Source organism: Lolium rigidum, chromosome 6, assembly GCF_022539505.1.
Source record: "Lolium rigidum isolate FL_2022 chromosome 6, APGP_CSIRO_Lrig_0.1, whole genome shotgun sequence".
Taxonomy (NCBI): Eukaryota; Viridiplantae; Streptophyta; class Magnoliopsida; order Poales; family Poaceae; genus Lolium; species Lolium rigidum.
The window spans coordinates 40,485,389-40,557,477 of NC_061513.1; the positions used below are offsets into that span (position 1 = coordinate 40,485,389).

General features: G+C 45.3%; 3 protein-coding genes and 2 pseudogenes across 3 annotated transcripts; 3 read left to right on the forward strand and 2 right to left on the reverse strand.

Moving 5' to 3' along the window:
• Window positions 1–6,214: 6,214 nt before the first annotated feature.
• Window positions 6,215–9,633, forward strand: LOC124665080 (probable glucuronosyltransferase Os01g0926400). Its single transcript, XM_047202483.1, has 4 exons — window positions 6,215–6,311; window positions 8,084–8,472; window positions 8,595–8,836; window positions 8,945–9,633. The coding sequence occupies exons 1-4, from the start codon at window positions 6,215–6,217 to the stop codon at window positions 9,459–9,461; spliced, it is 1,245 nt and encodes a 414-aa protein (XP_047058439.1). The 3' UTR covers window positions 9,462–9,633.
• LOC124662507 lies at window positions 9,580–11,789 on the forward strand (annotated as a pseudogene).
• Window positions 11,790–12,128: 339 nt separating this feature from the next.
• On the reverse strand, window positions 12,129–14,704 carry LOC124662508 (annotated as a pseudogene).
• Window positions 14,705–18,761: 4,057 nt separating this feature from the next.
• LOC124665883 (transaldolase-like) lies at window positions 18,762–21,525 on the forward strand. Its single transcript, XM_047203242.1, has 6 exons — window positions 18,762–18,928; window positions 19,637–19,808; window positions 19,904–20,254; window positions 20,434–20,622; window positions 20,718–20,900; window positions 21,020–21,525. The coding sequence occupies exons 1-6, from the start codon at window positions 18,777–18,779 to the stop codon at window positions 21,266–21,268; spliced, it is 1,296 nt and encodes a 431-aa protein (XP_047059198.1). The 5' UTR covers window positions 18,762–18,776; the 3' UTR covers window positions 21,269–21,525.
• Window positions 21,526–22,153: 628 nt separating this feature from the next.
• Window positions 22,154–25,708, reverse strand: LOC124662025 (E3 ubiquitin-protein ligase At3g02290-like). The gene is made up of 6 exons (XM_047199912.1): window positions 25,557–25,708; window positions 24,252–24,369; window positions 24,000–24,125; window positions 22,815–23,247; window positions 22,615–22,724; window positions 22,154–22,458 (listed from the first exon to the last, which is right to left on the reverse strand). Exons 3-6 carry the CDS (start codon window positions 24,117–24,119, stop codon window positions 22,432–22,434), a joined length of 690 nt encoding a protein of 229 aa, XP_047055868.1. The 5' UTR covers window positions 24,120–24,125; window positions 24,252–24,369; window positions 25,557–25,708; the 3' UTR covers window positions 22,154–22,431.
• Between the last annotated feature and the right edge of the window lie 46,381 nt (window positions 25,709–72,089).

Consider the following 72,089-nt stretch of genomic DNA (forward strand, 5'->3'; position numbering starts at 1 on the left):
CGTCATCATCCTCGTCCTCGCTGTCCGCCCACATACGGGAGCGCTTCTTCGGCGGGAGCCTGGCGGAGGGGGAGGCCTCTGTCTTCTCTACTTCTCCTTCTTTCTCCTCCTTGTCGGAGGAGATGGGGTTCGCCCCGGAGTGGAGGTCGTCTTCATTCTTGCTCTTCGGCGAAGATTGGAGGGGAAGCCCGAGGGGAGGAGGAAGAGGAAGACATTGCTACAGGGGAATAGGGTTTTTGGGCGCCGGTGGGCAGACCGGAGCAAGGGGATGAAGTGGCGAACCGTTCGGCACGTATAAATAAAGGGGGTGTAGTGGAGATTTAATGCCATGACGGTTCTCGAGGACGTGATGCCGAAATTATCATTTCGTGCAGAGAAGCCCGGGAGGCGAGGCGAAATGATGGAAGATTCTGAGGCAGTTCTGCTCTGCCACGACATGACCCGACGGAGGAAAAGCGTAATGATTTTGGAAATGTCATTTCCAAAACCAGGGGGGCATGTGTTATCACCAGAATTTGACCGGATCAGAGGTGGGCCGCGATTGAAGATGGGTTTGAAGAATATACATGGAAGAAATACATGAATCGGCCTTGTGTACCAAGTTTGGGCTAATTGCCCGTGTATCTGTACCATAGTAGGATGCGTGTCGGTTAGAAGGAGTTTGGGCTCATGCCCGGTTGGGATTATTCCCACGTTAGAAAGTCCCCGGACTATAAATATGTATCTAGGGTTTATGAAATAAACAACAACCAACGTTCAACACAAACCAATCTCGGCGCATCGCCAACTCCCCCGTCTCGAGGGTTTCTTCCGGTAGCACCATGCTGCCTAGATCGCATCTTGCGATCTTGGCAAGACATGTTTATTCGTCTTCCATGCGTTGCTCGTATCGAAGCCTTTTTGATGGCGAGCAACGTAGTTATCATAGATGTTTTAGGGTTAGCATTGTTCTTCGTATCATATGCTATCGTCGTGCAACCCTTAGGCATCTAGCCGCCCTTACGCCCGTCACGGGTGTAAGGGCGGCACCCGCTTGATCATTGTTTAGTAGATCCGATCCGTTATGATTGCTCCTTGTTCTTCAAGGATTAGTTTAATATCTCGCATTGTTAGGCCTTACAAAGGGTTGGAGGATCCAGCGGCGTGTAGGGTGTAGTTTGCTAGCCCTAGACAGGATGTTCCGGGATCAACCTCGTGTTGGTTTTTAGGCCCTGTCTAGGATCGGCTTACGATCACCGTACGCGAGCGCGAGGCCCAATCACGAGTAGGACGTTCCGATTGTGCGGTGAAAACCCCAAATCGTAGTAGATCGCTTTAGCTTTCTCTTGATCAAGCAGGACCACCATCTGATCGTACACCTCGTACGTATCATGGGTGGATCGGCTCTTTGAGCCGATTCACAGGACAACCTGAGAGCCGATCGAGGCTCGTATTTAACGTTTACGTGTATGCCATGCAGAAACTAAGCGAGGCATCATCCAACACCTTCCCGACCGGGTATAGGTCAGGTGGCACGCCCTTGCACCAAAGCATCGGACGTGTGCGCAGAAGGCTTTGCGGGCCGTCGCTCGGAGGGACCAGGGCCAGCCGCAGTCCTGGGAGATTCCCGGCTCTACGGTGTTGCCCGTCGCTGCCCGCCGGTGGGTTTCTGACCGCAACAGGACTGTAAAAATAATCATGTAGTTGTAGCATTACTCTTTCCTATTTGAGGACAAGGAAATATACAACTGAGTCTGCATGGCGACTTTTTCGGTGGAGCCGGTTGATGAAACCGCAAGGAGCACATGACAATGCGTTGGTTTGTTCAAGCGCCATCACTCTCTTTCTCACGTTCGTCGAAGGAGGCATCATTTTTGCAGTACTCTGCCAAAAAGCTCAAACTTGGCAATGAAAGCTCTTCCTAGGTTGATGGAGAGGGCAACTCCTCCAAGAGTCCAAGGGGGCTATGGAGATCAACCACTTCCATAAGGAAGCATCTCCAACCTATTTCATGAAGGTGCCATCAGCATCCGTTTGGATACGCTCCCCATCCGTAATGCCTTCAAGAAGGAGCTACCATCATGAAGAGCATCACCTTGAAAAAAAAATCAGATGTAACTAGATGGTGAGGCTCGAGGATGTGGACGGGAGGGTCATCATGCATCGGATGTACCGATGTAGCAACACCTAATGTGTATAGAGTGACCATCTTCAAGTCTTTGACTACTCGTGCGCAGAGGTGGTTGTCAAATGCACCGAGCACGATCTAGCCATTGCCACGATGGACGAGGAGTAGATGGTTCGAGTTGTCATCTTAAGGTTGTTTATCATGAATTTAATTATGTTTGTTCTGTTAACAAACATAATGTTTGACTATCCTATTATGGGCTTGCACTTCTGTTGCACCCCAGGTTCTTGGACGTCGGTTGCTTATTGCGTCATGGGCTTTATAGGCCTTTCGCTTGGATCGGTCGCACCCGGTATGGTAATGGTAAGGTTTGATAAGATCATTCTAACACCAATATGTGGCCAAATTATAATTATTGGCTCATCTAAACGATAAAAGAATAAACAAATATACAATGTGCCTCATATAGCCATCGAGATGAAACTGAATATACCAAGCATGATGCACAAGAACTTTTTGTGGACAGAACACAAGGTAGATACAGATCATGTTATTAACAATTTAAGCAGTCAACCAATATATTGAACATTTGTAAGTTGGCAGCCTCATTTTTTGGATAAAAGTTGGCAGCCTCATACAAGGTAGCATATAAAAGCTAAGAAATATCATGCAAGACCAAGAAGAATTATATGCCAATATGTTATTGCACGTCCCTAGGTATTGCAAGAAATTGTTATATAATGTTGTGCTACTCGTTTAAATTATTGGTCATTCATAAGTTTTAGAGCCTCATACTATCATCGGACACGCAAATCGCGGGAATTTGGTTAGTGAACATAGTACATTGCTAACCATCACTATTAGTAGAATGTACATGTTTCATTAACTCCATCCCTTGCTCTGGGCCACATTTACATCATTGGCCTCAAACACCAAATCAAAAAAGGCCTCATAATTAAACAGAGCATTCTCAGAGACGGAGCAAGTGAATGAAGAGAAAACACATACACTACTCTATGGAAACAACTCGAGATTCGGTTGCACCATCCCTTGAATATCTGATTAATCATTGACCTAAGAAATGGACCCACCCCACATACACTCCTATGTTTCCCTCCTTCAAAATTCAAATATGCCGGCACCTATTCCCACTACCCTCTTATCCACCTCCTCCCCTCCTTCTCATCTACTCCATCCTCTCCTCCTTCTCCTCTACTCCATCCTCTTCTCCTCTTACTCCTCATTTCTCTCCTCCCCTACTCCTCCTTTTTCTCCTCCAACATCTTCATCCTCTCCTCACCCTCCTTTCCGGTGCACCTATCTCCTCCTTCCTTCCTCCTTTCTCTCCAGCGCCCTACCTCCTCTTCCGCCTCCTCTCCTCCTTCCTTCCTCCTCCATCTCCCTCATCTCCTCCTCCTCCATATCCCTCCTCTCCTCCTCCTCCATCTCCCTCCTCTCCTCCACCGCTGCCTCCTCTCCAGCCTCTTCACCTCCTCCTCTCTGGCCTCTTCACCTCCTTCTCCGGTAGCTGACTCTTCTCCTCCTCCATCCCTCATTTCTGGCCTCTTCACCTCCTTCTCCGGTAGCTGACTCTTCTCCTCCTCCATCCCTCATTTCTGGCCTCTTCACCCCCTTCTCCGGTAGCTGACTCTTCTCCTCCTCCCTCCCTCCTTCCAGCCACCGGCACCTCCCTCCTCTTCGGAAACAAAAAGAGAACAAAAATAAGCAAAAGTGAGAAATAAAACAAGCAAAAAATGTTGCTAGATCCAGATGCAGTTTCAAAAATATTTGTGGCGCATGTAGTGCAGTACCAGTGTTGCACCAGCCTCAACTACCAGTGGCGCACCATGTCAGACCAAATGGTGCGCCACTACTAGCACTTAGGAATGTCATGCTTGTAAAATAGTGGTGCACCATGGTGCGCCACTGATAACCAAAATTGGTGCGCGACTAATAGCTTTTTCCTAGTAGTGTATGTATAACATTACAAACAAGAGGAACAGTACACACATGTAATCACACCAAGAATAGTAATCCGATGGAACCCTAACCCTAGAATTTCTGCTCTGTATGTCATCGACCGCGCGTCTGCACACCATATATGGCCATATCTACGGTAAAAAGAGATGTGATGAAGGAGTTTGGAAGCCTTGCCGCCATTTCCAAGCCGCCGAAGGTTGAAGTAGAGGTGGTGAAGGTGTTCTTGCTTGGAGACGACGATGCACGGTCTATGTCGAAGCAGCAGAGGCGGGAGATAAGCGGTGATGGGAGACAACCTCTGTCGTCGGTCTCCGCGTCACCGCTGACAGATGAGCCACCGACGAGAGTTTGGAGGAAGGGAGTGGGTGAGGGGGATTTATGGCCCGTGTCACGAACTAACGCAGTCGCCTCCTTCTCCGCGCGTGCATGTGAATACCACGATGCGGAGGAAGCCAACTGTCCAATCGTTTACATTTTTGCTTCCCAAAACATTTTTGAAGGTTGTGTGGCCTACCAATCGTGCCCGAAGAGTCTCGCCTTAGCCATATTGCATGGTCGTGTTCGTGTAAACGGCTATTGGTGCCCTACTACGTGATAGTACTATGCCAGTGAGTTATGCGTGCAGCGTACACGATTCGTTGTAGAAGGGCACATTTGCAAGCAAGAAGTACATAGATGTACCGGGAGGCGTTGGGCACAGCCGTGCATTTTACTCCTACGCGTTCGCCTGGCTGGCGACCGGAGTAGACTGTTGCTTCGAGTTGTGGTGGTGGTGGTACCGAAATGCGCCGCGGCCAAACGGAGCGGTACAGAAAAAGCCGCTGCACGGTCCGAGCTTGCACACAGACTTGCATCGTACCGCTTGTACCACTGCATGCATGCATGGACCGACACACGACACATCCCGAACGATCGATCGGTGGACGTTGTGACCGGTGGCACTCGTGCGACTGCGAGGAGCCAGGTGGACAGCATGCGGTGATGCCGCAACCTGGTTTGAGATTCCTGCTCTATCGATCGGGCTGGGCTTCTCCCTGCATCGGCTGGCTGCGCATCAGAGGCACGTCACCATCAGCGTCACATGATGATTAGATTTCTTTAAGCGAGCGGCAACCCAACCACTGGTACCTACCGGCACGGCACGGCACACACACACAGACACATGCTTTCCTCTTTTCCAATATATTTTCAACCCACCTTCCTTTACGCCTGCCTTTCCAGCTCCAGCTCCAACCTCACGCACCTGCCTGCCTGCGTGGATCCGTGATCAAGAGAGAGCAGCAGTTAATTAGCAACCAAAACCACAAGGGGATGAATGATTCCGCATGCAGTCTCGTGACTCCCTCTAACAATCCATGCCACTTTCCTTAATTAATTAGGCTCTGATGGTCGTACTAGCAGCAGCACGACGGCACAACGTGGTTGGCATCACCACATGCTGGAGGAAACAAGTTTATATAAAACTGAAAAGGGCAAGCCGCATCACATCCATGATCAATCAGTTCACGGGAGAGGAGGGAAAAGGATTGTTTTGCGCTTGAGGAAAAGCAAGACGCAGTGGTAATTAGACCGACGGTGTCGGTTGATTCCGTCTCACGCCAAACGCTCCCTCTAGACTCGAGACTCCCGTGGTCATTCGCTGTGTGCGTTGTTCAAGTCTTCGTTTCCGAGCACCAGCGCCAGAGTTGTATATTTCCCACTGCTCTTCACCACCTTGACCCACTCGCCCCTCGCCTCGTCGTTTCACCACGGCCGCACCGCTCCTCCTCCTCCTCCGCCGATCCCCTTGTCTTTTTTTTTTATCTCCCCTCCCGTCGTCACCCCGCTCCATCGTTACAGAGCCTTCCCGGCTTTCAGCGAGTGAGAGGGACAGTCCACCAGCACCTACGCCGACAGGGACGACTCCCACTGCCGCCCGCGCGCGCGTTTCGACAAGCAACAGCGGCCGCTGCTGATAGCAGCCAAGCAGCAAGAACCACCTCAATTCCCGCTCGAAATCGCGTCTACGGCTGCTCCGGCGGCGGTGCCAGCGCGGGGGGCCTTAATTCGCGCAAGCTTCCAAAGAGCTAGCTAGCGTCGGTGCCTGACTGCCAGCTGTAGCGGAACACGGCTTCCTCTGCAACGCCAATGGGGGCGACAGCCGCGGCGGCGGCGGTTCTGCTCCTCGCCGTCGTCGCCTGCTCCGCGGCAGCGCCGCCGCAGCTCAAGCACGCCACGATCTCAGGTGCGCGCTCCATCTCCCCCTAGCTCCTCTGCCTTCCTCCTCCTCCCGGGTCCTGAATTCCGCCGTCAGAGCCAACGACGCCCCCACAAAGACTGTCAGCCTGACCAAATCGCAATTGACCCCGCCGAGATTCAGATTTCGCCTGCTCCGCCGCCGCAGACAGCAATGCCGCCGCCAATCGCTCAATTTGTACTACCAAAATCGAGTGCCAACCCTGCTACATCGTGCCGTCCACAACACCTACCGGCGCTTACATCCAATTCCTGCTCCGCCGCATCTGCATTCCTCCGGCGCCCCCGGTTCCAGCCACTCCCGTGCAACCGCAGCAGCCTGTCGCTCGCTCGCTCGCCGGGATCGGTCATGCGTGCCACCTGCATTGCGCCGGCGAGCTACCTGCGATCCACCATGTGCCCGACTGCCCGGTACCTGACTGACGCCCACTGTAATCAACACACTGTACCGGCAACCAAGTACCGCCAGTAATAACCAATTCCCAGCCGTTGGTGGTAGGTGGATGCTGAATTCCGCAGTTTCCCGTGAATTAGTACATTGCATTGGATCAGACACTTCGAGACACGGTGATCGCAGTTTACTCGTAGACGAGCGTCCTGAATGTGGGATCTCTTTCCCAGTTTCCCCTTTCTACATCGTCTTCTTTACGGCAACTCCTCGGCCGTGCTCCCGCTTCACTTATTCAGGAAATGGGTGCCATTATTAGCATTTCTTGCAATGAGCACTACGGCAGTGCTGTACCTACCCTTTACAATTTCCTCCAACCGATGCATTTCAGTGAGAACGTACGAGATATGGAAATGATTCGTAAAGCGAGCTAAATCCAGCACTGGTCGTCCACTCACTCACTCCGCTAGCTGATGGATATCATAACATCACGGATTCCCTTGCCTGTTTTTTTTCTTCCGCTGAACCTGACATGCTAACCACCAAATTGGTTATTGAAAAGGGGGGTAAATTTAGCTTGTTATCATTGAAGTGGGTACTGGTTGACAGGGATTGATTTTGTTTGTGTACCATGTGGGCAGGTATATACTATATTGTAGTTGTTGAACTCTTTTTGTGGATGAACAACTAATCAGTCATTTTCACCAACTATATATTCTCTTCATAAGTAGTGATTTGGTGTGCATATGTCCACCCGGTTCCCTCCGAATTGAATTGTATGTACATGGTTCTGAATGCTGAAACTAGTTCTGTCATGGTTCCATTGATTTCAAGACGTGGATGAATTGTCTGATTGTTTAGCTTAGGACATTTTCTTCTTTTCTCTTGGTTTCTACTTTAGCTCTGTTTGGGCAGATATATATTGTAGTTGTTGAACCTTTTTTGTGGATGAACAACTCATCAGTCATTTTACACCAACTATATTCTCTTCAGAAAGTGGTTATTTGGTATGCACAAAGATTCAGCTGGTTCCCTCCGAACTAAATTGTACGTACATGGTACTGAATACTGAAAGTAGTTCTGTCAAGATTCCATTTGTCAAGTGCACATTTCAAGACATGAATAAATTGTCTGATTGCTTAGCTTAGGATATTTTCTTTTTTTGCTTGGTTTGTAGGTTAGCGCTGATTTTGGTTTCTTTCCGCCTAGGCTAAGCTTTGCCGTGGTTCTGTTTGGTATGTGTCCTGTTAAGTTTTTCTTTCATTACAAGAAAAAATGATGCACATTTTGATGCTAGTTCGAGAAAAAATGAACCGAACCAACTGATTGCGCATGACGGCAATTTAATTCCGAAACATGATGAATGGTTTCAGGGAACGCCGGCAATGTGCTTCAAGACAACCCGGTGGGGAAGATCAAGGTCTTTGTCTACGAGATGCCGAGGAAGTACAACCATTACCTGCTGGAAAAGGATGGCCGTTGCCTGTACCACATGTTCGCGGCGGAGATCTTCATGCACCAGTTCCTGCTTGGGAGCGCGGTGCGGACCCTCAACCCCGAGGAGGCGGACTGGTTCTACACCCCGGTGTACGTGACATGCGACCTGACGCAGCAGGGGTTCCCGCTGCCGTACAGGGCGCCTCGGATCATGAGGAGCGCCGTGCAGTACATTGCGGCGACGTGGCCGTACTGGAACAGAACTGAAGGGGCAGATCACTTCTTCCTTGCTCCTCATGACTTCGGGGCATGCTTCCACTATCAGGTAAGCTTATATTCAGCACTAGTGGATTTCATCAACGGGCAACTGCAATGCAAGATCATCAGAGCAAGCAAAACTGAATTTTGTGTTTAAACATACCGAAAACCTGTTTGTTCCTAATTCAGGAGGAGACTGCGATTCAGAGGGGGATCCTGCCGGTGCTTCGGCGTGCGACGCTGGTTCAGACGTTTGGGCAGAGGAACCATCCGTGCATGCAGAGTGGCTCCATCATCATCCCTCCCTACGCCAACCCGCAGAAGATGCAGGCTCACCTCATCTCCCCCGGCACACCTCGGTCCATCTTCGCCTACTTCCGCGGCCTCTTCTACGACATGGGCAACGACCCCGAGGGCGGCTACTACGCGAGGTAACAAAGCAATGCTACCATGTTGATCAGTGTCGATGCAGTTGCGTATGCGAATGGAACGACGGAACATGTAAAGAAAACGAAGCTTAACGATGATAAAAAATGCAGGGGCGCTCGCGCGTCGGTGTGGGAGAACTTCAAGGACAACCCTTTGTTCGACATGTCGACGGAGCACCCGTCGACGTACTACGAGGACATGCAGCGCGCCATCTTCTGCCTGTGCCCGCTGGGGTGGGCGCCGTGGAGCCCGCGGCTGGTGGAAGCCGTGGTGTTCGGGTGCATCCCGGTGATCATCGCCGACGACATCGTGCTCCCGTTCGCGGACGCCATCCCCTGGGAGCAGATCAGCGTGTTCGTCCCCGAGGCGGACGTGCCGCGCCTCGACTCCATCCTGGCGTCGGTGCCGCCGGAGGACGTGGTCCGGAAGCAGCGGCTGCTGGCCAGCCCGGCCATGAAGCAGGCGGTGCTGTTCCACCAGCCGGCGGCGAGGGCCGGGGACGCCTTCGACCAGGTGCTCAACGGGCTGGCGCGCAAGCTGCCCCACGGGAAGGGCGCGTTCCTGCAGCCCGGGGAGAAGGTGCTCGACTGGAACGCCGGCCAGGAGAGCGACCTCAAGCCCTGGTAGTGAGTCCTGTGTATGTAGATCGCGCCTGTACATTTCAGTTTTTCTTCAGACCACACTTGTTGTTCTTTCTTTTTTGTCCCGTTTCGTTCGTTCTTTCTTTCTTTCTTTTTTTGCGTGTATGCAGCAGCAGCAGCCAGCAGAGATAGAGAAGCAGCCCAGCGTGACGTTTGTACGTGTCGATGGTTTGCGATGTGATTTAATTTAGGAGGTAATTGCACCACAAGTACAAGAACTTGCACTCTATGTGCATTTTCATACAAAATCTTGCAAAACGTGCTCAGGTGGTACAAGAACTTGTCTTGGATGTGCATCATTGGTACAAGTGGTGTCTGAAGCTGCCACGCGTCCCTGGTCCACCGTTAAAACGTTTTTGCAGAGAAGTCCTTATTGAATTCGAGATTTGAGGGGACAGATTGAGGGGACAGAACAAGAGGGAGTGGAGGAGATGGCTGTTCAGGAGGTCCTCGTCCCCGTCCCCTTCGCCGGCGGCTCCTCCGGCGCCGGAGCAGCAGCAGCAGCAATCTGCAACGGCGAGGTCCGCGCCGGTCCCTTCGGTGACGGATGAGCAGCGCCACGCCATCGCGCTCGCCGTGGCGACCGTGGCCACGGCGCAGGCGGCCGCCAAGGTGGTCCGCCTCACCCGCCCTTCATCCAGCTTCGTGCGCGAGCACTACGCCGTCGTCGTCGTGCAGACCGCCTTCCAAGGATACCTGGTACGTAGGACACCAGCAATGGTCGCGCCGCACTTGCCACGGTAGGTTTGACGCTAATGGGTGGTTGTGTGTTTTCTTTCGACCGCAGGCGAGGCGCGCGCTGCGCGCTCTCAAGGGGCTGGTGAAGCTGCGGGCGCTGGTGCGCGGCCACAACGTGCGGAAGCAGGCCAACATGACGCTGCGCTGCATGCAGCGCTGGTGCGCGTCCAGGCGCGGGAGCGCGACCAGCGGATGCGCCTCTCGCAGGACTCCTCTCCGCCACCGGCGCTGCCGCCTACGGCAGCAGCAAGTCCTCATACAGCGTCGACACATCCACCTTCTGGGACTCCAGGTACACCCACGAATACGCCGAGCGACGCTCCGTGGTCCGTCTCCGTTTGCAACTCAACCAACCAACATCGCATCTCAAGTACTACAATCTTGTGTTTCCGTAAATGTTTGATTGATGGTGATGTATTGGGTTGGTTTGCAGGAGCGGTCGAGGGACGGCAGCAGCTTCGCCGCTGACGACTGGGATGATCGGCCGCGGACGATTGAGGAGATCCAGGCCATGCTGCAGACCAGGAAAGACGCGCTCTCAAGTGTGAGAGAGCGCTCTCCTAGCCTTCTCCCATCAAGTAATAATGTGTTTGGTGATTGCATTTGCAGTGCCGAGATTACAGTATGTTCGATCTTACTGATTGGTTGCTGCCGTGTTTTCATTCACAAGATTTGGAGGAACCCTGCCCAGTCCGCGGAGGAAGAGATGGATGTCGACGGGCAGCCGCGCTGGGCGGAGAGGTGGATGGCGTCACGGGCATCCTTCGACACCAACAGGAGCAGCTCCCGAACCACGGCCGCCGCCGCCGCGCTGGGACGCGCATCCACGGACCACCGCAACCAGGTCAAGACGCTGGAGATCGACACCGGCCGCCCCTTCTCCTACTCCACGCCTCGGCGTCGGGCACCGCCGTCGCAGCACGGGAGCGGCTCGCCGATGCACCGGGCGCAGCACCACCACCACTCCGCGGGGATGCCGTCGCCGGGGAAGGCACGCCCGCCGATCCAGGTCCGCTCCGCGAGCCGCGCGTGGAACGCGGCGGCGCCGGCGCCGGCGGGGGCAGCTATACCCCGAGCCTCCACTCCCAGCGCCACGCGTCCTCCGGCTCGGCAGTGCCGAACTACATGGCGGCCACGGAGTCGGCCAAGGCGCGCATCCGCTCCCGGAGCGCGCCGCGGTAGCGCCCGCGACCCCGGAGCGCGGCCGACCGCAGACCGGGAGCGCCAAGAAGCGGCTATCGTTCCCCGTCCCGCTGGACACGTACGGCGGCGGCGGGTACGCGCGAGCCTTCGGAGCCCGAGCTTCAAGAGCGCGATGGGGCGGTTCACCTCCGAGCAGCGCTCCACCGTGTCGTGCTTGTCGTGCGCGGAGAGCATAGGCGGGGAGCTGATCTCCCCGTCGTCCACCACCGACCTCCGCCGGCTCGGCTCGCGGCCGGGCCGGCGGCGGCGAGGTGTTCGTTGTAATGCATGCGTGCCCTTGCTCTGCTATTTTTCTTTTTCTATCGTAATCTATTTTTTTGCTGTGCCTTTTCGTGTGATTCTGTGCGGTGGGTCTGGAGGATCAGGGCGTTAGTTGGGTCGTTAGTTGGGCGAGGACCTCTTCGCAATTATCCTGTTTCTTCAATACGCAATGAAAACTCTCCTCTCCCCGGAAACTGCCACGTGTCGCCACCATATTGAATTGTATGAGTTGTGCACGTCCAGGACAAGTTCTTGTATGAGTAGAACACACTTTGCAAGATTTTGTATGAAACTGCACATAGAGTGCAAGTTCTTGTACTTATGGTGCAATAACCTCAATTCAATATGGTGGCGACACGTGGCAGTTTCCAGGGGGAGAGGAGAGTTTTCATTGCAGTATTGAAGAAACAGGATAATTGCGAAGAGGTCCTCGCCCCAACTAACGACCCAACTAACGCCCTGATCCTCCAGACCCACCGCACAGAATCACACGAAAAGGCACAGCAAAAAAATAGATTACGATAGAAAAAGAAAAATAGCAGAGCAAGGGCACGCATGCATTACAACGAACACCTCGCCGCCGCCGGCCCGGCCGAAGCCGGCGGCGGAGGTCGGTGGTGGACGACGGGGAGATCAGCTCCCCGCCTATGCTCTCCGCGCACGACAAGCACGACACGGTGGAGCGCTGCTCGGAGGTGAACCGCCCCATCGCGCTCTTGAAGCTCGGGCTCCGAAGGCTCGCGCGTACCCGCCGCCGCCGTACGTGTCCGGCGGGACGGGGAACGATAGCCGCTCTTGGCGCTCCCGGTCCGCGGCCGGTCGCGCTCCGGGGTCGCGGGGCGCTACCGCGGCGCGCTCCGGGAGCGGATGCGCGCCTTGGCCGACTCCGTGGCCGCCATGTAGTTCGGCACTCGCCGAGCCGGAGGACGCGTGGCGCTGGGAGTGGAGGCTCGGGGTATAGCTGCCCCCGCCGGCGCCGGCGCCGCCGCGTTCCACGCGCGGGCTCGCGGAGCGGACCTGGATCGGCGGGCGTGCCTTCCCGGCGACGGCATCCCCGCGGAGTGGTGGTGGTGCTGCGCCCGGTGCATCGGCGAGCCGCTCCGTGCTGCGACGGCGGTGCTCGACGCCGAGGCGTGGAGTAGGAGAAGGGGCGGCCGGTGTCGATCTCCAGCGTCTTGACCTGGTTGCGGTGGTCCGTGGATGCGCGTCCTAGCGCGGCGGCGGCGGCCGTGGTTCGGGAGCTGCTCCTGTTGGTGTCGAAGGATGCCCGTGACGCCATCCACCTCTCCGCCCAGCGCGGCTGCCCGTCGACATCCATCTCTTCCTCCGCGGACTGGGCAGGGTTCCTCCAAATCTTGTGAATGAAAACACGGCAGCAACCAATCAGTAAGATCGAACATACTGTAATCTCGGCACTGCAAATGCAATCACCAAACACATTATTACTTGATGGGAGAAGGCTAGGAGAGCGCTCTCACACTTGAGAGCGCGTCTTTCCTGGTCTGCAGCATGGCCTGGATCTCCTCAATCGTCCGCGGCCGATCATCCCAGTCGTCAGCGGCGAAGCTGCTGCCGTCCCTCGACCGCTCCTGCAAACCAACCCAATACATCACCATCAATCAAACATTTACGGAAACACAAGATTGTAGTACTTGAGATGCGATGTTGGTTGGTTGAGTTGCAAACGGAGACGGACCACGGAGCGTCGCTCGGCGTATTCGTGGGTGTACCTGGAGTCCCAGAAGGTGGATGTGTCGACGCTGTATGAGGACTTGCTGCTGCCGTAGGCGGCAGCGCCGGTGGCGGAGAGGAGTCCTGCGAGAGGCGCATCCGCTGGTCGCGCTCCCGCGCCTGGACGCGCACCAGCGCTGCATGCAGCGCAGCGTCATGTTGGCCTGCTTCCGCACGTTGTGGCCGCGCACCAGCGCCCGCAGCTTCACCAGCCCCTTGAGAGCGCGCAGCGCGCGCCTCGCCTGCGGTCGAAAGAAAACACACAACCACCCATTAGCGTCAAACCTACCGTGGCAAGTGCGGCGCGACCATTGCTGGTGTCCTACGTACCAGGTATCCTTGGAAGGCGGTCTGCACGACGACGACGGCGTAGTGCTCGCGCACGAAGCTGGATGAAGGGCGGGTGAGGCGGACCACCTTGGCGGCCGCCTGCGCCGTGGCCACGGTCGCCACGGCGAGCGCGATGGCGTGGCGCTGCTCATCCGTCACCGAAGGGACCGGCGCGGACCTCGCCGTTGCAGATTGCTGCTGCTGCTGCTCCGGCGCCGGAGGAGCCGCCGGCGAAGGGGACGGGGACGAGGACCTCCTGAACAGCCATCTCCTCCACTCCCTCTTGTTCTGTCCCCTCAATCTGTCCCTCAAATCTCGAATTCAATAAGGACTTCTCTGCAAAAACGTTTTAACGGTGGACCAGGGACGCGTGGCAGCTTCAGACACCACTTGTACCAATGATGCACATCCAAGACAAGTTCTTGTACCACCTGAGCACGTTTTGCAAGATTTTGTATGAAAATGCACATAGAGTGCAAGTTCTTGTACTTGTGGTGCAATTACCTCAAAAAAGAAAGAATAGTTCCGACGCGTACGTGTACCAAGAACTGAAATTCGTCGTCACGGAATTTTCAGGAGGATGCTGACAGTTCCCGCTGACAGGGAAGGAAAGGTAAAAGTAACAGGAACCGTGATCTCTGAAGTCTGAACAACCTGACGAGGTACACATTCGCTGTGATCTTTCGGGCTGTCAGTAGGGGTGGCTAACTTGAGGCACGACGAGCTGCTGCTTCGTCAAGTCAAAGCCGCCCGCCCCTCTGATTTGAGAGAGGCCGCCGCGACGATGTTGACCAACACAAGCGCATCACTGGGAGCCAGGGTGGGTGGACTTTGCGTTGCAGCTAGCGTCGCCGTCTGGTGTGGGCGCTCGCCGCGATGGCCAAACGGGCAACTGGCCATTGGGTTGGGGTCAAGTTTCAGGCCCTTGGCCCTTGGGTTTTTGTTTGTTCCCCTCCTGTATTTCATTGTGAAACTCCTTTTTTGAATCGTGTTTCTTTTAAGTTCACCAATCTATTCATAACCTTCCACAGTATAGAAAGCCTAAAGGTAATAGCAATTACAAACATGTTCTTCGACAACCTAGTGGCGACTACAAGCATTCAAACAAACCGAAAGCGTGCCGCCTTCCTCGCCCCTCAATGAATCTCGTAGTACATTTTATTGTAGCAGGCATAGGGAAAGTCGTTGTATTTAGGCCCTGAATGACCAGCAACCATCACCGATGAACATAAACATAGATCAAAATAAACAAGCACGGAAACACTAATCATCTAAGTCTCTCTCTAAAACCAATCACCATTATCTCTTGACAAAGAACTTGTGACAACCTAATCATACTTTGTGGACAAGACATTTTTGCACCCACCTGGTTTTTGGAATGAGTTTTAAACGTACTTAAAAATGTCAAAAAAATCCAACAGAAAATGTCACGCGTACATCTCGATGTTCTATGTGCTCGTAAATTCGTTTCACGAAAAACCAACAGTTTATTTGTAGTGTGGCAAAAAGACAAAAATCGGTGCTAGAAAAACCTATTTATGAGGCATTTCCTTATTCTTTTTTACACGGGACAAAAAAATGTTTTTTCGTGAAACTTGGCATGAGCACATAGAATGGTGAAGTGTACACACGAATTTTTTTTGTTTGGATTTCTTTTGATATTGTAAAATGCTTTTCCAAGTGGCAGGAGCATATGCACCCAAGATCAAAAGTGGATTTCCAAAACTTTGTTTGTTTTTCTAATAGTGTTAGCAGTATTGACATAGATAGAGTATGGTGAGACCCTTGGGAGTGGTGTTTTGGCACCCGGGAGCATATGCTCCCGGTTTTTAAACTTCGTTTCAAATACACTTTCAAATATTAAAAAATTCGAACATAAAATTTAGTGGGTACATCTCTAAATTCTACAGGTTCACAAAGTGATTTCATAGAAAACCGACATTTAGAGTGTCATCAGTAAAAAAGACAAATTTTGCTGTAAAAAAAGCTTGTGTATGAGACTTTTTGTTTGTCTTTTTCACACAAGTCACAAAAAATGTCGGTTTTTCACAAAACTTGATGTGCGCACGTAAAATATCGATACGTAAGCGAGAAATTTTTTGTTCGAATTTTTTTAATATTTCAAAATGTTTCTTCCGGTGGTAGGAGCATATGCTCCCATGTGCCGAATTGAATTTCTCGAGACCCTTACGCTAGTTCTAGGTCGATCAAGAATTAAGTTAATTATAGATTGACTCTATAGCTGTTAGATTTCCATCGTGATTTGTGCATATAAAAAATTGCACATTATGCAATTACATATCTTTATTTCTTGCTCCATACAAATTACATATTTTCTCCGTCTTGCTCCATACAAATAAATATTTCTTACTCCTTGGATTTCACATTAAAATGCGTCTTGGTACATTCGAATCTAGCTAAAAAATCTGAGACACCTATTTCCGGAAGAAGGAAATGTAAACCAGTTTAAAGTTAGGTCAACCAAGGACTAAAACTAGCCGCGTACTAATGAGTAAGTAGAAATGCGTTCAGATCTCTCGCGTTCATGGCAAGAAATGCGCCATTGAACATTGAGCAACGGTAGGTGCCGAGGTACCTCACGAAAGAATGCACGGGTGGCTCCAGTAGCCGCCACCCTCCGTCCGTCACAGACTCACAGTGTCACCTGTGTATCGGCGGCTAGGTGCGACGCACCTGATAGAATACCAACCCGACGAGGGGGCCAGGCTGCTGCTGTTTTTTTTTCTTAATTTTTTTAAGAACGCTGCTGCTTGTTGGACTTTTCCTGCGTCCAAGGGGCGGGGCACTTGCTTATCATTTCCCTCTCCTTGCATCAGCACTACGCTCTAGGTCCCTGACGGCGACGGCACGGCCCAATGTCGTCAATACGAGGAATGACAGGGACCGAAGTGCATCTACGCACGAATTACTATCATGTTAATGTTATCCTGCTTCTCTTTTGTTAGGAGTACCTTTTCGCGGCAGGAATGGAGATGGGACAAGCTTTAGCGGCTGCTTAACATCGTCAACCACCACTGATCACAAAAGCCACCAACCCACCATTGTTCCCTCAGCTTGACAGCTTATTCTCTCCGAATCGATGCATGTCTAGGCACTAGAGTGGACAATACTTGGATGGTCACGGCTACTCATGAACCCAGCTTTCGTCCCATTGCGAATAACCGTATTTAGACATGTTACAGAAACTTTTAGAATAAAATCAGGCACATAAACTTACCGGAAACTTACTCGTGGAAAGTTCAGACAAGAAATACGACCGTATGTGATTCCCACAATGGACTTTCCGCAATGCCAATTTTGATGCTTGTACTATTTCTTAGGCAACTTATCATTTTCTTTCAACTTACAAGGTTTTGTATTTGAGTTTCAAAATTTGCGTGCACATATTTACATACGGTCTCTACATGCACGACTTATTATGTATGTTTGATTATCTAGTTTTCTTATAAAAGAAATCGGGTAGTTGGTTTCATGAGTACCCATGTTTGAAGAAAATAGAGGTTACACTGGTTCATGATCCTCTGCTCCGTGCTGCCCAAAGTACGTTTCCCTAGCGAAGTCGCTTTTTCCATATTGTCGAAAGATATGCAACTCCAACCCAACATCACATTCATAGACACATATGGTAACCTAATTACCTTGCATACAAAAACATAGTATTGCCTACACAGACATTTGTGTGTTGCTTTTGTGACTAATTGGCATTGTCGATGTTGTTTGTATATAGTTGCTATGGTAAGAAATTTATGTGTCACATGTTAGAGGGTTAAAGTACGGTTCACTCCAGGACATTTCTCGGTGGAGCCTATCTTCGTCGACAACGAGCCAACTCCAACCAAACATCATCTTCAAGGAGGAAGGTGATAGTCACACCACCTTTTTCCATAGAACATGGCATTGCCATTTTCATGGAGAAAGAGGATGCTGAATCCCGTCTCTCACGGTTCTTCGTTGTTGGAGCTAGTTGTAAGTGCGGCATTTTGGCTCCAAATATGTTGGACATATTTAGAACTATTTATTTTGCAATTCATTCGATTAAAATATTTTGGATGCTTAGTAAATCTACTTTGAGTTTTGAAAACTTAAAATACAACTTTCCATTAGTTCTTTTTTATACTGGGCTCAGTGAGGCCCGAGATACTGGTGTATTTTCGTTAGTTGTTTAGCATTTGGTTTTATGAATTGTAGAGGTTTAAGCTACTGTTCACTCGAAGCCGTTTCTCTAGCACCTATCATCGTTGACAATGAGCCAACTCTAACCTAACATCATTTTCGAAGAGGAAGGGGATAACCACGTCACCTTTTCCATAGAACATGGCATTGTCATTTTCATGGAGAAAAGATGATACTCAGCCCCCTCTCTCCCGGTTACACGTTGTTGGTATTGCTTGTTGTTGCTGCTTATTTAAGTGTGGCGTATTGGCTCCAAGAGCATTAGTTTTTCGAAAAATCTGATTTCTTTTCACACATATGCATGTAGACGTGTTCCACATTTATAATTCTTTATATTGTACAATGCATTATATTGAAAATACTTTGGATGTCTAAATAGTAAAAAACTTAAAATACAACTCTTGATTATTTGTTTTAAAATAACAGGCTCACTAAGGCCAAGACCCTAGTGTTTTTTTGGTTGCTTTTTTGGCCTTTTGGTTGTAGAGGAAAAATGGGACTGCACAAGGATCCATCCAAGAGCGGATCATGGCACACGTTCACATGCCTCCGCGTACACACCGCGCGCAGCCTCCAAACGGCTCCTCGCAACAAACATGTGCGTGCACGGCTGATCCTCTGCCCCATCACCAATCCTCCTCATCATCTCAAATACGGCGAAGCACGGGGTGCTAAGCGCAAAAGCGCGCAGCTATTTAACGATGAGGACGAACGGTAAGTAGGAGAGAGGGAGCCGCCGTGTCAGCAGTCACCTTCCGCTAAACCTCGCAACAACCCCCGTGACCAACCCGCCGCCGCCTCACCAACCCCGCCCGCCTCGGAAGCAACGCCCGCCGGAGCCACCATGGCCGGCACGCTGCCCAAGCTCGCCGCGCCCAGGCCGGCGGCCGCCGCGCCGCTCCCCTCGCAGTCCCTCCGCTCCGCCGCGCTCGCCTTCGCCCCCTCCGCCCGCCGCTTCCGCGTCTCCGTCTCCGGCCGCGCCAGGAGCCCCGTCATGTGAGCCCTCCTCTTCGCCCACCCCCCCGGTTGATTAGATTCGCGATCCCGTTAACTGGCTTTGTATTTTCAAATTTTCACAATTCGAATTGGGGTGGCTGGGTTGGATCGCGCCCTGCTGCTCTGCCGCCGCGTAGATCGAGCGGCGGCCCGGCTCGCCGGCTCGTGAGGCGGCGAGACGCTCGGATCCGCGCGCGGCGTCGTGGTCCTCCGAGCGAGGCCTGCGGGCGCCGCATGTGCGGCCGTCCGATTGGGGGATGGACCATCTCGGTCAACTCGATCGAGATGGCCCGTGTTGCCGTGCGCGGATCCGTCACTAGATAGATATGTGGTGGCCAAGTAGTAGTGCAGTACTATGTAAGCACGACGGCAGGTTGGTTGTGGCTACACGCCAGAGCAAGAGCCGTCGCTTCTGGCTTCTCCCTGCTTGATTGACAGCGACAAGCATAGCCTCCCTCCCATGTTGTGCATCCTTTTCTGCTATTGATCTCGTATCACTTGCATTTTGTGTTAACCAATATTGCAACACTAGGTTGCCGCCACCTCATGTGTATATACAGCGTTTGCAGTGCTCATGATCATGAATACTAGAAAGTTCCTTTTGCCCAATAAAGAAAATAGGAAGTTCATTTTTTGCGTGTGTATGTGATGCAGCAATAATTTGGATGTGACACTAGTTCTTTGTCCCTGATGAAATGCAAATTTCAGTGCGATGGCTTCCGGCAAGGAAGGGAACGGCGCCGCGACGAAGAGGACCACCCTCCATGACCTCTACGATCTCCAGGGCCAGTCCCCGTGGTACGACAACCTCTGCCGGCCCGTCACCGACTTGCTGCCCTATATCGCCAACGGTGTCCGTGGAGTCACCAGCAACCCGACGGTAATCATCCGTTACCATTTCTTTTCTTGCACGCTTATGGGTTGCTCATGATCCCGCGACGTTCCCCGCTGACTGTGTCCCCCCTCACAATACAGATTTTCGAGAAAGCCATCTCATCATCCAATGCATACGATGATCAGTTCAAGCAGCTTATATCGGCTGGGAAGGACGCGGAGAGCGCTTACTGGGAACTCGTCATAAAGGATATCCAGGACGCGTGCAAACTTTTTGAGCCCATCTATGATGAGACCGATGGAGCTGATGGTTATGTCTCAGTGGAGGTGTCTCCTAGGCTGGCAAATGAGACTCAAGGTACTGTTGAAGCTGCAAAGTGGTTACACAAGGTGGTCAACCGCCCCAATGTGTACATAAAGATCCCGGCTACTGCAGAATGTGTTCCTTCCATCCAGGAAGTCATCGCTAATGGCATTAGCGTCAATGTTACTGTAAGTGCGGACCTCTGGCTTTATTCCTACTATATTGTTTCTCTCTAGTTAGCAGTGTTTATCATATGTGGCATTTTACATTTGGCTGCTTGTGGTATTGCTGTGTGTAAACTGTTTTGTGATTGTACTTTACTTTGGTGCTAAACCTGTTGCTCACAAGTCTATTGATGTTGCTGCAGCTTATCTTCTCCGTTGCAAGATATGAGGCTGTTATTGATGCTTACATAGCTGGGCTTGAGTCTTCTGGTTTGAGTGACTTATCCCGTGTGACCAGTGTAGCGTCCTTCTTTGTCAGCCGAGTTGACAGCTTGATCGACAAAAATCTCGAGAAGATTGGAACACCTGAGGCTCTTGCCCTCAGGGGAAAGGTAGAGACAGTTGAAACTACCTGTCACCTAGTAGCAGGGTTTTCTAAATTGCTAGAATCTAAGTTTTGAAAATCTGACCACCTTTATTCTCTCAGGCTGCTGTAGCACAGGCGAAGTTAGCAAATCAGCTTTACCTGAAGAAATTCTCTGGACCAAGATGGGAGGCTTTGGTGAAGAAGGGTGCCAAGAAGCAGAGGTTGTTGTGGGCATCCACCAGCGTGAAGAACCCGGCTTACTCTGACACTCTTTACGTTGATCCTCTCATTGGACCCGACACGGTGAGTTTCAATAGCAAGTTGCCTTACCTTATTTGCTGGGGTCATACCTTCTTACAATTTTACACAGATTGAGATTTTTAGAACGCTTCCTAACTACTTGCTACCCTTTTCACACTTAGGTCTCTACCATGCCCGACCAAGCTTTATCGGCATTCCTCGACCACGGCACAGTTGCTAGGACAATTGACGCGAATGTGTCAGAAGCTGAAGGCATATACAGTGCCCTGGAGAAGCTGGGCATCAGTTGGGAAGAGGTTGGGAAGCAGCTGGAGCATGAGGGTGTGACCTCCTTCAAGAAGAGCTTTGACAGCCTGCTCACGAGCTTGACGGAGAAGGGCAACGCCCTCAAAACTGCCGCCAATCTGTAGGTGCTAAAATTATCGGATAGAATGGTTTGCTACCAGCGGTTGCCAGCGAATGATTACCGAATAAATGCCAGCTTGCTGGCTCTCCTCTTCCCATTTCGGAAATGAAAAGCTCCCAGTTTTCTGGGTCAGCATTTGTATTCTAGGCGTGCCTGGCCGTCATTGTGTAACTGTAAGTCTGTAACTGAGGCTTGTTGCTTTGCAACAGCTGCTATGCGTTTCCTGATCAATGGTTTTTGAGCAAGTGATTCGAATGTGTATATTTGAGAATGCATTTTTCTTTGCTGTATTCGTACCTCCACATAATTATGAGAATTTTGGCAACTGATCTCAGTAATTTCTTAAACCAGACCCATGTTCTGTTTTATGTCTTGACACTTTGATCCAGCTAAATAATAATTTAGGAGGAACCAAAAACGAATCCTTCCACCATTTGAAAGACTAATGAACTATGCTGAAATTTGTCTTTATATGTAGCTCACATCATGTGGGGAAATAAATATAGCACCTGCAAAAGCCCATCCAAAATACCCATATCACAGTCGAGCTAGGGGGTATTTTGGATGGGTTTTTACAGGCACTGCATTTTATGCTTGGAGATTTCAAGATGGGGCAGCAATGCTCAAGCTGAGCATGACTCAACTGAAGTTGTTGAAGCCTACTCAGGTGAAGAAGTCTGATGGGAAGAGTGTCAGCTATATTTTCTAACTGTGTGGATTTATCATCACTTATTGGATGCGTCTCTTTCAAGCAGTGAGGCCTAGGGAAGCCAAAGAAGTTGCTCATGAACTAGCTAGGGTTTGTTTCTGTAATAAAGATTCGTGTACTTGGGTCACTGAACCCCTAGTTTCGAAAGAGAATGGCCTTCACCCCATGAGCTCATGATTAAAAAATTGTAAACCATTATCTAATTCTACCGTTTAAGTGGCAGTGAAAAAATATATTTAGATATTGGACATGAAAAATCCAGCATGACTTGACCATGATTTCAGCACACATAAGAACTTGACCTTGAGAAAGTGATCAGATTCGATTGCGAAGAACTATTATTTACAGACTCTCCAGCATCCCATACTACAGATACTCACACTCAAGCATCCTATACTGCAGATACTCACTCTCTCTCTCTTTCCCTTCTCCTGATGCAGCCGGCACACAAGTTTCTCTCAGGGGCTCTCGCAAAACTCCATCTCCTGCAATTTCGTCATAATAAAGAAGTTGTTAGATACACAGGGAAATACACTTACAAACTGATGATAGGTGAGCTGTGGTGGAAAGACATCATCAAGTTAACAATTTTGATATTTCTTTAGCTTGAAATATAAAGTCTGTAGCATAAACTGCCATACCTTCCCACAAATTGGACAGGTATCACTTCTCTCCATCCACTCATAAATACAACTTAGGTGGAAATGATGGGAGCATTTAGTTATAATCTGTGGATTTTCCGGGGTGTACTCTGCACAATGAGCAAGCACTGAGAAAATGTTCACACACCATCACAATTCACATGGCCACTGTATTCAGACAAAAATGCATGTAAACAAACCTTCCAAACAAGTAGGGCAGACATCTTCGTCTTCTGAAGTGACAACCGTGTAACTGCTATTATATGCTTTTCCAGATAGACTCTTAGTTGACTCAGAACGACGTACTTTATGTTCACCCTCAGGTTCAGTGCTGGTCCATTTCTTTTGAGCAGCTAAATGTTCGACACCAGAGCTGCTGCCGTTTCTTCTAAGAGCTGATGACTCTTCTTGTGTGAGATTTATAGACTTTTCACGCCTTGATACCAACCCCTCTCTTTGAACTCGGGCATATCTAGGGTCAGTGTCATATGGGAGTGGTCTAGAAACAAGGTGAAAAGTTTCAGACAATGAACTATCGGCTACATTAGTACTTGGATTAGTGGACGCCGACGGAGCAACTCCTTGAGCTGGGTTGCTTGGCCTAGAGTCAAGCCTCTGGAACGTTGCGGTATACTACATAGACAACAGAAAAGTTAGAATAAACGTTCGATAGTAAAAATAAATTATCATATTCATATCCTGAGTAATCATTGAAACATCCATACAAGTTTCAAAATTGTTTGTGATTTCTCTCTACTACGAACATGTCCAGACAATGTCCACACACCGTAAGTCATGTGTAAATGTGGTTGAATGCAATCAAAAGATCAATACTTATGCAAGATCAAGGATCACCAATGGCCTCTCTACCATATTTTGCCTCTTCATAAATGTTATGTACCCAGCTGATCATTGTACTGATGTGCCAGTGTGCTATCTAAAAAGCTCCTACACATAAGGTTGCATTGTGCTAATTGCCATGATAATACCATGCAATTAACATAGCAGTGGCATCTGGGCTCACCCTACAAAATGTCCTGACAGAAAACTATATGCGACTGATCAACATTACCAGGTCGTTTGCAGCTTTTACCGGCAGTCATTAGTCAAGAAGAGTACATATTTGATCAACATGCCACAATAAGACTTGAATGCCCCTAAATATTTGCCTTTTGGTAGGACCGCATGGAAATTAAAGATCCCCGTGCCAGAATCTTAGTTTACTTATTCTTTTTTCTCTCTCCTTGTTTTCGTTTCCTTATGTCTCCGTTGGGTTTCATATCTAGACTACCCCAACTTGCTTGGGAAAAAGGCTTTGATGTTGTTGTTGTTGTAAATGCGCAGGTGTAATCATAAGTGGTTTCAAGATTAACAGGTAGCCTTACTCCGCCAAAAATGTTCTGGACAAAATGCCTTAGGGATAAGCATTGTCTATAGACAGGATTATTTGGATGAACATATTCATCAAAGTCATCAGTGCAAAGGCAGCAGCAAAATCCACCCATGATTCACTGCAAATAGAAAAGGCAGGAAGTATCAATTGAATATGGAAATTTAGAATGCATGGACGAATTTAAGTGTCGTCAAGCCGACAAGCTATGGGTTTGCCATGGGTAACATGAGGTCACAAAAAATACCTCTGGTGTTGTCCCTTTATAAAAAGAAAATGGTTGATGTTCAACTGTGGAGCCAAAACCTTTTTTCCAGGCACTCGTGAACAGCTACGAGTTTATCAGCACGGAACATCCTCTAAAACTGCAACCAAACAAAATGGAAAGAATTATATAATGTTACTATAATACTGTGTAGAATTATGATATTTACTTAGTATGTCTAACCAAACATGGAAAGAAAATCATAATAGAGGCCTAAAAATTGTCCATACTTCATATGACCAGTTTTCTAGTTCCATATGCCAGGAAAGGCATACAAACATTAACTTTTTTCAGATCAGAGCTTTTATTTATTCTTCGCGTCGCGTCTCTGGGTGATACAGCCATTAGCTATTTGGTGCAAGAAAGAAAGAGAAAGTACAGATTGCACGGAACCACAATTGCAATCAAAAGGCTAGACTGAGTACTACTAAGTAAGTAGTGCACACTATAGTAAATGTGCATTGTTGACGAAAGTAGAGAATGAAGAGGACAGCTGGTCCACAGATGCCAGGACCCGGAGAGATAAGGGAATTGACACAATAAACGTAAACTGGACGCATGAAATCCTAGATGCCAGACAAGAGAACGGACTTGCCACCTATAATCAAAACTAAAGCCAATGAAATGACTGTGTAATTGTTAAATGGTCAATCCTCAAACAATATTCTTGTTGGTTACAGGTAATTGCTCTGGACATTGGTTTACCAAGTGTCATGGCGCAGATCAAGCCTCTGAGATTGTTCAGATGAACATGCACTATTCGGTGAGAATCACTACACTCACTGGAAAGTATTTGTCTACTTACTCGGCCTGCTTCGAGGAATCAGCTACTCCCTCTATCCTATAAATATAAGATGTATAATGGTTGTAATAAGATTTTAAGGAGAACATCTCATTGCCAATTTCATCATTTTGATTCCACGGACAAATGTGTTAATTAACAATGCGAGTCGCTTGCAGACGAACTACCAAGTCAAACAAATCGGCCCTACTAGCTAGCAAGAAATCTACGAGTGGACACGAGAGCGTGCGTCGGAGGGCATTGACGTCAAAACCGCATGGCATGGGACTGATCCACATCTCGGCCGGCCGGCCGGCACGCAGGCAACCGAATCGGCGCCGGCGCCGGCTGCCCCGGATCGCATTCCGCGGAAGGAGAAACAAAGCGCAGGCGAGGCACGGGGACGAAAGGTTCCTCATCGGAGGACAGGGCAGCGACCGCGGAAAGAGCACCGACAACGTAAAGCGGCGGGGCGGCGCGGGGGAGGGAGGCGTCGAGGAGCTCACCTCTCATGCGGCGCGACGAGACGGGATCGAGGCTCCGGCGGGAGGGATGACGGAGCGAGCGGCGACGGCGATCCTCTGCTTCAGGGCAGGATTGGGGAGCGGCGAGGGGAGAGGGGAGTGGAGGAGACAGTGGAGTTTGGGGGAGGAATGGCGAGGTGGGACCGAGAAGGAAGGAAGGAAGGAGGGCCGGTGCGCGTGTGGACTTTTCACTTGGGTCGCCCGTGTGCGGTGGGGTGCGCTGTCGCTGCAAGGTCAGTCCCCAGTCCAAGTTGGTACCATTACTCCATGTTTGGGGGTGATAATTTTTTAGGGTGTTTGTTTTTTATAAGGTTGTTGGCACATGATGTTTAGACTTTTCAAAGTATATGGGGGTAAATGTAAACATAATTATCGGAAATTCAAAACGAAACCCGGGTCCAGATGATCCTGTTATCTGTACCACTCGATTACATAGAGATCTGTGCACCAGACTGTATACATTTGTGTATTCTCTCACGTATGTCCCTTTAAGAGCAGTAACATGGCCCACGCGGCGCTATTATTTAATGCCATCTCGCCCGTTGCCCCGCGATCGGTCTAGATGGAGGGCAGACGCCGTACACCTACTTGGACCGTGGTGGAGCATGTCTGCAACCTCCCACGTCTCCCCACGATTAGTGTTTTCTACTAATCATGCATGCATCCGTGCCCACCACCAAAGAGTTTATTAGTTCTTGAGAGCCATGCATGCATGCAGGCTGCCACAACAACGACGGGTTCCTGGCCCAAACCGTGGACTCCCCCCCACGATTTTCCGTCGGATCAAGCACCTCCCTAATTACCTAATACTACACCGACCACACGTGCTTACAAACTACTAATTTACACACTTCCACGCGCCAACACAAAGTACCTAACCCTAAACACGCTGACGTTTAGCAGGAGCGCTGGACACATCCTCGTCTTCTTCGTAGTCTACTGATGCAGTGCACCAAATGCCCGATGCCTCTCCGTCCTCAAGATTAGCTTCTTCCACCGCGGCATCTCCCTCCGCATTGGCCGGATCGTGCTCGCCGATCCTTCCTCAGCATCAGCCCGAGCATCGCTCACAAGTTGCACGCACACCTACATCAAACACGAAGCAAAACCCCAGCAACCGGATCATCGCAGGACATTCGCAACGACAATACCTTGTATTTTCACCTGTCGGCTTCCCTGCAATGCATGGATACCAGAGGAAAAAACGACTCAGCATGATTTCACAAGCACTGGAAAACAGGGGATCAGATTTTCACAAACAAAATGAAACGGACGACTCACCGAGCACCACACACGATCTCTTGCATGCATTTAGTCTTCTCTGAATTTAGCCGGCTCTTTCCATACCTGATCCCAAAACCATGCTCCCACGAATACAGATTATAGAAATCGTAGGCCTCACTTAGTCACTTATAGAGTCAAACGTTGTTCCTAAACAAGGGTCAATGACCTCATCTCCAACTTTCTCGGCGGAACACCGGACTGATTTCTCCAAGACTCCAACGCACTCTACCGGTCAACCGTTAGTCCCACACGGCCTCTGCAACAGATCAGTTAATTCCCACCGTTAGTCCACCGATTACCTCCCATCTATACATGTACCTTTACAACCAAACATAGCAAAAACGAAAGCTCGCGGCGTTTTTTTACCTACGGCCAACTATACGTTATGACATCTCGGCCATAGGGAACAACAGCTGTCATTTGGCACGATCCAAGTAAGTCACCAAACAAAAGAGGACACATGAATGCGCACGACATGTTTTACACCAGGAGACTCAATTCCTAATCGACCCGGTATCTCCGCGCTTCTCCACCCGGCAGGCTTACCGCCTGCTCTCGCCGGTGCACCCGCCGGACCTCTCGTCCGGTATCTCCTAGAGCCTGCGCCTTCCCTCGAAGGTGAAGCTGTTCGCCTACCTCGCCGACATTGACCGTCTGAGTTCTCGCGCCAACCTCTTTGCCAAGAGTTGTGCGCCTTCTGCTGTGTGCGCAGCCTGCCCTGCGGTGGAAACTACCCGACACTTGTTCTTCGACTGCCCCGCCTCGGCCAGGATCTGGAGGCGGCTGGATGTCCCAATCCCGGCTGGACGGTTCTCTATCTGGGACCTTCCGACCCCTGTCCCCCTTGAGCTTCACACTTGGCGGGCTGGCGTCGCAGTGATCCTATGGAGCATCTGGAAAGCGCGCAATGATTTGGTGTTCAACTCCAGGAGCTCCTCCCCGGCGGTGGTTCTTAGGAGGGCTTGCGATGACCTCTCCCTCTGGAGGTGGCGGTATAGGGCCGCTGACCGTCCTTCGATAGACTTGCTTCGATCCTACATCCTCTCCCGCATGTGGGACAGCTAGGATGATCATACCTCCCCCCCCCCCCCCCCTACTTCCCCTTGTGTGCATACAGATCGGCTGCTTGGCCATTTTTGAGTTATGGAATAACAAACGGTGGGGAGTTTTTCCCCCCGTCACCCTCGGAAAAAAAATTCCTAATCGACTAAAACAACAAACAAAGCATAACATTATCCCATCTGTACATGCACCCACGATGAGTTTTCACTTTTCAGTGATACGAGATATACACAGGGATTTCTACGGTCACCTGTAGAAAATGCAGGATGAAACCTGGAACACAGCTGAAAAAACTGAACTAGATGAAAACCACTCTCCTTCTCAGCGCAACCTAGTTACTCCCATGATTACTCCATCCACACATTTTTTTTGTACACATTATACTGTCTGTCAAGCATGCAGCATTTTGCATCGGAATGACAAATCATCAGGACTAAAATCAGTGGTAGAACCGAACAACCAAGTAATAAAAGGCAAGGCAGCACATACACAAAAACTTGCACAAAATCTAACCTCTTCTTCCACCCAGGCGACTGTGGGTTGTCATGACGGGTTGATTCCCCTGAATCGCCGGTACACGGTTCCTCCAGCGCAGCCATGCAGCTGCCAACATCGCCCACACCGCTCTTGCCCACTAGAGGTGCCCAAGGCCGGCCGCCGCCGGGCCAGCATTGCTGCATGCCGAGTCCTCCCCTGGCAGATTCAGCATCATTGCCTCAGCAGGACATGGCGCATAGATAGGCATGCTGAATTTTTCAGTTCCATCAGTCAGTCGATTCTTTCCATATCCCAATCCATAGATACCAAAACCGGCCCTAAAACATATCTGCAGCGAAGTACACTTAGATCTACAGCGATTACTTGCTTACCTACTAACCGGATCCAGCGGGAAATCCATTCTCCTCCGCCAAAATATGCGCTCCCCGCCAGCCGCTCGACGATGAATCGCCCCGCCGGCCGCGCAACGATGAATCGCCCCGCCGGCCGCTCGCGAAGATGACTGTATGAGATGGGGAGGAACGGGGACGGGGGGATGATTTTTTGCCTGTCTGGACCCTTCCGGCAGCGTCTCTTTTTGTTTGTAGGATGATCCAGTCGACGATCTGGACCACTGGTCCTGCTACGACGCACCGACCACAGCCAACTGGTTCAGACGCCCGCGCAGTGCGGCTCCTTTCCATCAAAGACGGAGCCCCGTCCGTCTCCGTCCACAACCGCAAGGCCCCAGTGCAGTAAATGCGACCGTATGCGTCCCGTATCTCGTTTTTCCACAACGCGTATGGGCACAGGCAACGGTCGGGGCACGGATCCCAAGTCTTAAATGCACGGACCAGATAACGGGATTATCTGGACCCATGTCCCAAAACGCCTCTCCCCATAATTATGGCCATGTTTGTGTTTTTTACAACATAATACTATCTCTTTATTAGTTTGTAATAGTGAAAAGGGCATTTTCCTTGCTAACTCGTTTTGTTGTTAACGACAACAACATTAGAGGATTGAACCATGTGCTTGAGGTAGTCTAGGCACATCCGGAGGAAAGCGGAGATGGTCGAAGACCCCTCAAAGCAAAATATGAAAAGAGGCGCCATCTCAAAGACTTTTTTCTATTGGCTCGTTAGAAAATCCATACTATAAAAATGGGCCCACTTCAGAACGTATGGGGGAATCAAAACACCTGCACAAATAATATACTTGTACCCACTAGCGTTCTCATGGTCAGAGATAAGCCCTCCTTAATATATGTGACATCATGTTTTGCATGCCTCGAACTTTCAAAGTTCCTAACTCCAGGAACTCGAAACATAACATCGGAGGAAAGCAGAGATGGTTCAAGACCCCTCAAAGAAAAATATGAAAAGAGGCGTCATCCGCCATCCCAAAGACTTTTTTTTTCTATTGGATCGTTAGAAAATTCATACTATCAAAAAGGGGGCCACTTCATAATGTATGGGGGAATCGAAACACCTGCACAAATAATATACTTGTACCCACTAGCCTTTCCATGGTCAGAGATAAGCCCTCCTTAATATATGTGACAGCATGTTTTGCAGGCCTCGAACTTTCAAAGTTCAAAACTCCATGAACTTTCAAAGGGGCCAACGGATCTTGTAGTTTATGATGAGGCTGCTGGTCATCGTGCAGAACTACATATATGCTCTTAAGTTTAAGTTACATTGATAAATTCTAATGTTTGAGTCCATATTAAACTAATATTTTTGATTTATGGTTGAATTTTTAGGAATAAAAAAATGTTAACAACGAGCCAAATGGAGTCGCCAAATGGAAGTATACCTCATTAGACTCCGAACAAATTACGATGTGCCGGGTATTCGGACACAAAATGCTTGGAGCAATGAGGCATGGACACATATTGTTTGTCGACTGAATCAAAAAGTGTGTTGTGTCGTTTAATGTAAAGCAAGCCAAACAAAAGGAGCAAGATTTCAAGAAATACTACTATAGTGTGAAATATTTGTTGGGTGAAAGTGGCTTGGAATGGGATAGCGAGAGAAATGATAGAGGCACCAGATAGTGTTTGGGCTAGCTTTGCTGCTCGTAGGAACAACAAGGATGCATTGATTCCAATGGAGAGACAAGTCATTTCCCTTTTATGATGATTTAGTTCCACTCTATGAAGGTGATATTAATGTACTTCCCTTGTATTTCCCTTGCAGCCTGCACTTGTACCTAATTTAATTTTTGTAAATAAATATTTGAAAATTATTCTTTAGGTTGTTATGCTGAAGGGAGAACTCGTCAAGGTATGGACCATTATGCTAGCAAGGCAAAGAATGCACCGGTTTCTTCATCACTACCGACACAAGTGACTGATTTGCATGAATCACAGTCGCCTACTATGCTAGTCACGGGTCTGTCAAATATGTCGTTACTTTAGATTAAGAAGTTGAGGAGGCCAATTTGGATTCTCCCCCACATCTATCTACACCTTTGCAACATGTGCAAGCCCAACCAAGATCCACACAGGAAGAGAAACATGACACTAGGCGTGGGAAAAGACATAAACACAACCTTGATGAAGGATTCCAAGAGAAATATCTAAAACTGAAGAAGGAAGAAATTGATCGATTTGTTGCCATTGAGGAGAAGAAGCTAGAGGATCCATACAACATCAACAAGTGCATCACTGAGATCCAAGGGTCAGATGGTCTAGAACTAGGTGATATGCTGATGGCATGTGACATCTTCAAATGCAAGGAGAACAGAGAAGTTTTCTTATCATACTCTACTTCTGAACTACGTTTGGTTTGTCTTAAAAGAGAGATTTCACGTGTCCAGACAAATTAGCAAAATTAGAACAATGACGGTGATGCATTAAGACCAGAAGGTTATATATTAGGGAATGTGGCATATACTTATGTTCAGTTTAGTTTGGTCATAGAGCTGACATTAATGGCTTAGTGTGTCACATTTTGGTAGGTAGTCAAGATACTTTTGTTTATTCATGCAATAGAACTTGCACTATTATTGCAGACTTGAAGTACATGGTGATACAACTTGCATATTATATTACAAGCACATGAGTGGTAGATGAACTTGGATGTTGTACTGGAAATATGCTAAGATCTGTTTGATACATAGTCTGCCCACATTTGTTGTGCTATGCCATCTCTCAGTTGCTTCCCGGCATCTCTAGAGTAATTAAATGTGTGTATATCACTATCATATTTGTGGTCTCCACTTGGCATATCAACAACCTGTCTGGATCAATCTTCATATTAGTATTCTCAAGCCAAGAAAAATCTCCATTATGTAGGTGTATGAAATTGTGCAACACACAACTAGCAACTAATATGTCAATTTATTTGGTAATTGAGTAATGTGAAGCCACTTTCAGTATTGGAAATCTCATTTTAAGTATACTTATAATTCTCTCGGTATGGTTTCGTGCATGCCATAGGTTGAATAATTCCTTGTAATTTCTTGGCCTTTGGCGAGCTCTTCCTTGTTCTTGTAAGTGATACCTGGTACCACGATATGGAGCAAGGAATTGTGGTGTATTCACATAGCCGGCATCTACAAGATAAAATTTTCCAGAAGGAACTTCAAAACCATGGTTAAGTGCATATTGTAGCACTCTTTCATCTGAAGCCGATCCCTCCCAACCAGCATATGAACATGCACAAACTTCAAATCAAAATCACAGGCCACCATTTCATTCTGTGAAATTGTTTGCTTCCTATTCCGGTATGGTTCTTGCTCATGCACTGGTACTTTCAGTGGAATGTGTGTACCATCTATAGCGCCGATGCAATTTGCTCTTCTATTGAGATATCTCTTCCATCAACAATGCGGTCTCTCTCGCGCAATTTCTTAACCAAAGCTTGAAATGTTTCAATCTTCGTTCTGAAGTTCCTTTTGCATAGGTCCTCATGTCCATCTAAGATTTCAGTTAAACGACGTGCACCTGCAAATACTTAAGTGTGCATAGCTCTTCTTGAAGGTTGTGATGATTTCACTGCTAAAGTAGGAAGAATAAAAGGTGCAAACTTATCCTCATTCTATGATCTACGACGGTAGCTTGGATCCATTGATGCTATGGAAAATAAGCCTATAAAAATTTTGTTGGTTACATTACAACATGATCAGATATGAAGATTAATGCGATGTAACTCTATCATGCTAGTAAAGGTGTAACTAAACTGAAACTGAAGATGTAGACCTCGCGGTCGGCCGACTAGTAAACATTTGCAGGAAAAGAACTAACTGATTAGTCTCCTTGTCATTGTCATCTACATGAATGCCAAAAAGATTTACCATTTGAATGTCAGACATTGGTGTCAAATCTATTCCAATCAATAGATACAACCTTTTCAGCATAGTTAACTGCCTCTTGTGCATTTGCATTAGCCTCCCTGATAACACTTTCAACTCGGTAACTATAGGCATTATCTGCCTTTGTGCAGTCCAATCATCATCAACCATTTGACAAGCCAACTTCAAGGGCACATATCCAACTATCGAATCAGACTTTAGATCAATGAGCTCTGCTAAAAAAACATAGCACTTTTGCTTCTCCAGCCGTCTCGCCGATCGATTTCACTATTTCTTCTCCTGTCTCAATCCTAACATACTCACCTTTTCAATCATCAAATGCTAACAAAGATACTTCTTGCTCTGCGTCCCAAATCACACTCTCCCTAATTTTGTTCACCAAATTCCTCACTGCATTCTCTTCCATACCTTGTAGTTCTTGGGGATCAATGTATGCACATTATACCTTCCGTTTAACCATCGTGTCTCTCTCAATCACCCTCATGCTGCCATGAACTAACACTGCCTTAGAGGGAAAGAATTTGATACAAAATTCAAATGTCTGCTGCTCAACCCCATCTCCCCTGTTTTTGGCGGCCACTATGAGCTATCAGAAGCAGACAAGCAAATCAAACTAAAATTAAGTTGCAAGATGTGGGAAATACCGATTACAAGTTCCTTCTAGCGGCTCCATCTCGTTCCTCTCGTTCATCACACCTGGCCTCCACAATCGGTTCACAATCTAGGGTTCAAATGAGAATGCTCAGATCTAATTTGAGAAGGATGGGAGGGGAATTAGGGTTTCAAATGCCACTCACCACCTTCGCCGTAGAAAGAAAGCACCGTCGCCTCTAAGAATGTTCCACCGCCGTCGATGAGAGAGAAGGGTGAGCTCCGCCGCCGTCAGAGAAGCTACATTACATGAAGCGCGTGCTCGGTGGGAAGCGGTTGGTTTGACTCGGTCTGTCAACTGCTAATAATTGCGACCAATTTATCTTAACATAAACGAGACCTAACGTAACTATCGTTAAAGAACATTTTTTCGCCTGTGTGGCCATGGGGTATGTCCTACCTAAGACACATCTCATGCGAGCTATTTTGACGAACGGCGTAGCTCTCCTTCCAATTTGCTGCAAAGATATCGCATGTGAGCTACTCACCCAAATTTCTTCCCTATCAGCCTCCTTTGTCCACCCTTGTTTCACAAAAAAAAGATAGGAATTTGAGTGCCCAGGCTATCTCATTTGTGCAAGTACTTCCATTCAACTCTTTCTCTAAGATTCCAGCATTTTTATTATGATTGTAGAACCGCCAATCTAATATACTCACTAGTGGAAAAGGGGGCTTCAGTCCCGGTCCATTTGGGCCTTCAGTCCCGGTTTGCAAACTGGGACCAACAAGGCGGGACTAAAGGGTCCCCCCTTTAGTCCCGGTTCAAATGTGCACCAGGTCCAAAGGGGCTGCCACGTGGTGTGGCCAGCAGGCTCGTGGTTGAGGACTTTTGGTACCGGTTCGTGATACGAACCGGGACTGGAGGGTCTCTGCCGCGGTAGCCAAAATGGCCGTTTCTCTGCCGCGGTAGAGGTTTAGGGTGGAGCAGTGTTTCTCTGCCGCGATAGAGAAACTTGCCGTTTTCCCTGTCGCGGCAGAGTTTCAGGGTTTTATATTATCCATTCAATTCTGCAATGCATATATCATTCAAGAAACCACAAACATCGTCATGAATATATAGACATCGTCATGAAATACATTACACGTAATGCATGTTTACAATATAAAGTCAGACCTCTTTACTATATCTATCTCATATATGCCTAACGACGATGTCGTTCAAGATCTATGAACTTCCGATTGTGTTCTCCAGTTGGGGCAATGTCCTCGTTAAGAAAGAATCCCGTGATTTCCTCTTGAATTGCTCGTATGCGATCCTCCGTTAGGAGAGAGTCCCGCAGGCGTCTCATCTATATTAAAAAAAGAAGATCAATATATATGAATGGAACTCAATGCAATTGATGGTAATAAAATAATATTAATTGTGAAAAATTGTTCACGTACACGAGTGGCGTGTATAGCCTCCTCCGCATCCCTGTGACAGGCCATCTCACGAATGAACTCGCAGACGTAGTATCCACATAAGTTATTCCCGGGTTCCTGCTTCAAACACTTTACGCAAAAATAGTTCGAACAAACTAATTAATAATCAGGCATTGTATTGAAAGAAAATATCAAAGAGATTCACGGACATAGCTATATATATAGTACTACTTACAGGATAATCTTTAAGTGTAAGCTCCGGTTTCCATTTACCTAGAACAGTATTGATGAACCGTTTTCAAGTCCTGCCCGGCAAAGAAAAATGAGTAAATGAGTTAATGATTAGTTGATGATATCGTCGAATGAAAACAGATGAAGATGCGGATATGAAATTGATTGAAGTTACCTCTGGAGCATGGCAGCCATGTTCGCCCATTCCGCATATTCTTTACGTTTCGAGTCCATGACAAGTACGACTCCTTTATTAAGCTCAATGATTAGGAGAATAAAGTGGAAGCTACACAAGCATAGCTCAGTGATTAAGAGAATAAAAGTGGAAGCTGCACAAGCATAATGTATGTTATAACACTCACTTGAAGTTGTAAGAAAAGAACATATCCTCTTTATTTGCTTGCTTCTGTAAAACATTAGCATGTTGTCCTCTCTGTCCTTGGCGTACAGTTGAACCGTAACTTCATGAACGATGTTTGGGTCAATGATCCCGATGTCATAGAGTTTGCCTCTTTTGGATTCGAGCTTCTTCATTCTGCATAATATATAGCGTAAAAAAATAATATAGTGAGGATAATTGATAGTGCAAATGAATGAGTTGAGCTACACACTTAATTACATAAATAAATCACTTACAGGAAGTAGCAACTGATGACAGATTTGTCGAGGGCATCTTGATTGAATAACTGAAACAGTTCTTCTAACTCAAGGTTTATCTCCTCCCGCCCCCGGAAGTAATGCTCATCTCTAAGATACACCGTGAGGTAGCAATCACTCCTTCGACAGGCTTGCAAGTACCATTCATGCAACCTTCGCATCTGAGTCCCTAGACGTGCGAGCTGGCCAGGTTTGACGAGATCATGTTCGTATCTATACTTGTTACCGACGACTTCAGCCGTAGGAAAGTAATCTTCGTACTCAACATCCGCTCCATGACCTCTAGCTTCCTGTCCGATCATCGATGACGTCTCTGGATCATCATAGGAATGCACGACAAAGTGGGGTACAGACTGATTATCCTGTTGCCCAAGCTGGGCAATTTTTCTCTCCTTTCTCGCTCTAGAGGATTGTCCAAGGGAGCGGTCATAATCACTTGACAACTCAGCTTTCTTTAGGCTCGTCTCGGCAAAGTGCTTCAATGTATGCCGTGGTATAAACAGCTTTGGCGAAGGCTTCTTCGGTGCCAAAAATGCCTTCACCTCGGCGGCTACGACTGCGTCGTTTTGCTCATCAGTCCTCTCATATGGTAACAACTCTGGAGTCTTGAACCTCTTCGGAGCTGATGATCTCTTCGGAGATGTAGGAGGTGTCGCGGTTAGCTTCCTCTTTTGCTTAGGTGGAGGCGGCGGAGTCTCCTGACGAGGAGGAGGAGGCGGCTGAGTATTCTCACGCGGAGGAGACGGTGAAGCCTGAGGAGACTGCTCATGCACATGATTCATGCCAGGTGCTATGGCTGCAGCTCTGCTCTCCAAAAGGATTCATGCCATCTGTACTTAGACCAAACCTTAAGTTCCTTGCATCCTCTGCAAAGTACGGGAACTCTCTATCGATTTTTCTCCATTGGGACCCATCAGCAGGGTGTTTCAACATCTCGTCTTTCTTACGGTCTTCTTTGTGCCATCGCAACAACCTAGCGTGCTCTTTATTTCTGAACAAGCGTTTCAGCCGTGGTATTATAGGACCATACCACATAACCTTGGCAGGAACCCTCTTCCTGGGGCGCTCGCCCTCAACATCACCCTGGTCATCTCGTCTGATCTTATACCACAATGTTGTGCACACCGGGCATGCATCCAAATTCTCTTACTCATCGCGGTAGAGGATGCTGTCATTAATGCATGCATGTATCTTTTGCACATCTAATCCTAGAGGGTAGACAACCTTCTTCGCTTCGTACGTACTGGCGGGCAATTCGTTACCCCTTGGAAGCTTCCTCTTAATTATTGTCAGCAACTTTCCAAATCCTGAGTCAGTGACACCGTTCTCTGCCATCCATCGCAACATTCCAGTGTGCTGCTGATGACCCATAAGTATAGGGGATCGCAACAGTCTTCGAGGGAAGTAAAACCCAATTTATTGATTCGACACAAGGCGAGCCAAAGAATATTTGTAAGCCTTAACATCGGAGTTGTCAATTCAGCTGCACCTGGAAACAGACTTGTTCGCAATAGTTTATCAGTAGCAATAGTTTTATAGCAGTAGCAGTAGTGAAATATAAACAGCAGTGTAATAAAGACAGCAGTAGTGATTATAGTAAACAACAGGATTAAAATACTGTAGGCATAGGGATGGATGAACGGGCACTGCATGGATAAGATAACTCATTTAATAATCGAGACAAGGCATTTGCAGATAATAATAAAACAGTATCCAAGTACTAAATAACCATAGGCATGTGTTCCGTATATAGTCGTACGTGCTCGCAATGAGAAACTTGCACAACATCTTTTGTCCTACCAGCTGGTGGCAGCCGGGCCTCTAGGGAAACTATCGGTAATTAAGGTACTCCTTTTAATAGAGTACCGGAGCAAAGCATTAACACTCCGTGAACACATGTGATCCTCATATCACAGCCTTCCCCTGCGGTTGTCCCAATTTCTGTCACTTTGGGGCCTTGGGTTCCGGACAGCAATATGTGTATACAACTTGCAGGTAAGATCATAAAACAATGACTATCATCATGAATCAATAACATGTTCAGATCTGAAATCATGGCACTCGGGCCCTAGTGACAAGCATTAAGCATAACAAGTTGCAACAATATCATAAAAGTACCAACAACGGATACTAGGCACCATGCCCTAACAATCTTATGGCTATTACATGAATAATCTCATCCAATCCCTACCATCCCATTCAGCCTACAGCGGGGGAATTACTCACGCATGGATGGTGGAAGCATGGATGGTTGATAGAGAGGCGTCGGTGGCGATGATGGCGAGGATCTCCTCCAATTCCCCGTCCTGGCAGGGTGCCAGAACGGAGTTTCTGATCCCGAGATTGGGTTTTGCGACGGCGGCGGAGTTCTGGATGTCTTCTGGAAAATTGGTCGAACCCCCGTGCGTTTTTAGGTCAAGGGCTTTAAGTAGTCCAGAGGGGAGCGTCGGGGGCTGGCCGAGGCGGCGTCACCATAGGGCGGCGCGACCCAGGGGGCCACCGCACCGCCATGTGGTGTGCGCCCCTCGTGGCCCCCCTCCGTCTCGTCTTCTGGCTCCGTAGGTCTTCTGTGAAAATAGGCTCATTGCAATTATTTCCGGGGATTTTCCTGAAAGTTGATTTTCTGCACAAAAATAAGACACCAGGGCAATTCTGCTGAAAACGAGCGTTAATCCGTGTTAGTTGTATCCAAAATACGCAAATTAGAGGCAAAACAATAGCAAAAGTGTTCGGGAAAGTAGATACGTTTTGGACGTATCAACTCCCCCAAGCTTAGCTTATTGCTTGTCCTCAAGCAATTCGATTAACAATCGAGTGCGATAAAAGAACTTTCACGAACACATTCGCTCATATGATGTAAATATTCTCATTATATGGACGAGTATTTAGGCAATTCATAATAAGATAAATGCAAGTAAAGTCATCTAATAGTTATGTCAATCATGAAAAAGATACCAACAAATTAATAATAAGCATCACGAAACATGTCTATCAGCAGGATTGCAATGCTCATAAAAAGATATGATAAAGTGGTATCTCGCTTGCCCGTATTTGTACAGCAAAACATAAATGCCCAGGCGCCTCTGAATTTCATGGAAAGACTAGAAGTAAAGATTATCAAAGATAAAAGCATCAAAGTTATACCACCGTTAACCATATTCTGGGACAAACATATTACACTAAGAATGACAATTATGCTCTCAAGAAGGTGCTCAAAGAAAGGATGGTGACTCAACATAAAAGTAAAAGATTGACCCTTCGCAGAGGGAAGCAGGGATTAACATGTGCTAGAGCTTTTCATTTTTAAAACAGAAGTAAAATTAATTGTTTTGAGAGGTGTTTGTTGTTGTCAACGAATGGTAGTGGGCACTCTAACTACCTTGTCAACCAGACTTTCAAGAGTGGCTCCCATGAAGGACGTTATCTCTACCAGCAAGGTAGATCATCCCTCTTCTCTTTTGTTTACACATGTATTTTAGTTTCATTATGGATGACACTCCTCCCAACCTTTGCTTACACAAGCCATGGCTAACCGAATCCTAGGGTGCTTTCCAACATTCACATACCATGGAGGAGTGTCTATTTGCAAATTAAGTTGCTTACTGACAAATCAGGGCAGAACATGTGAAGAGAATTATTAATGAAAGTTAATTAGTTGGGGCTGGGCACCCCGTTGCCAGCTCTTTTTGCAAAATTATTGGATAAACGGATGTGCCACTAGTCCATTGGTGAAAGTCTGTCAGGAGTAAATGACAAGGTTGAAAGATGAAACACAACATACTTCCTCATGAGCAATAAAACATTGACACAAATTGAGAAGTACTTTGAAGGTTTTAAAGGTAGCACATGAAAATTTACTTGGAATGGTTTGAAATGCCATGCATAGGTATATATGATGGACACTTTGGAATAACTTGGTTTTTAGGGATTTGGAAGCACGAGAAGCATTCCCGCTCAGTACAAGTGAAGGCTAGCAATAGACTGGGAAGCGACAATCAAAAGAGCAATAACCGTCATAATCATGCTTGCGACAAAATAAAATTAACGGAGGCATAAAAGTGATACAAGAACTCTGAAGCAAAGTAAATCATCGAGGCTTAATTGACTTTTGTTTTTCAGTCATATGCATGCGTGAGCATGTGCCAAGTCAATTCAAATGAATTATTCAGAGGAGGATACCACAATGTCATACCTATCTATGAATAAAACAATGCAAGCAAATATTTATGACATGCTACGCATTATTAATAATTGGAGCTAAACATGAGAGATCATGAACTACTAGACTTTCATTAAATGAAATATACCTCACATGAACCAACTAAGCATGCTCACATGGATGAGTATATGTACAAAAATGAAAACAAATAGAGTTCATACCAACCTCTCACCACAGTCGAGTTGTCATAGATCGTCATTATTGCCTTTCACTTGTGTGGCTTGAATAATATGAAATGAAAACCAAGCTCCAACCACCGGAGACCGCTGAACTCCATAATAAACTTTACAAAACTGAAGAAGAACAACAAATATTTTTGGTGTTTTCGAATTGGAAACAAGAACGAAAGTAAAATCTTTTTGGATTTTCTCATAGCAAACCAACGATAGTAAATAAAGCAAAATAGGAACAAGAAACCAAATAAACAAATGGTAAAGAGAAACAACAGAAATATTTTTGGTCTTTTTGTGTTTTAGGAAAGAAACAAAGCAAAAACAAGAGAATGAAAATTAAAAGAGTCACACAAACACAAGGTGGCAGAAATCCGTCAAACTTGACAACAGTACAGTAATTATTTTTTTAGAAAATCTTCTGCTGTTCAACTCGAAAAGTGATCAACTAATGAAAGTTAGATGATAACCTGGGGAACATGTACAAAACTTGGCTGGTCAAAATAATGTTCTGGATATTTTTAGGAATTGTTTTAGTACCAGTCCAGAATCTGTTTTTTAGATAGCACTTCCCCAAATATCATCTTCCTCATATTAGAGGCAACTATCGGCTCAAATGAAATAAAAATGTAAAGTTAAAGGTTAGTACAGTAGTAACAACCTTCAAAAACTAAAATAAGAACCTACTAAAATAAAAATAACCGAAAGAGAAACAACCAAAGAAGCAAAACAGGTATATACAAATGACCAACAATTGTAATATGCAATGAATGAGTGATGCCGGCATACCTCCCCCCAAGCTTAGGCTTTTGGCCTAAGTGGAGATCAACCCCAGCGAGGGTTAGGGTTCCACGCCGGTGGATCATACATGGCGTGGTCATAATAAGATCCCCGTGCGTAAGAAAAGGATGAAGGCTCCACATGCCCAAAATGCTGATGTGAAGAACTTGCTGCGTCGGATGACAAGTCGAGGGGTTCCTCGGCCTCCTCCATGCCGTCCCCTGCATGATGGCCACTCCTCTCTATGTATGCATCAAGTTCATCTTCAACCTCTTATTTATCAGAAACATCATTCTTATCATTATCTTTATCATGTTCATTACCACTTTCAGTTTCAGCATCAGAAATAGAAATACTATTAGGATCATTAACAGGCTCAGAGGATTCTACAACAGTTTTCTGTTTCTTCTTCTTTTTCTTAGAAGGAGCGCTACTTTCTTTAGTTCGTTGAGAATCTTGTTCAACTCTTTTGGGATGCCCCTCAGGATATAGAGGATCCTGAGTAGAAACACCGCCTCTAGTTGTTACTTCATAAGCATGTTTTTCTTTAGAAGTATTTCTTGACAAGTCATTTTGCACTTTAGTGAGTTGATCAATTTGAGTTTGAACCATATGAAAATGTTTAACAAGCATCTTAACATCATTGAAGGTTCACTCCAAAATATCATGCAATTTACTAATAGCTTGAGAATTTTCCATTAAATGATTCTCTACTCTCATATTAAAGTTATCTTGCTTAACAACATAATTATCAAATTCATCTAAACATTGATCAGGAGGTTTTGAGTAAGTAATATATTCTTTATCAAAGCGTTGAAGAGAATGTACCTCAATTGTGGATGAAGGGGGAGTTATCTTACATAAATCTTCTATGGGAGGTAAATTCTTCACATATTCAGATTTAATACATTTCTCTTTTAGAGATTTCTTGGCTTCCTTCATATCTTCATCATTTAATTCAATCATACCCCTCTTCTTCAATATTGGTGTTGGGGTTGGTTCAGGTGTAGTCCAATCATCATGATTTTGGCTTATTCTAGCCATTAATTCTTCAGCTTCGTCTGGAGTTCTTTTCCTGAAAACACAACTAGCACAACTGTCCAGGTATGCGCTAGACTCAATGGTTAGTGCACTGTAAAATATATCAAGTAAGTCATGCTTTTCCAAATCATGTCCAGGCCAAGCTCTAAGAAGAGAGCAAAACCTTGCCCAAGCCTCAGGCAATTTCTCTCTATCTTCCTGGTCAAAACTATAAATTTTCTGCAAAGCAATATGTTGAGCACTAGCAGGAAAATACTTCCGAAAGAAAACATCAAGCAAAGCACTTGGATTATCAATAGAATCAGGAGGCAAACTATTATACCAAGTTTTAGCATCATCCTTTAATGAGAAAGGAAAATTTTTAGCAACAAAATAAGTACGCTTCTTGATATCCTCAGAAAACAAGCTACTCAAAGTAGAAAGCTCATTCATGTGCTCTACAGCACTTTCTTTCTCAGTACCACAAAAAGGTGTTTTCTCAACAATATATATATGAGATAGATCAAGAGAAAAATCATAATCCTTATCCTTAATGTTTATAGGAGATGTGGCAAATTTAGGATCAGGATACAATTTATATCTAACAGCACGTTGTGCAAGAAGCTTTTTAATGTTACTTGCACCGGTAGTAGCATTACATTTATCAATAAAATCATCATCAAGTTCCACATAATCTTCGTCAAGATCATCACTAGAGTGTTCAACAGACTCAGGTGAATTAACAGGTGTAACAGTATTTTCATTAGGAATTTCAGTATTTTCAATTTGTCTAGACCTAGCAATTGTAGCATCTAGAAAAGGACCTAATGAACCATTATCATCAAGCACAGTAGAAGCGTCATTAAAATTATAAGAGGAATTTTTAGATTCAGCAGAAGTACCAGCATGTGAAGCTTGTGGTGGTGAAACAAGTTGACTTATCACAGATGGTGAATCAAGAGCAACAGAGGTACTCAGAGTTGTACCTTTTCTTGTAGTGGATGGTAATATGGCGACTTTAGTATCGCGAGGTTTACCCATGATGGAGGATTTGTAGCGAACAATATCAATTCAGGTGAACTTGCAAATAAAGCTATGCTCCCCGGCAACGGCGCCAGAAAATAGTCTTGATGATCCACAAGTATAGGGGATCGCAACAGTCTTCGAGGGAAGTAAAACCCAATTTATTGATTCGACACAAGGGGAGCCAAAGAATATTTGTAAGCCTTAACAACGGAGTTGTCAATTCAGCTGCACCTGGAAACAGACTTGCTCGCAATAGTTTAAAGACAGCAGTAGTGATTATAGTAAACAACAGGATTAAAATACTGTAGGCATAGGGATGGATGAACGGGCGCTACATGGATAAGATAACTCATGTAATAATCGAGACAAGGCATTTGCAGATAATAATAAAACAGTATCCAAGTACTAAATAACCATAGGCATGTGTTCCGTATATAGTCGTACGTGCTCGCAATGAGAAACTTGCACAACATATTTTGTCCTACCAGCCGGTGGCAGCCGGGCCTCTAGGGAAATTACTGGTAATTAAGGTACTCCTTTTAATAGAGTACCGAAGCAAAGCATTAACACTCCGTGAACACATGTGATCCTCATATCACAGCCTTCCCCTCCGGTTGTCCCAATTTCTGTCACTTTGGGGCCTCGGGTTCCGGACAACAATATGTGTATACAACTTGCAAGTAAGATCATAAAACAATGAATATCATCATGAATCAATAACATGTTCAGATCTGAAATCATGGCACTCGGGCCCTAGTGACAAGCATTAAGCATAACAAGTTGCAACAATATCATAAAAGTACCAACAACGGATACTAGGCACCATGCCCTAACAATCTTATGGCTATTACATGAACAATCTCATCCAATCCCTACCATCCCCTTCAGCCTACAGCGGGGGAATTATTCACATATGGATGTTGGAAGCATGGATGGTTGATGGAGAGGCATCGGTGGCGATGATGGCGATGATCTCCTCCAATTTCCCGTCCCGGCAGGGTGCCAGAACGGAGTTTCTGATCCCGAGATTGGGTTTCGCGACGGCGGCGGAGTTCTGGATGTCTTCTGGAAAATTGGTCGAACCCCCGTGCGTTTTTAGGTCAGGGGCTTTAAGTAGTCCAGAGGGGAGCGTCAGGGGCTGGCTGATACGTCTCAAACGTATCTATAATTTCTTATGTTCCATGCTACTTTATGATGATACTCACATGTTTTATACACATTATATGTCATTATTATGCATTTTCCGGCACTAACCTATTAACGAGATGCCGAAGAGCCAGTTGCTGTTTTCTGTTGTTTTTGGTTTCAGAAATCCTAGTAAGGAAATATTCTCGGAATTGGACGAAATCAACGCCCAGGGTCCTATTTTTCCACGAAGCTTCCAGAACACCGGGGGAGAAACAAAGTGGGGCCACGAGGCGCCGACACAGTAGGGCCGCGCGGCCAGGGCTGGGGCCGCGCCGCCCTGGCGTGTGGGGCCCTCGTGAGCCCCCCTGACCTACCCTTTCTCCTACTTAAGCCTTCGTCGATAATAGTTCCAGTACCGAGAGCCACGATACGGAAAACCTTCCAGAGACGCCGCCACCGCCAATCCCATCTCGGGGGATTCAGGAGATCGCCTCCGGCACCCTGCCGGAGAGGGGAATCATCTCCCGGAGGACTCTACACCGCCATGGTCGCCTCCGGATTGATGTGTGGGTAGTTCACCCCTGGACTATGGGTCCATAGCAGTAGCTAGATGGTCGTCTTCTCCTCATTGTGCTATCATTGTTGGATCTTGTGAGCTGCCTATCATGATCAAGATCATCTATCTGTAATGCTACATGTTGCGTTTGTTGGGATCTGATGAATAATGAATACTATGCTATGTTGATTATCAATCTATCATCTATGTGTTGTTTATGATCTTGCATGCTCTCCGTTGCTAGTAGAGGCTCTGGCCAAGTCATTACTTGTAACTCCAAGAGGGAGTACTTATGCTCGATAGTGGGTTCATGCCTCCATTAAATCTGGGGGAGTGACAACAACCTCTAAGGTTGTGGATGTGCTGTTGCCACTAGGGATAAAACATCAATTCTATATCTAAGGATGTATTTGTTGATTACATTACGCACCATACTTAATGCAATTGTCTGTTGTTTGCAACTTAATACCGGAAGGGGTTCGGATGATAACCTCGAAGGTGGACTTTTTAGGCATAGATGCATGTCTGGATAGCGGTCTATGTACTTTGTCGTAATGCCCAATTAAATCTCACACTACTCATCATAACATGTATGTGCATTGTTATGCTCTCTTTATTTGTCAATTGTCCAACCGTAATTTGTTCACCCAACATGCTATTTATCTTATGGGAGAGACACCACTAGTGAACTCGTGGACCCCGGTCCATTCTTTTACATCGAATACAATCTATCGCAATACTTGTTCTACTTGTTTTCTGCAAACATCATCTTCCACACTATACATCTAATCCTTTGTTACAGCAAGCCGGTGAGATTGACAACCTCACCTGTCACGTTGGGACAAAGTAATTTGGTTGTGTTGTGCGGGTTCCACGTTGGCGCCGGAATCCCGGTGTTGCGCCGCACTACACTCCGCCGCCATCAACCTTCAACGTGCTTCTTGGCTCCTACTGGTTCGATAAACCTTGGTTTCTTACTGAGGGAAAACTTGCTGCTGTACGACATCATACCTTCCTCTTGGGGTTCCCAACGGACAAGTGCTTTACCGTCACAAGGAAGCTACTTTCTGGGGCCGTTGCAATCCAACTCCCACGTTAGCAGCTGATTTTCTGGCGCCGTTGCCGGGGAGATCAAGACACGCTGGAAGGGGAGTCTCCACCTCCAATCTCTTTACTTTGTTTTTGTCTTGCTTTACTTTTATTTACTACTTTGTTTGCTCCATTAAAACAAAACACACAAAAATTAGTTGCTAGTTTTACTTTATTTACTATCTTGCTTGCTATATTAAAAACACAAAAAAGTTAGTTACATGCATTTACTTTATCTAGTTTACTTTATTTACTATTGCTAAAATGGGTACTCCTGAAAATACTAAGTTGTGTGACTTCACTAGCACAAACAATAATGATTTCTTATACACACCTATTGCTCCACCTGCTACTACAGCAGAATTATTTGAAATTAAACCTGCTTTACTAAATCTTGTTATGAGAGAGCAATTTTTTGGTGTTAGTTCTGATAATGCTGTTGCCCATCTTAATAATTTTGTTGAACTATGTGAAATGCAAAAGTATAAGGATGTAGATGGTGACATTATAAAATTAAAATTGTTTCCTTTCTCATTAAGAGGAAGAGCTAAAGATTGGTTGCTATCTCTCGCCTAAGAATAGTATTGATTCATGGACTAAATGTAAGGATGCTTTCATTGGTAGATATTATCCTCCTGCTAAAATTATCTCTTTGAGAAGTAGCATAATGAATTTTAAGCAATTAGATACTGAGCATGTTGCACAAGCATGGGAAAGAATGAAGTCTTTGGTTAAAAACTGCCCAACCCATGGACTGACTACTTGGATGATCATCCAAACCTTTTATGCAGGATTGAATTTTTCTTCACGAAACCTATTGGATTCAGCTGCTGGAGGTACCTTTATGTCCATCACTTTGGGGGCAGCAACAAAGCTTCTTGATGATATGATGATTAATTACTCTGAATGGCACACAGAAAGAGCTCCACAAGGTAAGAAGGTAAATTCTGTCGAAGAAACCTCTTCCTTGAGTGATAAGATTGATGCTATTATGTCTATGCTTGTGAGTGGTAGGACTAATGTTGATCCTAATAATGTTCCATTAGCTTCATTGGTTGCTCAAGAAGAACATGTTGATGTGAACTTCATTAAAAATAATAATTTCAACAACAATGCTTATCGGAACAATTCTAGTAACAACTATAGGCCATATCCTTATAATAATGGTAACGGTTATGGTAATTCTTATGGGAATTCTTACAATAATAATAGGAATACACCCCTGGACTTGAAGCCATGCTTAAAGAATTTATTAGTACACAAACTACTTTTAACAAATCTGTTGAAGAAAAGCTTGAGAAAATTGATATACTTGCTTCTAAAGTTGATAGTCTTGCTGCTGATGTTGATCTTTTGAAAATGAAAGTTATGCCTAATATGGATAATGAAAATAAAATCGTTACTACAGCAAATGCCATTCAAGTTAGAATTAAGGGTAATGGCTGAACTGCATGCTAGGTGGGAAAGAGAAGAAAATGAAAAACTAGCTAAATAGAATAATTTAGCTAAAGTTTGGACTATTACCACCACTAGTAATGCTAATGCTCCACATGTTGCTGCACCTCCTACTATCAATGGTAAAATAATTGGTGTTAGCAATGTTTCTACTCCTAATGCAAAGCGAGCAAAACTGCCTGAAACTGCTAAAACTGCTAAAACTGCCTGTGATAAAACTGCTGAAATTTTTTCCAACATTGGGAACAATGATCCCATTGCCTTAGATCATAATGGGTTAGATTTTGATGATTGCCACATCTCTGAAGTTATAAAGTTCTTACAAAAACTTGCTAAGAGTCCTAATGCTAGTGCTATAAATTTGGCCTTTACAAAACATATTACAAATGCTCTCATAAAAGCTAGAGAAGAGAAACTAAAACTTGAAACTTCTATTCCTAGGAAGTTAGAAGATGGATGGGAGCCCATCATTAAGATGAGGGTCAATGATTTTAATTGTAATGCTTTATGTGATCTTGGTGCAAGTATTTCCGTTATGCCTAAGAAAATTTATGATATGCTTGACTTGCCACCATTGAAAAATTGTTATTTGGATGTTAATCTTGCTGATAATGCTATAAAGAAACCTTTGGGGAGGATTGATAATGTTCGTATTGTGGTTAACAATAACTTTTTCCCCGTTGATTTTGTTGTCTTGGATATTGAATGCAATGCATCTTGTCCCATCATATTGGGAAGACCTTTTCTTCGAACTATTGGTGCTACCATTGATATGAAGGAAGGTAATATTAAATATCAATTTCCTCTCAAGAAAGGTATGGAACACTTCCCTAGAAAGAGAATGAAATTACCTTTTGATTCTATCATTAGAACAAATTATGATGTTGATGCTTCATCTCTTGATAACACTTGATACACACTTTCTGCGCCTAGCTGAAAGGCGTTAAAGAAAAGCACTTATGGGAGACAACCCATCACTTTACTACAGTATTTTTGTTTTATATTTGAGTCTTGGAAGTTGTTACTACTGTAGTAACCTCTCCTTATCTTAGTTTTATTGCATTGTTGTGCCAAGTAAAGTCTCTAATCGAATGATGATACTAGATTTGGATTACTGCGCAGAAACAGATTTTCTTGCTGTCACGAATTTCGGTTGAATTCTCTGTAGGTAATTCAGAAAATTATGCCAATTTACGTTCGTGATCCTCAGATATGTACGTAACTTTCATTAGTTTTGAGTTTTCTCATTTGAGCAAGTCTGGTGCCTCTAAAAAATACGTCTTTACGTACTGTTCTGTTTTGACAGATTCTGTCTTTTATTTCACATTGCCTGCTTTGCTATGTTAGATGGATTTCTTTGTTCCATTAACTTTCAGTAGCTTTGTGCAATGTCCAGAAGTGTTAAGAATGATTGTGTCACCTCTGAACATGTGAAATTTTTGGTTATGCACTAACCATCTAATGAATTTGTTTTAAGTTTGGTGTGGAAGAAGTTTTCAAGGGTCAAGAGAGGAGGATGATACAATATGATCAAGGAGAGTGAAGGTCTAAGCTTGGGGATGCCCCGGTGGTTCACCCCTGCATATTTCAAGAAGACTCAAGCGTCTAAGCTTGGGGATGCCTTGGGCATCCCCTTCTTCATCGACAACATTATCAGGTTCCTCTAGTGAAACTATATTTTTATTCCATCACATCTTATGTGCTTTACTTGGAGCGTCCGTTTGTTTTTGTTTTTTTTGTTTTGTTTGAATAAAGTTGGATCCTAGCATTCATTGTGTGGGAGAGAGACACGCTCCGCTGTTGCATATGGACAAATATGTCCTTAGGCTTTACTCATAATATTCATGGCGAAGGTTGAACTGCTTCGTTAAATTGTTATATGATTGGATACGGGAAATGCTACATGTGGTAATTGGTACAATATCTTGAATAATGTGATACTTGGCAATTGTTGTGCTCATGTTTAAGCTCTTGCGTCATGTACTTTGCACCCATTAGTGAAGAAATACATAGAGTTTGCTAAAATTTGGTTTGCATAATTGGTCTCTATAAGGTCTAGATATTTCTAGTAAGGGTCGAACAACAAGGAAGACGGTATAGAGTCTTATAATGCTTTCAATATGTCTTTTATGTGAGTTTTGCTGTACCGGTTCATACTTGTGTTTGCTTCAAACAACCTTGCTAGCCTAAACCTTGTATCGAGAGGGAATACTTCTCATGCATCCAAAATCCTTGAGCCAAACACTATGCCACTTGTGTCCACCATACCTACCTACTACATGGTATTTCTCCGCCATTCCAAAGTAAATTGCTTGAGTGCTACCTTTAAAATTTCCATTCTTTATCTTTGCAATATATAGCTCATGGGACAAATAGCTTAAAAACTATCGTGGTATTGAATATGTACTTATGTGTCTTATTTCTTATAAGTTGCTTGTTGTGCGATAACCATGTTTCTGGGAACGCCATCAACTATTTATTTGTTGAATATCATGTGAGTTGCTATGCATGTTCGTCTTGTCTGAAGTAAGCGTGATTTATCATGATCAAATGGTTTGAGTATAAATATTGTTAGAGAAGAACATTGGGCCGCTAACTAAAGCCATGATCCATGGTGGAAGTTTCAGTTTGGACAACAAACCTCAATCTCTTATGAGAATATTATTCGTTGTTGAATGCTTATGCATTAAAGAGGAGTCCATTATCTGTTGTCTATGTTGTCCCGGTATGGATGTCTAAGTTGAGAATAATCAAAAGCGAGAAATCCAATGCGAGCTTTCTCCTTAGACCTTTGTACATGCGGCATAGAGGTACCCCATTGTGACACTTGGTTAAAACATATGCTATGCTATGATAATCCATGTAAATCCAAGCTAATTAGGACAAGGTACGGGCACTATTGGTATACTATGCATGAGGCTTGCAACTTGTAGGATATAATTTACATAACACATATGCTTTATTACTACCGTTGAAAAAATTGTTTCTTGTTTTCAAAATAAAAGCTCTAGCACAAATACAGCAATCAATGCTTCCCTCTGCGAAGGGCCTTTCTTCTACTTTTATTGTTGAGTCAGTTTACCCATTTCCTTCTATCTCAAGAAGCAAACACTTGTGTTAACTGTGCATTGATTCCTACATACTTGCATATTGCACTTATTATATTACTTTATGTTGACAATATCTATGAGATATACATGTTACAAGTTGAAAGCAACCGCTGAAACTTAATCTTCCCTTGTGTTGCTTCAATACCTTTACTATGAATCTATTGCTTTATGAGTTAACTCTTATGCAAGACTTGTTGATGCTTGTCTTGAAAGTACTATTCATGAAAAGTCTTTGCTATATGATTCAGTTGTTTACTCATTACATTTACCATTGTTTCAAATCGCTGCATTCATTACATGTGCTTACAATAGTATTGATCAAGATTATGGTAGCATTGTCACTTAAGAAATTATCTTTGTTATCGTTTACCTACTCGGGACGAGTAGGAACTAAGCTTGGGGATGCTTGATACGTCTCAAACGTATCTATAATTTCTTATGTTCCATGCTACTTTTATGATGACACTCACATGTTTTATACACATTATATGTTATTATTATGCATTTTCCGGCACTAACCTATTAACGAGATGCCGAAGAGCCGCTTCGTTGTTTTCTCGTTGTTTTTGGTTTCGAAATCCTAGTAAGGAAATATTCTCGGAATTGGACGAAATCAACGCCCAGGGTCCTATTTTTCCACGAAGCTTCCAGAACACCGGGGGAGAAACGAAGTGGGGCCACGAGGCGCCGACACAGCAGGGCCGCGCGGCCAGGGGTGGGGCCGCGCCGCCCTGGCGTGTGGGGCCCTCGTGAGGCCCCCTGACCTACCCTTTCGCCTACTTAAGCCTTCGTCGATAATAGTTCCAGTACCGAGAGCCACGATACGGAAAACCTTCCAGAGACGCCGCCGCCGCCAATCCCAACTCGGGGGATTCAGGAGATCGCCTCCGGCACCCTGCCGGAGAGGGGAATCATCTCCCGGAGGACTCTACACCGCCATGGTCGCCTCCGGATTGATGTGTGAGTAGTTCACCCCTGGACTATGGGTCCATATCAGTAGCTAGATGGTCGTCTTCTCCTCATTGTGCTATCATTGTTGGATCTTGTGAGCTGCCTAACATGATCAAGATCATCTATCTGTAATGCTACATGCTGCGTTTGTTGGGATCTGATGAATAATGAATACTATGCTATGTTGATTATCAATCTATCATCTATGTGTTGTTTATGATCTTGCATGCTCTCCGTTGCTAGTAGAGGCTCTGGCGAAGTCATTACTTGTAACTCCAAGAGGGAGTACTTATGCTCGATAGTGGGTTCATGCCTCCATTAAATCTGGGGGAGTGACATCAACCTCTAAGGTTGTGGATGTGCTGTTGCCACTAGGGATAAAACATCAATTCTATATCTAAGGATGTATTTGTTGATTACATTACGCACCATACTTAATACAATTGTCTGTTGTTTGCAACTTAATACTGGAAGGGGTTCGGATGATAACTCTGAAGGTGGACTTTTTAGGCATAGATGCATCGTTGGATAGCGGTCTATGTACTTTGTCGTAATGCCCAATTAAATCTCACACTACTCATCATAACATGTATGTGCATTGTTATGCTCTCTTTATTTGTCAATTGCCCAACTGTAATTTGTTCACCCAACATGCTATTTATCTTATGGGAGAGACACCACTAGTGAACTGTGGACCCCGGTCCATTCTTTTACATCGAATACAATCTACTGCAATACTTGTTCTACTATTTTCTGCAAACATCATCTTCCACACTATACATCTAATCCTTTGTTACAGCAAGCCGGTGAGATTGACAACCTCACTGTCACGTTGGGACAAAGTAATTTGGTTGTGTTGTGCAGGTTCCACGTTGGCGCCGGAATCCCTGGTGTTGCGCCGCACTACACTCCGTCACCAACAACCTTCAACGTGCTTCTTGGCTCCTACTGGTTCGATAAACCTTGGTTTCTTACTGAGGGAAAACTTGCTGCTGTACGACATCATACCTTCCTCTTGGGGTTCCCAACGGACGAGTGCTTTACCGTCACAAGGAAGCTACTTTCTGGGGCCGTTGCAATCCAACTCCCACGTCAGCACTGGCTGGCCGAGGCGGCGTCACCATAGGGCGGCGCGGCCCAGGGGCCCACCGCGCCGCCATGTGGTGTGCGCCCCTCGTGGCCCCCCTCCGTCTCGTCTTTTGGCTCCGTAGGTCTTCTGTGAAAATAGGCCCATTGCAATTATTTCCGGGGATTTTCCTGAAAGTTGATTTTCTGCACAAAAATAAGACACCAGGGCAATTCTGTTGAAAACAACGTTAATCCGTGTTAGCTGTATCCAAAATACACAAATTAGAGGCAAAACAATAGCAAAAGTGTTCGGGAAAGTAGATACGTTTTGGACGTATCAGCTGCCTAACTTTTTATGGCCTTCTTCGCAAGTTGGATATAACAATTTGTTGTGATCTTGTATCATCTGGTCGAAGGCCAACCTTTCCTTTTCAGTTTCACATTCTCTCCTTGCATCAGCAATGGCCCGACCAAGATCATCATCATCATCAGGCTCATCTGGTGCCTCTTGATCTTCTGCTTCATTGTCTTCATTGCCTTCTGCAGTATCACCGTATTCAGGAACATGGGATAACTGTCATCATCCTCTTCCTCTTCCTCTTCCTCTTCTTCATTGTCTTCCATCATAACCCCTCTTTCTCCGTGCTTGGTCCAACAATAGTAACTGGGCATGAAACTGTCCGGCAGAAGGTGGCCGTGAATGGTACTCGAGTGAGCGTAATTTACGATATTCTTACAGTTAACACATGGACAGTACATAAAGCCACCATGTTTGTTTGCCTCAGCCACAGCGATAAAATTACTCTGGCCCGAAGTGAACTTGTCAAAGCGTCGGTCAATGTACATCTATTGTCGATTCATCTGCATAATATAATTAAGCTTATCAAAAACCCTTACAGAACATAACGATTAGTGAAACGATGTATATATATATACACATGTATTTTATCAATGATAGATGAAAGGATAAAGTTGTTAACCTTGATGGAGAAGAAAAAGCAAGTTAAGTGTGGCTTGTTTTGTGTGAATTAACTCAGGTGGCAAAACCTCTTAAGCATTTCATCAAACACCTCTTGTGCATGTAAAGAGAGCAAAGCAATACACCCCTCTTGTGATAAGAAGTGAAAAAATAGCTAAGTGTGGCTCACACTTGGGCAGGGGCAAGGTTATATATGCAGATGGGGACTTTGTCCCGGTTGGTAAGCCAAACGGGGTCCAAACGGTGGGCCTTTGGTCCCGGTTTGTGATACAAACCGGGACTAAAGGGGCAGCGGGAGGCCGCTGCCCCTTTAGTCCCGGTTTGTATCACAAACCGGGACCAGAGGCCCCAAACGGACCGGGACCAATGGGTGGGGTCACCCAGTGCGGAACGAACCGGGACCAATGCCCCCCATTGGTCCCGGTTTGGTTCAAAACGGGGACATTTGCTCCCAGGGGCTTGGGACGAAAGGCCTCTTCTCCACCAGTGACTATACGCGTGGAGAAGTCAAGGAAAGTGTTTGCTGCTAGTTTCTAGAGACATAACAAGCAGATGGTTTGACCTTCCGCAGACCAGCAACATGTACAACTTCGACCGTCCAAAGACGACAACCGACTATTAACACTCGGTGAGAGCCATTCTACAAATCGGAGTGTAGCGCGACGACTCTCATAACAGAGGATGAGCGCTTAGGACAAATAGATGTTGAGCGACCGTTTGCATTCGCGCAGGTCGAAAATGCATCGGGGTCTTGCTCCAACGGGGCGACGCAGAGTGTTCGGACCGTCCAGGGCGACGCAAACCTGACCCAAATATGCTGCAGGTTTGCGTCTCCACAGAAGCTATGCGGTCGCGCCAAGCTTCCTCCTTTTCTTACCCGGTCCCGCACGTCAGGAACATCGAAATGGACCGCTTGGATTTGCTTCTTTTTCCCCTTCTCTTATGCCCTAGTGCGACGCCACCACCCTAACTCCACCCGCCGCCTTCCCGCCGCACCGTCGCAGTACACGCCGCCTGCTCGGTCCTCGCCGCACCGGAGAACAGGATCTCAGTCGAGGTAGGCTCTAGCACACACATGTCGCCTGTTTGGGGGCCAAACTTTGCCGGTTGCGCCGCCCGGCCTCGCTGCCCACGACCTGTTCGGTCACTTGCGTCGGTAAGTTTCTTACTCGTGTTTTTAGCGCTATTGTGCGCGGCCATTTATCTGCAGTTCCTACCCACGCAGAGGACATGTGGCAGATGCTGGAGAAATTACGCGCGGAGGTCGTTGACTCCTCTTTCGACGAGGAGTCCGATCAGTCGGCGCAGACAATGACTACTGCTACGGCGTCCATCCTCCACGAGTACAATGTCAGCTAGACGCCGGTGCACCGGGGCTCTGTGAAGGGCCGCTCAAAAAACCTGCCGCGCAACAGAGTGGAAGGGCACCTCCGGCTCCACAAGGACTACTTCCACCGCACCAATCCGGTGTTCACGGAGAAGACGAAGAGGTTTGCCAAGATGCAAGAGGCTTGTAGGAAAGATGTGGAGCGATGATTTGGTGTGCTACAAGCTCGGTGGGCAATTGTCCGTCACCCAGCAAAAACATGGTCGTTCAAGACCATGCATGTGGTGATGACATGCTGCGTGATTATGCACAACATGCTCGTTGAGGACGAGCATCCTGATGACCGCAATGAGTGCCACTGGGATTTCCAAGGTGAGCTGGTTGCGTCAATCCCTGGGGCATTATCCTTGAAGGACTATCTGCATATGAATGTAGAAATCACTGACGAGATCGTGTGCAGACGCCTACAGAAGGATCTGATTGAGCATCAGTGAACATTGGCTGATCATGAAGACAATGCCTAGAGGAATACCATCTTATTTTCATGTAGACATTTAAAATTTTGGATGTAAGAACTAAGACTTCGATCAAACTGTTTATTTTGTTGTTTTGAAACACTTCAATTTATGCCGACGCACAAATGCGTCGGGCCGTTGAAAGCACCCCAGGCGCAAACGGACACGCGGACCAAAACGGTTATTTTTCCATCCGGCGGGCGACGTAAACGGATGTACTTGGACAATTTGGACTTCGAAATTCGTCGCCCCATTGGAGATGTTGTTACAGACTCTCGTCCTAGTACATGTTCACTTTTAGAGATTCACCTGAAGTTTGGGTAAAAGAGAAAACTTGAATGGAGCTCTGCGCACCTGCACTTTTTGCCACTTTGTCTTTTTTGTATCTTCCAAATTATGAAATATTTGGATATGATTTTTTTGCAAATCACTCAAAAATAAAAAATAGAATGCAGGAAAAATTGTTCGGAATTTTTGTGTGCAAATTTTAATTTTAATTTTTTTAAAATTCAAAATAAATTCTTGAAATACATATATAGATAATGACATAAAAAATCCAAAATATTTTTTCCACATTCCAATTGTTATGTTTAAGTGATCTGCAAATTTTCGAATTCAAACAATGTGTAGTGTGAGAGATACAAAAATGAGAAATTGTTTGAGAGGGGAAAAAATAACTTGCACGGATCTTAATGCAGTATAGACGGTCTGAGATACGGGTGCTCACCAAGCACCTGCTCTAAAAGTCCACTCTCTAAACTTGGGTAAAAAATAGTTTTCCCTCCCGGTTTTATTTTGCCTACTAGGTACAGTTCCAGATCTACCTTGTTGAACAGGTACTATATGTCAAAACAAACACTGAAATATCTTATTCCACCTGGAGCTCAGTCGACTGAGACTTATTAAATCTCAGTCGACTGACGTCATCACATTTTCTGGGTCAAAAACTGACATGGACATCCAGCCCGTCATTGGCCTGTACAAAAATAATATCTTGTACATTTGGGCCTGTATTAATCTGTCTTTCTTTTCCTAACGTTGTTTCTTTGGGCCTGTAGTACTATTGGGCTTTTTACCTGTCATTCTTTTCTTGACACAGAAGAAAACTATGTCGAGAAAGGTTCTCGTATGCCAAGTTTACCCCTCAACCACTCCGATCCATCCTCCTCCCTCTCACGACAAAACAGTGCATTTACTCTGTGAAAAAACTGATGAGAAGAAAGAACACATCAGATCTGACGGGAACATGAATAGAAAAGATGATCCCCAGAATTGCTTCTGGCCGAAAATAACAGATCTGAGTAGCACACCTGAAGAAGGATCAAGTTCTTATCAAGGTCAGGCAAATCCTTCTACTCTTCAAAAACGATTCTGTTGTCTTCTCTTGTTTGATCCTGCATGAAAATGGTGAATGAAAACATGAATATCTGTTTCCCTCAGTTCCATTTGATGCATCAAACAAGACTTCATGCCAGATTAGTGGAGTAACTTATTATTCCACTGATTTACCGACAGTACAAACAGATGCAGAAGATAACAGCACATACCAGAGTATGACATCTTCAGTCTTTAACTGCACATTCAGATTCTGCTGTCTTTAGTCTAATTTGTTGAAAACATACTTCTTTGCATATATATGTGTAGCCTGACAAAATGAAAATGTCTGAACTATTTCAGCTATAATGCAGAACTATGGTAACTACTTGATAGGAGCAGGAACACATAGAGGACAGGTAAAAAAACAGTATCCTACTTTACTGTTGTTCTAATACAGTGCATTCTGGGATTTGGCATGCATCCCACAGTTGGCAATTGAAAAAATAGAGAGAAAAATTCAGGCTCAGTTCCATTTTATGTTTTGTCACACTGGTCATAATGAAGTCAAATGAACTATTTGACGCTTCAGAGTAAATGAAGCTGCACTTTGGGACTGGGACGCATTTAATTGCCTTATATTTTATCCTGTACGTGGTCGTAGGAGTAGTTGCTTGGATGTTTGATGAAGGTCAGCGCTACACGTACCAAGAATTTTCGTCCACCTGTTGTACTAGTACAATCTACGGGTAAAAATGTACTAAAATCTCCCTTGATTAAATCGCCAGTACTACACCAAGCAGGGATCACGTTGTCGGTGGGAATTCTACACCAAATGTCATACCAGTGCAGAGCATCGGAGCCATTCGGTCGGAGGCCTCCATCTCCACGACTCCACACCCTCCCGCCACCGCCGTCCATCTGTATCTCCGGCGGTGCCACTGCCACCCTAGACAAAACTGAAAACCAGCATGTGAAAGAAAGAAACATGGATGACGATTTAATCAAGGGAGATTTGAGTTGGTTGTAGTAGGCATAGTCAAAAGCGGGAGAAGGAGAAGGTGTAGGAGAATTATCTCGACACAACAAAAAAGTAGCAGTTGTACTGAAGATTTAGTTACCTTAGTTTGGATGCATAGATAATTCAAGTCATTCATTCTTACTGTGGGAACATGAATTAAATGCAACCACATAACAACACTGGATCAAAGTTTTGGGTTATGCATAGAAAATGCCAAAGTTACTCCTCTTGCATGACCAAGCTTAAAATTTGATTGAGAAAACGACAAACAAGTTCAAGTGTTAAAAATTGCATGCAAAATGAAATCCCTGTCCCAACAATGGATATCTCTTACCACCTAACAATATTCTTCTTTTTGTTGTGTGTACATAAATGCAGCATGTTCAATATGATAAATTCATTACCCATGGAACAAATGTAACCCAAATAGGAAGGAAACAGTTTAATGTCAGTGAAGCTTATTCAAATAATCAGCAGAATCCCTGTTTGCCAGTTAAGGTAAAAATTACCTTGAAAAAGCAGAAATTAATACTTTGAATAAGTGTTGACAAAATTGTTATTTGTGCAGCAAATATCAGATGCTAGTGTGCGCGAACAATCCGCGAAAGGTTCCTGCAACAGTCATGAAGAACCAGACACTGTGAGTAACTTCTTAAAAAGAACTTTACAAAGAACAACATCTAAAAAAAATTATTACAACCTGACAGTATTAAAAAACAAATTTGTCTTTGTATTCTTGTGTAGATGAATTTCTGGCAAGATGAAAGCATGTCATACACTCAAATGTTGCTAGGACATGAAAGGACAGCAGATTATTACAATGATTTTATACAAGGTCCAATGGGTGCTGAGGTATATAAAATGTTGTTGTGAGTTTGTGTATTTCGTTCATTGTATTTCGTTCATCTCATTGCAATGTTATGTTTTTAAAAAAAAATGCAGAACAAATTATTCATGATCACTGGTAGATATTCAGATAGCAACAATGGCATGTCTCAAGAACACCGATCAGTCGTACATGACACAAGTATGGAAAATTCTTGTGGTTGGAACTTTCAGAATATCACATCTGATAGTGGGAATCAAGAAAGGTTTTATCCTGAAGATCCATTTGTGTTGATCGCCAAAACCCACCGGCGGGCAGCGGCCTGTCAACACGGTAGAGCCGGGAAGAGCCTAGAGCTGCGGCTGGCTGAGACCCCTCCGAGCGACGGCCCGCAATGCTCTTCTGGTCACACGCGGCGATGCGAAGTGCAAGGGCGTGCCACCCGACCTATACCTGGTCGGAAGGTGATGGGGATGCCTCGCTTAGTTCCCGCATGGCATACACGTAAACATTAAATCGAGCCTCGATCGGCTCTCGAGCTATCTCGTGAATCGGCTCAAAGAGCCGATCCACCCATGATCCGTACGGGGTGCACGAATACTTGGTGATCCCGCTTGATCAAGATAAAGCTAATGAGATCTACGACGATTTAGGGTTTTCACCGCATAATCGGATCATCCTACTCCAGGTTGGGCCTCGCGGCCACGCACGGTGCTCGTAAGCCGATCCTAAACAAGGCCACACAACCAACGTGACGTTGATCATCGGAACATCCTGTTTAGGACTTGCGAACGCCACCCTACGTGCCGCTGGATCCTCCCCCTTCGTAAGGCCTAACTATTGCGAGATATTAAACTAATCCTTGCGGAGCAAGGAGCAATCAGTAACGGATCAGATCTACTAGATGATGAACAAGCAGGGTGCCGCCCCACGCCCGAGATAGGCGTGAGGGCGGCTAGACATGCGAGGGTTGCACTACGTAAGCATGTTTATACGAAGAGCTATGCTAACCCTAACACATCTATGATAACTACGTTGCCCGCCATCAAAGACGCTTCGATACGGGCAACGCATGAACAACGTGGGGCTTGTGCTGCCTAGATCGCAAGATGCGATCTAGGCAGCATGTCGCTACCCGATTGAAACCCTCGAGACGAAGGAGTTGGCGATGCGCCGAGATTGGTTTGTTTTTGGGGTGAACGTTGTGTTGTTGTTTATTCCACAAACCCTAGATACATATTTATAGTCCAGCGGACTTTCTAATTCGGACGTGCACCTAACCGTGCACGAGTAAAACTCTAACTTTTAATCTAAAGATACGATCCACTAAATTACAGATACAATGGGCAATTCAGCCCAACTTCGTGCATAAGGCCAATTCTTGTTTTTCCTTCCATGTATATCTTCAAGTCTTTCTCAATCGTGGCCCACCTCCGACTCGGTCAAATTCCGGTGATAACACATGCCCCCCTGGTTTTGGAATTGGTAATTCCAAAATCACTCTGTTTTCCTTCGTCGGGTCATGTCGTGGCAGAACCGTCGCAGTATCCTTCATCATGATGCCCTGCCTCCTCAACTTCTCCGCGTGATCTGGCAGTTTTCTTCAGGCACCACTTCCTCGGAAACTGCTGTGGCATTGAACTTCCACTATATCTCCTTTTATTTAACCGCTACGAACAGTTCTCCTCTGTATCTCCATCGCACTAGCACTCCAAAAGCCCTCCTGCCACCATGTCTTCTCCTTCCTCTGCTTCATCGGGTCCTTCCAGCCAGTCCTCCACATCCCGTGAGCCGACGCCGGAGTACAATCCGGCAGAGGTCCATGCGGCGAACATCCGCCGCGCCATTGCGGCCGGGGAGGAGTCAGACCACGACTTCTCCATCTGGTCCGAGGACGACCAGTCCTCGACGGACGGGGAGAGCGACCTCCGCTTCCTCGCCGTTGGGGCAACGGAGGAGGAGAGCGACGACGACAGCTTCTCCTGCGACTTCACCTCTTCCGGGGAGGAGGAGCAGGAAGAGGAGGAGGAGGACGACGACGAGAGCTCCTCCGACGAGCCGCCGGCCAAGCGGTTCTGCCCTTGGCCGGGCAATCTTAGCGACTTCGACAGCGACGAGGACGCCGCTGACGAAGAGGATGAAGACAACGAGGACCCGGTCGGCGGCCATTGGAGCGACGACGAGCCCGCCGGGAGCAGCGCCGACAGCGGCGGCGACGACGGCGACGACGAGGGCGGTGATGGCCCGTAGACAGGACCTCTAGAATAGGGCCAGTAGTAGTAGATGGGGCAATGTATCCCCTAGTACTTCCTTTTGAGAGCAATCAGCTCTTTTATGTAAGAAATCTAATCAATGAAGAACTTTCCCCAATTTGATCTTGCCGATTTCCTTTGAGTTTAATTTAGCCGATTCCTCCTTCTACTGACCTTGCCGATTCGCCCCCTTTGCCAATGCGTAATGAGCCGATAGTACCACACCGGTTCTTTGAATTTCACCCTTCCCTTCCTCAACTGATGCAGGATCTTTCAGGAAAGCCTTTGAACTTTCTAACCAAACCCAATAATCCTCTTCAGTACTCATCATCGTGAAGAAGGTTGCAATGAAGGATCAGCCGATAGTATCCCCAATCGGCTCTTTAAACGAAGCAAAAGAGAGCATCCACCAGGCCTGCTGCCCCCCGAGCCTTACTCGAGGCGAGAATGTCAGAGAGAATGCGCCAAAGCCGATCCCTTTTCTTCCTCCGTTAGCCGATAATCTTTCGTCCTAAAGATTAGAAATCCTTGACAACGGGGTTCAGGAACCCGGATCGGCTCGAAGTGGTCGAAGAAGTTTCCATTGTTTTACTCACTCGAGGCAACGAAGGTACCACCGTTGGCCCGGATCTCGGTGGAGACTCGATAGACATTGCATAATTTACTGCTAAAGTCGATGGTTGTGCATCGACTGTCTTTCAATTCTAACGTCGATGCCCTTGCATCGGCTGTAAATTTTTTTTTTTTTTTTTTTTTACTGGCCGATTTTCTCCCATCAGCCCCCGAGTATTCATTGCACACATGTACCCCCGCATCCGTTCCGGTATTCAGGTGCCCCCGAGCCGAATCCGTTAAAGAATGGCGGATATCGGCTCTGTAACTCGCACGTCGGCTCCTGATAGGGTCAAAGGTGAACACAAGCAGAACATGTGGTGAGGATAATTTTGGCCGATTGCTGGGATCGGCCTCCATAATGATTAGAGCGCTGACTGAAGGTTCTGTAATGTCCCTTCATAGAATTTTTGGGGCCGATCACAAGGATCAGCCTCGCACGGTTTGCTCATTGGTTTAATCTTGCTACTTGGTTAGGCTGGATAAAACCAACCCAACCTCTGACTTGATGCGCCTGCTGTCATCCACCTTGAGAGCATCGTATAATCGTGGAGCATTAAGCTCTGTCGGCAAGACGAGCACCATGTTTGTGCCAGCCGATGTTTGCTTTTCCAGCTCTGAGCCAACTGCAGGAGCTGGGCTCGGGAGTTTCGTCGGGGTGGCGTACTTAGTTAGCCACGTCTGCTTCTCAAGCTCTGTTGCCGACGTTCCTCCTGTTTGCGCCGGAGTCCCTGACGTTGTGGCCTGGTTTGAGAGTGGCCGGCTGCCACAATCCGGCACATACGTGCATGCATATCCTTGAGGGATCTCCTTGGGCGCCTCAGCCAAGAACCGGTAGTCACTAGGGTCACCACCGATCTTGTAAACGACGAATGCCGGTGTAGCCGGCACTTCAGCCGGTGCTGCCAACGCGTATGGCAGCGGTGGACGGGACCGGAGTGGCAACTCTCCTTGGTGCGTCCCGAGAGCTGGTCCCGACGGCGAGTGCCGGTGGCTCATGATCTCCTGGATCACGCGCGGAGCGAGACGCTCCAACACGTTGACCAAGTTTTCGCAGTGGCGGTGTAGCGAGTGAGCCACCAAGTAGTTGATCTCCTGCCGAAGGGCCCTGGTGCGTTCCTCCGACGGGGCAGAGAGATCTATCCCATCGAGTGCACCTTGTGGTGAGAACCCCTTCCATCTGATGCCATGGGTACGGGTTCTCTGAAAAGAGCCGATGAGGTCGGCTTCGAGGGTGGCCTTGATCTCGTCATGTTTCTTCTTGAGCTCGGCAGGCAGCTCCTCGTAGGTGACTGGCGTGCCGTCCGCCGCCATCTCAGATGTAGATGGCGATGTGGTTGATGTAGATGATTGTCCCACCGGGCGTGCCAGAATGTGTTGATCGCCAAAACCCACCGGCGGGCAGCGGCCTGTCAACACGGTAGAGCCGGGAAGAGCCTAGAGCTGCGGCTGGCTGAGACCCCTCCGAGCGACGGCCCGCAATGCTCTTCTGGGTCACACGCGGCGATGCGAAGTGCAGGGCGTGCCACCTGACCTATACCTGGTCGGGAAGGTGATGGGGATGCCTCGCTTAGTTCCCGCATGGCATACACGTAAACATTAAATCGAGCCTCGATCGGCTCTCGAGGCTATCTCGTGAATCGGCTCAAAGAGCCGATCCACCCATGATCCGTACGGGGTGCACGAATACCCGGTGATCCTGCTTGATCAAGATAAAGCTAATGAGATCTACGACGATTTAGGGTTTTCACCGCATAATCGGATCATCCTACTCCAGAGTTGGGCCTCGCGGCCACGCACGGTGCTCGTAAGCCGATCCTAAACAAGGCCACACAACCAACGTGACGTTGATCATCGGAACATCCTGTTTAGGACTTGCGAACGCCACCCTACGTGCCGCTGGATCCTCCCCCTTCGTAAGGCCTAACTATTGCAGATATTAAACTAATCCTTGCGGAGCAAGGAGCAATCGTAACGGATCGAGATCTACTAGATGATGAACAAGCAGGGTGCCGCCCCCACGCCTGAGATAGGCGTGAGGGCGGCTAGACATGCGAGGGTTGCACTACGTAAGCATGTTTATACGAAGAGCTATGCTAACCCTAACACATCTATGATAACTACGTTGCCCGCCATCAAAGACGCTTCGAGACAGGCAACGCATGAACAACGTGGGCTTAGTGCTGCCTAGATCGCAAGATGCGATCTAGGCAGCATGTCGCTACCCGATTGAAACCCTCGAGACGAAGGAGTTGGCGATGCGCCGAGATTGGTTTGTTTTTGGGGTGAACGTTGTGTTGTTGTTTATTCCACAAACCCTAGATACATATTTATAGTCCAGACGGACTTTCTAATTCGGACGTGCACCTAACCGTGCACGAGTAAAACTCTAACTTTTAATCTAAAGATACGATCCACTAAATTACAGATACAATGGGCAATTCAGCCCAACTTCGTGCATAAGGCCAATTCTTGTTTTTCCTTCCATGTATATCTTCAAGTCTTTCTCAATCGTGGCCCACCTCCGACTCGGTCAAATTCTGGTGATAACAAGAAGATAATGTTCATGTTTCCTCTCAGACAAGCTGTGACAAACATTCAAAAGAAACCCCAAAGAACATGGCTCCAGAACTTCATGATTCAGATGACGACATTGAAGAAGCAGCACCACATTATGACATATTTGGTGACGATCTACCTAGTGCAAGCAGTGAAAGTCGCGAAAATATTGGCAGCACAAATGATGAAGAAAAAATAACAGAGGGTGAACTAACAGAAGAAGATATTGTTACTTTCCTAGAGAATGAAGAAGCTAAATCAAATGCAAAATCAAGCAGTCAAGAAGTTCGGGATCATCATGCTCCTCACCTTGATATGCAATTTCCTTCTGATGATGCAGCTTATAAGTTCTTCAATGAGTACGCTTCAATATGTGGATTTTCTATTGCCAAGGCAGGAAATTACCATGGAAGGAAGGGTGGTAATACAGGGCATACCCGTGTGACATTTGTGTGCAACCGTGCAGGGAAGCCTGTGGATGAAGAAACTCTGGAAAAAAGAAGGAAACAAAAACAATTAAAGAAACAAGAGAGGACAGGGGTTGTGACCCTTTGTCGCCGCTTCTGTTTGTTGCTGTCTCAGAGTTACTGCAAGAGATGGTTAACCTGTTGTTTCGTGAAGGAACGATTCAAGCACCACTTAACATTCCGAACACCGACTTTCCCGTTATTCAGTATGCGGATGATACGCTCCTAGTCATGCAAGCCTGCCCTATTCAATTGTCTGCGTCGAAGATTATCCTTGAGGAGTTTGCACGAGCAACATGTCTCGTGAGTGAATTATGCGAAATCGGCACTCATGTCTATTAATATCTCGGATGATCTGGTTGCTTCCCTAGCTGCATCATTTGGTTGCCAAGTTGGTGCTCTTCCTTTCACCTACCTTGGTCTCCCTATGGGAACAACTAAACCAACAATTCATGATCTATCACCTTTGGTGGGATTAGTTGAGCGAAGGCTTAATGCAAGTGCTCGTTTTTTAAATTATGGAGGTCGTCTGGAATTTGTCAAATCTGTGTTGTCAACTTTACCAACCTTCTACATGAGCTCTTTGAAATTGCAGAAAACCATCCTGAATATCTGCAACAGAGCCCAAAGACATTGTCTGTGGGCAAAAGATGAAGATTCTTCATCAGTCAATGCACTTGCAGCCTGGTCTTTGGTGTGTAGGCCAAAAAAGCATGGAGGTTTGGGAATTAGAAACCTGGAACTTCAGAATAAAGCTCTCTTGATGAAACAACTACACAAGTTCTACTCGAAAAATTCTACTCCATGGGTATCTCTGGTTTGGTCTTTATATGGTGATGGAGTGCCTCATGCAATGTCCAAACGGGGGTCGTTCTGGTGGAGGGATATATTCAGTCTGGTAGGAGATTATAGAAGCATCACTAAAGTGAAAATCCAAAGTGGTTCCTCGACTTTATTCTGGAAAGATTTTTGGACAGAAGATGGTTTACTCTGTCATAAGTTTCCCAGGTTATTTTCTTTTGCTTTGGATGAGGATATCTCAGTAGCCCACTTGGCTGGCCTGGATCAGTTGAATGAGGGCTTTGCTCTTCCCCTTTCTGTTGAAGCTTTTCAAGAATGGCAGGAGGTTTCACAGCTAATTTCGGTAACTACTATGGTAACACATCAAGCTGATCGACGCACCTTTTGTTGGGGGGATAAATTTACTCCCTCACAGTTCTATAACTTCTTGTTTGCTCATTTGCCCATAGATGCTGCTCTGAATGATATTTGGAAATCTAGAGCTCTACCCAAACTAAAAGTCTTTGCCTGGCTACTCCTCATGGATAGGTTGAACACCCGTGATCTTATGCAGAGGAAGCATTGGCACATTGACTCGGGTTTTGATTGTGAGTTGTGTGTGGCCAGATCTCTGGAAACAACACAACATCTATTCTTTGACTGTGATTTTGCCAAACAATGTTGGGGATTCTTGGACATCCGATGGAATACCTTACTGGAGTTGTCTCAGAAGTATGTGGCGGCCAAGACAGCTTTTAGTGGCCCTTGTTTCTTTGAGGTCTTTGCATGTGCCACTTGGAATATTTGGAAAATCCGAAATGACCTGATCTTTAATCATGTGCCAGCCTCATTTGTCAGGTGGAAGGTTTGCTTTCAGAGTGACCTCCTGTTGCATCAATACAAAGTCAAGCCAGGGAAAGTACAACACTTAGTTGATTGGATTGCTACTCTGTTTTTGTAATCTTTTTTGGCTTTCCTCCTTCCTTTCTTCTCCTTTGTATGTATCCTTGTACATAACTCTCTTTACCTTTATATATATATGAAAATTACACCGTAGGGGATTCCCCTACGGTAAAGGTGTCAAAAAAAAAGGTGTCAAAAAAAAAAAAACACACTGATTGCCAAGTTAAAATGGTTGTTTCATTAAAGAATGGAAATTGGTTGGTGATTTCAGTGCACCTTGAACATAACCATGAACTGAGTCCACCGCAGGAGACAAAATTCCTGAGATCCCATAAGAGCATGACCGAAGATGAGCACTGTTCATCCGCACATTTGCCTCTGTGAAGCTGCCACCAAGGAAAATGATGTCAATCCTCTCTTACCTGAGAGGTGGTGATGTACCTTACACAAAGAAGCATGTTAGCAATGTGCAAACAGCAATAAGAAATGAGTGCAAGCTAAATGACATGACGCAGGTCCTTGATTATTTCCGTAAAAGAAAAGAAGATGATCCTACGTTCTACTACAATTTTAAACTTGGTGAGGGCAAGAAAGTTCTAAGTATCTTCTGGTCTGATGGAAACTCACGGAGGATGTATGAGTTGTATGGAGATTGTGTCAGCTTTGACACAACATATAAGACCAACAGATACAACCTACCGTTTGCTCCATTTGTAGGTGTAACCGGACATGGTCACACTTGCCTATTTGCTTGTGCAATTATACAGAATGAGACAGCGGAATGTTTCACTTGGTTATTTGAAGAGTTCCTTAATTGCATGGGCAACAAACCTCCAAAAACAATCATAACAGACCAGTGCGTATCAATGGCTACATCTATTCCTCAAGTTTTCCCTAATACAGTTCATAGAAATTGCTTCTTCCACATAAGGAAAAAGTGTGATGAAAAGTGTGGTAGATCATTTGCTACAAAAGCTAACTTACATGCAGAAGTATCAGATATTTTGTGCAATTCACTGACCATTGAAGAATTTGAGTATCTTTGGCAAGATATGGTTCAGAAATATGATGTTGGACACATAAAATACTTCAATGCAATGTGGAAAAACAGGGCGAAATTTGTCCCTGTATACTTCAAGAAGGATTTCTTTCCTTTTCTACATTCTACAGCTAGAAGTGAGGGGACTAATTCAGTTTTCAAGGACAATGTTGGTTCAACATACAGTGTTATAAGTTTCTTGGGTGAGTACCAGAGGATCACTAAAGATATAGAGGAGAAGGAAAGAGAGCAGGACTCAATTACAAGAACTACTACACCTAATTACTGGGTGAAGAGTGAAATTGAGTATCAGGCTGGCAGAATGTACAACCGGCAAATATTTTACAAGTTTCAGAGACAGCTAGGTTTTACAGCAAAACTACATGTTGATGAAATTATTAAAAATGAAAGATATGAAGTCTACAAGGCTAGAATGCTTGCAGAAAAGGAATTCAGGTCTCGGAGGTTTGTTGTACTGGTTAATCTACCAACAGAAGACTTCTCTTGCATTTGCTGCAAATTTCAGAAAGATGGTATACTTTGTAGTCACATACTTCGTGTACTTGTAAATCTCAACATTTCAGAACTACCAGAAAAGTACTTCATTGAAAGGTGGAAGCCACAAGACAGAAAGGTAGTGAGAGACAAGCAATACAATGTACCTTTGGAGCTCACAGAGAAGAACCGACACCTCAGGTTTACTCTGTTGACAAAAAGGCTGGTTGATATTGCATCTGAAGGTTCGCGTGATAATGAACGTTATCTGTTGGTAGTAAGAGAAGCTATTCAGATAGAGGCAAAGTTAGATGCACTAAGTACAGCTCAGGAAGAAGCAGAGAAACAAAAGAAAAATTGCAATCAGACAGAGAACATACGTCCTGATGTAGTTGATGATGGTTTCGGTGCAACTCTTGAGAATCCTGATGTAGCTAAACCAAGAGGAAGACCTACAACAACCGGGCGGCAGAAACCTTTAGTTGAGGAATTCCGTTCAAAGCAGAGAATAACTTGTAGCCATTGTGGATCACATGCACATAATATTGCAGGTTGCGACATGAAACACCTAGACAAATCATGTTTTCCGAAGAAGACAACAAGCAAGAAAACTTCAGGTTTAACACTTATCTTCAGAGAAGTACAAGGATTCAATTTAAAATATACTGAAAAATATATATTACTGTGTCTAAATTTCAGTATTAATCTTTTGCAGCTCCTAATTCATCTAAGAAGCGACATAATAGTGGCAGCACAGAGAATAGCAAAACGAAGAAGAAATCAAAGATGCAAGACAGTCCACTTTTGCTGTGATGGATTGATGAAGTGAAGCATGTAGTTAGAATTTCAAAAATTTGGTGAAGAAACTATTTATCCAGAAAGGAACATATCCGTATTTGTAATTTAAGAAAGTTGTAACTTATAGCAAGAAGCAAAATGTTGCAAATTATGATGTTTTATTGCATCTACTGATATTTATGAATACAAACACCTTAGAAAAATACATTTCAGGTGTGATGTGTTGTACTTATGTTCACCTGGGAGGTTCACAGAGTCATTGTTAGCTTCTCATATCTTTCATTCACAGCTTCTACATACATTGTGATTGTTATCTTTAATCATTAAAAGCAATCTAGGTGTAAGTTAACCTAGTAATTATGATAAAAATATGTCAGTTAATAGGTACCAACACTGAAAAGAGAGAGAAAACACGGTTTTGTATAACAAAAAAAAAATGAATTGTATATAGCACGGGTTCTTAATGTCCTTGTGCATAATAAGTTATCAGAAAAAGCTAGCTGGTATCCACCCAAAAACAGTATGCATGCATCTGTGCTCAAAAAATAGGTACAACCCCCCTAAAAAAATTGAGACAGATTTACAAAAAGGTAAATATACAGATATAATGTATGGACCAGGACTAGCAACAGATAGAGGTCCCGCTAAGCTGAGCATAAACATGAGACAAAGAATTATTTCATTTCTTTGGAAAATGAGTAACTCATTCCATAACCAGCGTTCTAAAGGTTCTGGCAAGTAGAGTTTAAGTTTCAATTAGTTTCTGACAACTCAAAGCATTAAAAAAATAACTAGAGGAATATTGTAGCATGGTGCTACACAGAAGTATTAGCAAAAAGAAACACTACTCACACTACAGCTATCTAGCATATTGAATATTGTTGTAGCAGATTTTTGTTCAAAAGGGATGGATATAGAGTGACGCTGGGTCATCATGTCGCAAAAGCAAGTACATACACATATCAAAACTAAGCTGAGCACAAGAAAGAATCTATTCCTATTAAAGACGGATAGTACAGAGGAAAACAAACAGGTGCTATCGTTGCAATGAAGAAAAGAGCATAGCACATGTCTTTGGCTTACCCCTAAACAGTCACACTCTCTCCTGTATAAGACATTGCAAATGCTGCACCTCGCCAGCAAAAGATCAGTGCTGAACCTAAAAAGAAATTTCAATCCGCATTTAAATGTTCAAGTGGAAAACACAAAACGCAAGGTGAAAAAATGCCATGCATCCCTAGAGTGTCATATTCAGTTCCCATGTTCCATTAGGCTATTCAAAAAGAGGCACATAGAAAAATAATTGTGCCTAAATGATGACAATCTGGTTTTTCAGTTATCCTAAAACATGAATTAACACAATAAAAATTCCTAAAAACATGCAAAAAACCATCCTAGAGTGGTTCCTCCTCCTTTTCCCGGGCTTGGAACCGGCTATGCATTTTATTAATGACATAGGCGGAGCTCCCCACCCCAAACAATGAAAAAATTAAAGAGAATCCCCAGCAAATAAAATAGTCTTTGAAAGAATAATAACAATTAAGAAGAAACATATTTTGTTCCATGAAAAAAAGATAACGAAACTTCACACTTTTGCACAAAAAGAAATGTTGATATTTGGAAAATTGAGCTGACAGCAATAACAGATGCAAAAACGCATGAGAATAATCAACTAAACCAGCAACTGAAAACTATTTTGAGGAAGAATTGAAATGAGTATTGTAAAAAGAATATAGTTCAAAAATATTTGACTAACAGAATGTCTAGCAGAGTTCAAAACATGTTAGTCACAGAATATGCAGCAGTCCACATATTACAAACATGGCAACACTTCATATAGTTTCAGCAGGGTAGAAATAGTTCAGCACTAAAAAAGTACAGATAGACCAACAGGAAAAAGAAGTTCATGATAAATGAAACATCTGCTTCTCCATCCTTGCTTTTGAGCACTTCCACTTGTGTTCAGTGAAAAGCCATGACCATCATAGATTGAACTGGAAAAATACTGATGTGCTATTTATCCTGAAAGTTGATATATATTTAACACAAAAACAATTCGATCTTCTAGAAAAAATTGATTCTTACAAATACACAGTAATGTCTTACCCCTGGGTGACCGAGGTGTTGCAACATCATTGCTTGTAAAAAGAGTGCGCTTCTTGTATGCCTATATGAATACAAACATGAACACAAAAGTAAGAAAAAAGAAACAAGTAAAAGTGATTCATATGTAGAGGTGAAGTTGTTACCTCCAAGTCAAATGTACTTATGAAATCCATTTCTTCTACCTCAGAGTTGTAATCGTTGAATAGAGTGTCAATTGCAATTTGTACACGAAAATCTGGTATATCACTGGCCGGAAAAGAGCATGATTTGGGGTTCCTTGTGCAATACCGTTCCATGTACTTGATGATGAAAACTCCACAATCATTGCTAATTTAATAGTTTAAAAATAATATTAGCAAGAACATGTCATACAACGTAAAAAAATTGAGAGAGCAACAAAAGATTCAAACAAATATAGGTGAATAGAATTGTACGGTGTTTTCTGTTTTGGCAAATTTGGGTATGCTTTGCCAAATGTTTCGAAATGCATATCCTTTAAGTTACACTCAGCCCATGTTTTCTTGAAATTACCAATCTGTAAAGCATGAAAAAGGAAAAATGCATGCAAGATTAAATAACAAAATAATTAAAGAATATTACTGAATAAACATCATTTATTAGAAGGAAAAATATTAGCTCATGGTTTCTATATAGCATACCATCATATCATCTACTTCTTTGTGCAAGTCACTTGCTTCTCCGCAAAGTGAATCCATGAACAAGAATTTGCGTACTCTCATGTCAACAGCAAACAGAAACCAATGACCATGATACAATGAAGGGAAGTGAATCTGATTGGATAACAACAAACAAAAAATAATTTTAGGATAGGACATATTTATTATGAAAATAACATCATAGCGCTAAAAAATAGCAATGTAGTACTTAATTTACAAACAAATATGAATAATCAAGAGACATATAACTTGCATACCCGTTCTGACAGGTGCAATTTCCTAGCTGAGTCCGCACCCTGGAATCCATTGATAACATTTTTGTGCCATATTTTCTTCATATAATCATTAGGCCATTTTTCAAGGAAATATTCCTGATAATGAGCAATAAAAAAAATCGCATTTAAATTATGAACAGGGAGTCATGCATTACATATTAAGACACAATGAAAAACTTGATATAACATTGCATACCGCTGTTGTATGGAAAAAGAAATGTTTTTGCGATTTCCTTGGATGGTTATCCTTGAAAAGCTTTCTACAGTAGCAGTTAATGACCCATGCTTCGACCCAACCTTCTTGTTTCATAGAACAACCAAGCTGTTTCAGTGACACTCTACAGTTGTTCATGTTTACAATCCATCTACTACATAAAAAACAAAACAGAGAATAATTAGTAAAAAAAGTAAAAATAGAATAATAAATGTTACAGGTAATGAAAATACAAAAAGAACAACATGTAAGCTTGTAAAAAAGATTGTACGTACTCTTGGTATTGTGGATCATCACATAATGTTGTTATGGTTTCATACAGCTTCATCTCATGAGGTCCATATTTGCTTGATATTGTGCTATTAATTTCAAAAGGTGAACAAAGAAATGTACTGCGGTTAACAACTCGCTTTGGAGGCTTATTTTCCTTTCCTCTTGACAAACTAGAACTCGCGAGGCTCAAACCAGCATTGTACAGGTTATCACTTAACGCAGACATGTCATTGCAATTTTTGTTGATGTTTCTTTCACCCAGGAACTGTACTTGTGATCTTTGTCCAGAAGCATTACTTGATCTTTCACCCATAAACTGTACTTCTGGTGATGTTATGACAGGTTTACATATCCTGACACCCATGAACTGCACTTCAGGAGAGTTTGGTGGAGTTGTTTCGTCATTGCGAAGGTTTTCGTACATGAATTCTACTTCAGATTTCATCTATGAAAAATAAAATTAACAA

Coding starts and splice junctions, on each gene's coding strand:
- LOC124665080 (XM_047202483.1), top strand. CDS start 6,215: ATGGGGGCGACAGCCGCGGCGGCGGCGGTTCTGCTCCTCGCCGTCGTC. Junction 6,312..8,083: donor CAAGCACGCCACGATCTCAG/GTGCGCGCTCCA, acceptor GAATGGTTTCAG/GGAACGCCGGCAATGTGCTT. Junction 8,473..8,594: donor GGGCATGCTTCCACTATCAG/GTAAGCTTATAT, acceptor TTCCTAATTCAG/GAGGAGACTGCGATTCAGAG.
- LOC124665883 (XM_047203242.1), top strand. CDS start 18,777: ATGGCCGGCACGCTGCCCAAGCTCGCCGCGCCCAGGCCGGCGGCCGCC. Junction 19,809..19,903: donor GAGTCACCAGCAACCCGACG/GTAATCATCCGT, acceptor CTCACAATACAG/ATTTTCGAGAAAGCCATCTC. Junction 20,623..20,717: donor CTCTTGCCCTCAGGGGAAAG/GTAGAGACAGTT, acceptor TTATTCTCTCAG/GCTGCTGTAGCACAGGCGAA.
- LOC124662025 (XM_047199912.1), bottom strand. CDS start 24,119: ATGGGTGGATTTTGCTGCTGCCTTTGCACTGATGACTTTGATGAATAT. Junction 23,248..23,999: donor TCCAGAACATTTTTGGCGGA/GTAAGGCTACCT, acceptor TTGTCTATGTAG/TATACCGCAACGTTCCAGAG. Junction 22,459..22,614: donor CCTGTCCAATTTGTGGGAAG/GTATGGCAGTTT, acceptor ACGAAATTGCAG/GAGATGGAGTTTTGCGAGAG.